This window comes from Sprattus sprattus (assembly GCF_963457725.1).
Source record: "Sprattus sprattus genome assembly, chromosome: 2".
Taxonomy (NCBI): Eukaryota; Metazoa; Chordata; class Actinopteri; order Clupeiformes; family Clupeidae; genus Sprattus; species Sprattus sprattus.
Genome location: NC_137921.1, coordinates 39,184,941 through 39,257,029, shown reverse-complemented (window position 1 = coordinate 39,257,029; position 72,089 = coordinate 39,184,941). Strand labels below are relative to the sequence as shown.

General features: G+C 42.1%; 5 protein-coding genes across 5 annotated transcripts in view; 3 read left to right on the top strand and 2 right to left on the bottom strand.

Annotated features, from left to right (window-relative positions):
• trappc8 (trafficking protein particle complex subunit 8) overlaps positions 1-12,474 on the bottom strand; it is a 40,217-nt gene extending 27,743 nt beyond the window's left edge. Inside the window, exons 1-7 of the mRNA XM_080832622.1 lie at positions 12,202-12,474; positions 6,479-6,673; positions 5,149-5,232; positions 2,240-2,329; positions 1,773-1,947; positions 1,055-1,205; positions 779-866 (exon numbers count right to left, since the gene is read on the bottom strand). Of these exons, the coding sequence (XP_080688748.1) occupies positions 779-866; positions 1,055-1,205; positions 1,773-1,947; positions 2,240-2,329; positions 5,149-5,232; positions 6,479-6,673; positions 12,202-12,358 (940 nt within the window). The 5' untranslated portion in view covers positions 12,359-12,474. The remainder of the gene's footprint in view (positions 1-778; positions 867-1,054; positions 1,206-1,772; positions 1,948-2,239; positions 2,330-5,148; positions 5,233-6,478; positions 6,674-12,201) is intronic.
• A 4,559-nt stretch (positions 12,475-17,033) lies between these two features.
• On the top strand, positions 17,034-19,589 carry rnf125 (ring finger protein 125, E3 ubiquitin protein ligase). Its single transcript, XM_080832636.1, has 8 exons — positions 17,034-17,117; positions 17,649-17,766; positions 17,979-18,058; positions 18,217-18,462; positions 18,574-18,639; positions 18,788-18,890; positions 18,977-19,084; positions 19,288-19,589. The coding sequence occupies exons 1-8, from the start codon at positions 17,041-17,043 to the stop codon at positions 19,354-19,356; spliced, it is 867 nt and encodes a 288-aa protein (XP_080688762.1). The 5' UTR covers positions 17,034-17,040; the 3' UTR covers positions 19,357-19,589.
• A 4,949-nt stretch (positions 19,590-24,538) lies between these two features.
• Positions 24,539-29,820, top strand: mep1ba (meprin A subunit beta a; the record flags this gene model as incomplete). The annotated part of the gene is given in 15 exon segments (XM_080832626.1): positions 24,539-24,616; positions 24,618-24,695; positions 25,011-25,029; positions 25,216-25,269; positions 25,363-25,406; positions 25,722-25,800; positions 25,982-26,099; positions 26,216-26,394; positions 26,697-26,915; positions 27,082-27,234; positions 27,734-27,940; positions 28,337-28,801; positions 28,943-29,128; positions 29,413-29,661; positions 29,747-29,820. Coding segments are annotated over 14 exon segments (2,118 nt in total). The 3' UTR covers positions 29,652-29,661; positions 29,747-29,820.
• A 1,908-nt stretch (positions 29,821-31,728) lies between these two features.
• Positions 31,729-38,531, bottom strand: mcm3l (MCM3 minichromosome maintenance deficient 3, like; the record flags this gene model as incomplete). The annotated part of the gene is made up of 17 exons (XM_080832625.1): positions 31,729-31,927; positions 32,034-32,097; positions 33,406-33,494; positions 33,632-33,744; positions 33,837-33,977; positions 34,128-34,278; positions 34,558-34,684; positions 34,894-35,068; positions 35,206-35,414; positions 35,635-35,766; positions 36,006-36,159; positions 36,295-36,403; positions 36,627-36,865; positions 36,985-37,115; positions 37,274-37,482; positions 38,184-38,296; positions 38,460-38,531. 17 exons carry the CDS (start codon positions 38,529-38,531, stop codon positions 31,729-31,731), a joined length of 2,427 nt encoding a protein of 808 aa, XP_080688751.1.
• A 924-nt stretch (positions 38,532-39,455) lies between these two features.
• LOC308360614 (MARVEL domain-containing protein 3) lies at positions 39,456-44,459 on the top strand. Its single transcript, XM_080832637.1, has 4 exons — positions 39,456-39,552; positions 39,926-40,061; positions 40,861-40,979; positions 43,696-44,459. The coding sequence occupies exons 2-4, from the start codon at positions 39,928-39,930 to the stop codon at positions 44,304-44,306; spliced, it is 864 nt and encodes a 287-aa protein (XP_080688763.1). The 5' UTR covers positions 39,456-39,552; positions 39,926-39,927; the 3' UTR covers positions 44,307-44,459.
• The last annotated feature ends 27,630 nt before the right edge of the window (positions 44,460-72,089 follow it).

Genomic DNA, 72,089 nt, shown 5'->3' with positions numbered 1-72,089 from the left:
CTGAGAGGAAGAGGCATATTGGGTGGCTGTGCCTGAGCAACTCCCAAAAACCAAGTATCGGACTTAAATGTTTGTTTCACAGAGTTTGTGTTTCTTAAATATAAAAGGTCTCTAGTTTTGGCTGCACTTTCTCTGCCATTCTTCTGGGTCTAACTCGCTAACTTTAGCAATATATCTACCTAGCCTTGTGGATCACTCCAGTCACACGCAATGAGTTGAGGCAGAGTGTGCATAAGTAGGTACACAGCCCTGCGACTGCCATGGATGTGATTTTTTTTTATTTATTGGCAGAACAATTGATTTACTCATTGATATCAGGACCTTTAAACAGTGTTCATTTGGGGTTGCACAAGTACACCATTTTAAAAATCAAGTAATCGTTTCCTGTCAAACTTGAGTACTTGGGAGTAATGAGGGTTGTGTCTGGTCTCAATTAAAGGTCTAAGCAACTTTGATGGGATTGGTCTGAGCACATAAAGCAAAGCATAAAACTAATGAATGTAATTCTTGGTCTTTCATCCGAAATAATGTAGCTCCAATCCCTAGTATAATTACCTTGATTTTGACCTGAATACAGTGGACAGGTCCAAAATAATGGGAAAATGACTACCTTCTTTTAGTTTAGTAAGCACAGACCACAGTTAAGTAAACTCTTCAGAGTGCATGGGGGGCCATCACTATCTCAGTACACTGCTGTAAGTAATAATGAGGTTTTATTCCACTATGCAGTGTCTTACACCTACTACAGCCTAAGCTTAGGAGAGAGGTCAAAGGTCACCTTTGGCAGTGGCGTCTCCTCCCTCCACCTCGGAGCTGTTGAGGTCATTCTCTACACTGTTGGTAGATGCATTATCATCATACACCTCCTACACAAAAATAAAACAAACACATATAGCACGTCAATGACAATTGTTTTCGACTCTGGTGGTTGCTGTATCTAGCGTCCTAGTATGTGGAGTGTGTGCACTAGCTGTTTGTGTGTGTATGTTCCCTGCTGAATCTTTAGCCCAACCTGCTTATGTGACTAAATGGGCGAGTGTGTGTGTATGCATACCTGAGGGTGTGTTTTCTGCAGGTACTGGCTCCATGGGTCAGGGATCTGCTCCTCTGAGCCCACTGCTCCTCCCTGTCTGGAGTTGATCTTCAGCAGGTAGCACACCTGAGAACCATACCGCTGCTTCATGTCCTCATACACACTCTCTGCCCTGGGACACAAAGAGAGAGAGAGAGAGAGAGAGAGAGAGAGAGAGAGAGAGAGAGAGAGAGAGAGAGATGGAGAAATAGAGAGGGTAAGTAAGGACGCAGGGGACGCAGGAGGAAACATCCAACCAACCCTTCCACGCCTCTGTCTGTGTATCATGTATCATGCATCACACACACACAAACACTGTGTGAGAGAGACAGAGCTGAAGTGGTGCGGGTGAGCACACAGCTCATGCCTCTGCTCCCCGTCACTCACATCATGTGTGACGCCCACGCACGCACGCACGCCTAGGATGTGTGGGTTACTAAAATAAAGCTCAACTGCCATGCACTACTTTAGTTCAGCAACTCACAAAACTTAAAGTGATGTGTTGGTCAAGTTCCCTCTTTCTGGCAAAACTATAATTGTTTTGCAAAATATGTCCTGTTGGCATAGAGATATTCATATGATGTGGGGAGATCTGCCCCCTGGTATAAGCAATTCAACATATTTTCCTCTGTAAGACTGAAATTTCAGTATGCTACAGCGATGTCTGTATGTCATTACGCACACAAGCACGCACACCTACCTTTGCTCGTCCCCATCACTCATGTCATGCAGGAGGACGTAGTATTTGAGTGTGTTGGGGATAAACCAGCGTGGGTGTGTGTAATCTCCACTGTGCTGAATCTTGTGCTGTTCCTGGGACAGCTTCAGGAATTGGTCCAACGGCACCCCCTCAGTTGACGACACCACAAGCATGCCTGAACACACTCTGTCAAGGCAACATACTCAGGGCAAACGAGAGATGGCAAGTGTGTGTGTGTGTGTGTGTGTGTGTGTGTGTGTACGTACATGTCAGATATGCAGAGCATTATGTGGTGTGTATTTGGTGCTTCAGTGCATACCATAATATCAGTGCTTCCAACACACACTGATGACTACACGGTTGCTTTGTGTTGAGCACATGCGCCCCTATCGGACTGGAAGTACATTTCTGAGTCTGTGTTTTGTGCTTGCAAGAAAGCAGCCCTTTTGAGTATGTGTAAAGGATACAGGCCAGGTAGTGGTTGAGAAACTCGTGTTCAGATGCAGGCATGGACTGCAGGAAGATCTCCCTGTATGCTTCAAACCAGGGTGTCGTAGCTGAGAACACACACGTGGGAAAAAAGACAAAGGTCTTTCAAAATAGGAAAAAGACTTTCAGCTTCCCCACAAACACCGGTTATGTGTTGACAACCTTTGCCTTTTCTTGCCGAACAAATCCTTGGTAAGAAAAAAGAAAATAGTAAAAGATCAAAAAAGAGAGTAGAATATGTCAGACGAAGACTTTGGTCATGTTTTGGATAGACATTGAGCATCTCACACATGGATTGGCTGGGAGCAGGGTGAGCATCACACTGATTCAAGCAGGGAGCTGTCTGCCAAATCAACATTAAACCATACATCCACCAATCACGGCAGAAAGGGTAGACATATTCTACAGTGCCCTCCGCAATTATTGGCACCCTTAGTGAATGTGACCAAAACAGGCTATGAAAAAATATTTGTTTGCTGTTTATCCTCTTGGTCTTTCACTCAAAATATTCACAAAAATCTTACCTTTTCATTGAAATAAAATTATTGAAAGAAAACATTTTTTTTCATTAAATAAATACTATTCTCCTAAACAGGCGTGTGCCACAATTATTGGCACCCCTTAATTTAATGTTTTGAGCAGCCTCCCTTTGCCAAGATAACAGCTCCAAGTCTTGTCCTATAATGCTAGATGAGGTTGGTGAACTAATGGGACAGACCTGAGACCATTCCTCCATACAGTATCTCTGCAGATCCTTCAGATTCTGAGGTCAACACATTTGCAGATTCGGCTTCAGCTCTTTCCACAGATTTTCTATGGGGTTTAGGTCTGGGGACTGTGATGGTCATGGCAAAACCTTTATTCTGCTGTCGGTGAACCATTTTTGTGTTGATTTTGAGGTGTGCTTCGGATCATTGTCCTGCTGGGAGGTCCAACCACGGCCCATTTTAAGCTTCCTAGAGGGGGGCTGTTAGGTTTTTATTTAATATCTGCTGGTATTTGATGGAGTCCATGATACCATGTATCCTAACAAGATGTCCAGGGCCTTCGGAAGAAAAGCAGACCCACAACATCAGAGATCCGCCACCATACTTCAAAGTGGGTATGGGGTGCTCTTCTGTATGGCTATCTTTCTGTCTACGCCAAACCCACCTTTGATGTCTGTTGCCAAGAAGCCTTATTTTGGTCTCATCTGACCATATTACTCTAATATAAAAGTCTGACTTACATTTGGCAAACTGTAGGCACTTTAGTTTGTTGTTGATTAACAGCAGAGGCTTTTTTCTGATAACCCTCAAAAACAACTTGTGGTGATGAAGGTGCAGTCTGATGGTAGTTCTTGAGACTTTCTGACCCCAGGACTTAACTAACCTCTGCAATTATCCAGCTGTGATCCTTGGAGATTCTTTTACCTGTCAAACCATCCTCCTCACGGTGCGTGGGGTCAATTTACAGATAGGTCCTCTTCCAGGATGATTCCTTACATCTCCTGTCGCTTTTAACTTCTTAACTATTGCCCTGATTGTGGAAGAGGGTATTTCCAACTGTTTAGATATTTTCTTATATCCCTAAATCCGGGTTCCAGCAGCTCAACAACTTTTTGTCGCAATTTGACACTGAGTTCTTTTGTCTTTCCCATCTTGATGAATGACTAAGGGTATTTCGCCTGTGTCACCTCATATTTATACCTCTGTGAAGCAGGAAGCCATGGTTGACCACTTAAGAGTTCCTAATGAAACAGGTGAACTCAAAAATATAAAACATGACTGGTAATATACTTCAGTTAGATTTTAATTATAGGATTTTCTAGGGGTGCCAATAATTGTGGCACCCATGTTTTGGAGAAAAATATTTTATGTAATTTCAAAAAAATAAATTCTTTCAAGAATTTTACTTTGATGAAAAGGTAAGATTTTTGTGAATACTTTGAGGGAAAGACCAAGATGATAAACAGCAAAGATATATTTTTTTGGTCACATTCACTAAGGGTGCCAATAATTGTGGAGGGCACTGTACATCTTTATCTCAGATTCACATAGCACTAGTAAAATCAACAGCACAAATAGAAAGAGAGACATAAACAAATTACATTAATTTACACAGAAATTGAGTAATTCTATGTAGGTAAAACGGCAACATCACAGACATAGACTCCGGGCCAGCATGAACTTATGCACACTGGCCAGCTACAGGAAGCACTACAGCAGCTACGGGATAGAGGAAGTGTGGCTAGAGGAAGAAGGAAGTTATAGAAAAGGAAACAGGAAGGAGAGACAGGTGTAATGACTCACAGCCAATATGTTCATTATGCATCTTTCAGATACATTTTTAGCTTGGATTGGTTTATGGATATTCAAAGAAGTAAGAGGGTTGTGTGCTTCATTATGTGCAGTGAGTCATTCACGAAGACAAACAGAGAGTCTTTGAGAGGGCGACACCACCACCGCGTTGAGAGAAGAATTGGAGAGAGACGGGAGAGTTCACTACAGCTCAGCTACGGAGAGGGGGGGAATGCTACAAGGAGACAAAACAGGGAGGCAACCCCAGGGCGCCAGAGACTGACAGCAACACACAACACAAACCCTTTCTGTCTCACACATTTTACACACATGCGCACACACACTTCCACTAACATAACATAGACATACACCCTCTTTCTTTCATTGTCTCTATCTCTTACACACAGATCTACTCACTTAAGAATAAGTAGTGAGTCTCTCCATCTCAGACACACTCAGACACACACACACACACACACACACACACACACACACACACACACACACACACACACACACACACACACACACACACACACACACACACACACGCACAGACACACACACGCACAGACACACAGACGCCCCCTGCTGGTGCCCGTGAGTACCTGTGAAGTGACTGCTGGAGCTGAGTTGGGTGAGTGTGTCCCTCCAGCTGGAGTACCAGGGCACACTCGCTTTTAACGAGCGATCTGAGAGGAGAGAGCCAGGTACTGGGTTAACCACCATATGTGAACGTTAATACACTCACACACACACACACACACGCACAGTTGGAGTTAAGGGGAAGGGCTCACTCAAAGGTGTGAAAGTCATTTTACTCAGTGACACACACACACACACACACACACACACACACACACACACACACACACACACACACAGCTGCTTTTCTGGGTCCTCTGAGGCATTCAGTGGGCCAGAAACACAGAAACACTGTTCTCAAGCAGATGCTAGATCATCACACTCGGGACGTGTTAGTGTGTTAGTGTGTGTGTGTGTGTGTGTGTGTGTGTGTGTGTGTGTGTGTGTGTGTGTGTGTGTGTTTTTCTGAACACCACTGTAGAGCTAGAGTGTTTAGGAGTCACACCAACCCACCAACAGTTTTCACTGAAATAAACCATGCCCTGCGTGTGTGCACTGTTTAAGGCTGATATTGGTGGAAGAACCCAGGAGGCAGTGAGCTCAACAAACACACACACACACACACACACACACACACACACACACACACACACACACACACACATTAAACATGTGCAAACGGACAACCCTACACACTGCACCATGGGTGTGAGTGTGTGTGTGTGTAAATGTGGGTATGAGTTTGTGTAGTTTATGTTATATACTCTTACCCATCATCCAAGCCATGAGAAAACAAAAGAGGGAATAAAAAGGGACGCAAGTCAGAGAAAATTAACCAAGACACACACACACACACAGTAACCAACGTCACCCTCGCACACTCAAGTCATCCTTAGCCCCCATTTTTTTTTTAGTCTGCTGCCCTCTCCAGGCTAACAGGGAAACTGCGTTGTACACGCCTTTCAGCTGTGTGTGAGGGCATGTGACTTCACAGAAGTGTAGAGGGAAAGCATCAGCATTACCAGAACCCCAAAGATCCATGCCCAAGCATCAACAGCAATGCTATAATAACAGCTATGGAATAGCAATTTGTTGATATCTGAAAACAATACAAACAATTATCAATACATCCTTTCCAACATTTTTGTGCAAGATATATACTAAATCTTTCCTCTGCCTTCGACGTCCTTGTGATATGCAATTTCTCCCTAGTAACCACACACCCAGCCTTCTTCCCATGCTATCTACATCAAACACACAGAATGTAAGTTGTCTTCCAAACACAAAAATACACTTCTCTTGCATACACATGATGGCACAATTACACAAAGCGGCAAAGACACAATTACTCACCACTGATGTTGAGGTCATAGTCTCCTGCAGTGATGACATTGGCACTGACTGTGTCGGGCGGCTGGCTTGTAGCCACAGAATTGGCGAGGGCAGTGCGGACGGAGGCGGTATGGGGCGGGCGTGTGCTGATGCCCGTCACACAGATGCGCAGGCTCCGCACAGCTACCAGCTGGTTGTTGGGGTCTCGCAGGTGCCCTACAGCAACAGCACAAGGACAAAAGAGACAAACCCTTTTTTTTCCTTTCTTGTCTTAGGGGCCGTCATTGTGACACATAGCATGCCTCATCGGCCGAGTGATTTCTGAAGTGTATTTTATCTACCTGGGAGACCTAGATAGGCCAAGCTGTGTTTTTTAGGTCTGTGCCTGGAATATTCTAGAACGCTGCGTTATCGTTCTCTCCCTGGTCTACCCAGATCACACTGAACCAATCAGCCTCGGTTCTAATGATGGAGTGCAGGGCGCAAACTACACCTATTCATTTCACATCTAGTCATCAACTTTCATCTTAATCTTAGAGAACTACAAGACCATAAATAATGATTGCATTTACAAAATTACATATTTACTTGTATACTAGCACATTGTAAAGGCATTCAAAATGTTACCGATGATGGGAAACACCAGATTGGAAGGTTTACATGTGTCTAATGAATTCCGCTGTCCCATAATGTTCAGAGTGGTAAATAATGCAGAAAAATACAATTAATGGTAACCTTAAGTGTTACAAGTTACATCCAAACTGAATGTTAAGTAAAAACTAAATGGATAAGTACAACTGTATAGCAGTTGAGTGAACAGGCTGGATGCCAATTATACCAAATATACGTCAATGACCAATTAAACCTAATAAACCTGAAGGCATGACATAGAAAGAATATAAACCCAAACAAGAGATGAAGGAGTGAGAGAATGGAAGAGAAGAGCCCCAGCTCAAAGATAAAAAAGGAGGAGAAGCAGAGGAAGAGAATAAGAGAGTGAATGTTACAAAATGTCTGTTTTTAGTGCCTCAACCCCATTCTATGTGTGGTGTGTCCTATTTCCCCAGATGTGTGAAAGCCTTTTTGTGGGTTGCTACCTAAAAGTCCTTTGTTGTGAGAAGATCTGAGAAATGTCCTCTGATAATCTAACTCTATGACCGCCCTGGACAAAGAATCAGAAGACAGCATATTCACTGCCTTACAACATTTATTATTTCATGTTGCTTCGTCTTCTTTACAAGAAAGATCACCCAATCCAAGAACTAAGAAATGGAAATCACGCAGTGTGAGGATGTAGCAGAAGCAGGATTGGGGAACACAATCTTTCTGATTATGTAAATGCTGAATTGGCCGACTGTGTCTGCGCTTCAAAAAAAATCCTTGTATTGCTCACACGGCAGATAGCAGAGGCACTGTGACTGGTGAAACACTAGTATGATTCAGCTAAAAATAAAAATTAATTCTGCTAAAATTGGGCCTCCAGTCTAATGTCTTCACACAGACAGAAGGCTACACAGAGAGAACACACTGGCTTTACATCCTTATTGTATACTGTGCACCGACATATCACCTGGGGAACAGGCCTGCAGCTTTTTCAGCTGAGAAAACTACTTCTCCTTCACCCCGCACTTTCCAATCCCTCTGCCAAAGAATGTAAATCTAGTTAGGCCTACACAGTGACAGAAAGATGTATATTTACACCTATCCACCCAAACAAAGGGCATACACACAAGCATGGCCACAGACAAACAGACACACACCAAATACATGTGAGTATGTGTACCCTTATTCTGTGTGCTAACAATGTGGGTCTTGTCGTTGCTAGTGATGGTAAATCTTGCCCATACGAAGTCCACACAAACAGAGGCCCTCGGGACTTATGCAGCATAACACATGTTAAAGTGTGTTCTATACACATGCACTTTACACCTTTATGAAATGTTCATGAAAACCATTTAACTATTCCATCTATTCTCTTCCAAATAATACAATGCAGATAATATTTTTTCCAATTTGGACATCGCATTTTCCACCCTTGTCTAAGACCCATTGAATCTGGCTATTAATTCACCATACTTTAAATGCAAATGTATGCCAACTATGCATGAGACTTGGATTCTGATTGGTCTGTTACTACCTGGAGAGTGTGGAACTATCCATAAGGAGACAACACCAGAAGCTAAAGGCTGTGTGCTTCCCAGCCTGCAGATCCCATGTGCAGGCCTGCCTCTACCAAACATCACAAGTCATTCCCAGAGTCATGTCAAAACATAAGACCCAACTGGGTGGGTGGTCTGGGGCTGGAGTGCAGACTTCAGACTTCCACACAAAATTGCAAGGGAGGACACAGCAGGCGGGAATAATTATATTTTTCAGTGAAAGGGATGCATCAAAGTAGGGTTTAATAAGTACAGTGCCACTTTAAAGTATGTGAACCCCTTGACCACTTAGGAGTTTTCTGTTGTTTTACCATGATTTTTCATTTTTTTCATCACCAATTTTCCATAGAAGGAATGTCAGGTTTATGTTTATCATTTGCGTGTACTTTTTTTAGAGGGAATTGTTTGAGTAGCCAAAAGACTACATGAAACATGGAATTAGTCCATTTCAAAAGTAAGTGAACCCCCAGCTGAATTGGTAAAGTCAAGCAGGTAACAGATTCAGTGAAACTTATTTGGGTGCTTAATTAGTCAATTAAGCAAACCGATCATCTGAGACATCCTTAGGGTAAGGTTTGGGCAACACAGATTAAAAGAGAGAGGAAACCAACCAAACTACTGTAGTGCCAAGGTGTACCCACACAGATCAACAATGCCGAAAGGAAACGAGATATCCGAGAACATCAGGAAGAAGGTTCTGACAGCCCATCAGTCTTGGGAAAGAGATAAGACCATCTCCAAAAGATTCCAGCTCCATCCATCCATCCAAGACAAATAATTTAGAAATGGAGGGCATTCAACATGACCGCATCTCTGCCTAGAAGTGGACGCCCATCAAGACCATCACCAAGAAGCACCAGAAGAAGAATAAATCAGGTAAAAGTCAACCCACACATAACCTCTAAAGAGTTTCGGACCTCTCTGGCAGCATCTGGGGTAAATGTACATGGGTCTACAATCAGACGAAAATTGAATAGACATAACATTCATGATCGGGTTGCTAGAAGGAAGCCTCTGCTCTCAAGAAAGAACAAAACTGCCCGTTTCAACTTTGCCCAAGAGCACTTGGATAAACCAAAGGCCTTCTGGAAGTCCCTTCTTTAAACAGATGAGTCCGAGATAGAATTATTTTGTCACGATCAAAACCAACAATTTTCGTCTGATTGTAGACCCATGTACATTTACCCCAGATGCTGCCAGAGAGGTCCGAAACTCTTTAGAGGTGATGTGTGGGTTGACTTTTACCTGATTTATTCTTCTTCTGGTGCTTCTTGGTGATGGTCTTGATGGGCGTCCACTTCTAGGCAGAGATGCGGTCATGTTGAATGCCCTCCATTTCTAAATTATTTGTCTTGGATGGATGGATGGAGCTGGAATCTTTTGGAGATGGTCTTATAGCTTTCCCAAGACTGATGGGCTGTCAGTACCTTCTTCCTGATGTTCTCGGATATCTCGTTTCCTCTCTGCATTGTTGATCTGTGTGGGTACACCTTGGCACTACAGTAGTTTGGTTGGTTTCCTCTCTCTTTTAATCTGTGTTGCCCAAACCTTTCCCTAAGGATGTCTCAGATGATCGGTTTGCTCAATTGACTAATTAATCACCCAAATAAGTTTCACTGAATCTGTTACCTGCTTGACTTCATCAATTCAGCTGGGGGTTCACTTACTTTTGAAATGGACTAATTCCATGTTTCATGTAGTTTTTCGGCTACTCAAACAATTTCCTCTAAACAAGTACATGCAAATGATAAACATAAACCTGACATTTCATCTATGGAAAATTGGTGCTAAAAAAATGAAAAATCATGGTAAAACAACAGAAAACGCTTAAGTGCTCAAGGGGTTCACATACTTTCAAGTGGCACTGTATTTGCTTAAGAAATCCCTTAAAATGGCATTTCCACTTCGAGCCAATTCATCACTGAGTCTACCTAGCCTCTAAATGATCATCATTCCTTAGAAACCCACAGAGTGAACACTGGGTCTATCAAGTGTTATGCTCTGTACTACCAAAGGTGGTGGACTCGGGTAGCCTTTGCGACTTTCCCTGTACCACCCCCTTAGGACTGATATTAGACCAGTTGGACAAGGTATATGTGTGTAGTGGTCAACTGGTCTTAGTTTCCTTTGCCTGATTGATAATAAAGATTCAGTGTATACACTAAAGCAGTATAAGAAACAGACAAATGCTGGGATTAAGAGCATTCAAATGAACCTGTCCTGCAGTCCCACAGATATAACAGCCAGGTCAGACAGTGGTCATTAAGAGGTGATGTTCAAACTAAACCGTGTTTGTGCTTTCAAACCGTGTTTGTGCTTTCAATCTTAATGTTGAATTTCAAGTCATGTTCTAGGAGAGTTCACTGATGTCTATTTTGGCTTCTTCCTGTCCGTAGATAACCCCTTGGTATTGTTGGGTGAGAGAGGGGAAACCACACCTGTAGGAAACTGACTGAGACCCCGGTTCAGCAACAAACAGCCCATGACGCTGGGTGAGCGAGGACAAAACATCGCCCTTTGTACTAGACTAGCCTTGAATGGCCCAAGGGCAGGTCACTTCCAGCTGACAGGTGATGCTACAGACGAATAGGTAGCTGGGACAGAGAACGTTGCCAGCAAAATATTAGCAGTCAGAACCAGAATGCGCAGCAAATTTTCTTAACATTAATTGCACAATGTCGCGCCATCTGAAATTACGCATCATGGAGGATTCGGGCAAAGCCTGAATATTTCACCTGAACAGTGGAATCAAAATGGGGTAAAGTGGACAAAATGGAGCGTGCATGATACCAGGCTACATGAGAGTATACCTGTCGCTAACTGCAAATCGGCCCAATGTTATAATTGAGGTGAATCTAGCACCAGCTTCAGAGCTGACATTCCTGTGGCTGTCTGCCACATCACCTCAGTCAACATTTACGTTAGCAGGCTATCAATATCTTTGCTATGAATTTCACAAGTTTTGAAAAGTGCTCTCTATGACATCTGACGCTGTTGCTTCTCTGATGGAGGTTTATTATTCTCGTCTCTGGGATAATCCCACTTCCTCAGCCAAAGGTGCAGCCAATTAGACTAATCAGCTAGCTGTCTAGCTAATGCGCCCGGACCAAGTTAGCTAGCATTAAGCCCCTATGCGGTGCCTCTGTGGGCCTCGGTTACAATCGTAATCCTAGTCGTGTTTGGAACGAAATGAGAGCTCAAAAACCGTGCCAGCGTAAAGACAAAGGCTGACTACTCAAGTGGCTGTCCATAAGATCAGGTGTCACGGTTGTGAAAGAGCCCGAGGACCGTGTTGATATTCCATGACTCACACATAAGATAGGCTAACGTTAGCTTACTCGCAAGCAGTCGCCTCTTCCTGTCACTTGACTGAGTATGACAGTGGGATGACGGCTAGTTTACTAGCTATACGCTAACGTTACTGGCGTTAGCTCAATAACTAGTGTTAGCCAATACGCTAGCGTCAGCTAATTCTCTAGCATAGCTGCACTATTAAACTAATGTTAGCTAAGCAATGTCTCCTCTGAATCAACCCCACACAAGTCCCACACTACTATAAACCATGCAGTAAATGACAGTCAATACCTTCAGAAGTGAGCCGGCAGAAAGGCCGCAGTAGCTCCGGAAAATTGAGATTGTTTTTGCGGGTGACTTTCTCTGCATCTTCGCTGCATAAGACGGCAACCATCGGGACGAAGGAGTCCTGGATGAACTCCTGAACTGACTGAACGCACTGAGCCATTACGCTGCTGGTCTTGCTTTCTCAACAAGCACCAAGTACCGAATGGCTCCGTTATTTTTGTTTTGACAGGGGAACGGCTCCTGAGTTGAAAACAACTCCCTTAGTGACAGCCCAAAGCGGCCATGTTGAAACCTCCAGTAGCCTGCTGATCGATTCTCCTCCCGACACCCACCACGGCTGTCATGTGATCACCTAAGCACAGACATTCAATCAACAGTTGACATTACTCATAGACAGCACTTGGGTTTTCAATTATTATAAGATGGAAAATATGAGTTTGTAGCTGTTTTCTATAGTAGCCAAATAAAGGCCTACGTAAACACGTCATATTCTATAGGACTAGGCTACATCTCAAGACTAATAATCAGTTTTGCAACAGTAGGCCCACATGTGCTGTAATGGAATTAAAGGAATTAGCCTATCTATAATCCTACATTTATTTTTGGCTGTGGCAGTTTGATGGCTAAAGTTTTCAACTTGCTGTCATGAAAGCTACATTGCCTATAACGTTTTGCGGACTTTCTGTAAAAAAATATCTAATATTTTTGCCCATAAACCTGAAACCCCTTCGACTCATTCGACATGAAATGATTAACGAATAATTTCAGTGTGTGAGTTCTTAGGCAATGGAAAAACTGCCTTTTCTGAAATAAATGTAACGTTGATAACGTAGCTAATACTTTGGTGGATCTCTGCTAATATAACTAGATGGTGCATGTTCTTTCGAATGAGACATTCTCGATCTCTCTGAGAGCCCTTTTCTATTACAAATGTGACAAGGTCTACTACGTCCTTCAGATTAATGAATGTATGAGTACAAACACACACAATACTATAGCAAATTACAACACGTCACGTTTAGGTTTTATCTAGAACAACATGTAACTGGGATTTGTTTATCAAATGTCAGGTAAGGCCAAGTCTGCGAATTGGTACATTTCGCATGTGCGAGAGTCGCCATTCGCTTCAGAATTGGTACAATTCGCATGTACAATTCGCATGTGCGAGAGTCGCCATTCGCTTCACGCGAATCAGGCACAATTCGAGTGGGCGAGAGTCGACACTTTGGGCGCATATGAGACATACAGTATGGCGCATATGAGACATACAGTATAGGCTACGTTGTTGACAATTCTCACAAATACACGCGATCTGAATTGCACAGAGACGGGCGCATATGAGACATATACGTTGTTGACTCACAAAGACAAAACAAATAGCTACACGTAGCCTATAAACGTTGTTGAGACTCTTATTAAAGATTTTACTCATTCTCGTGGTTGAAAGTCGGTACAGAATTGCACAGAGACGGGCGCATATGAGACATATACGTTGTTGACTCACAAAGACAAAACTAATAGCTACACGTAGCCTATAAACGTTGTTGAGACTCTTATTAAAGATTTTACTCATTCTCGTGGTTGAAAGTCGGTAACAAAACAGAGACAAATAGCTACACGTTCAAGCAATGTCATTTCATGTCATTTATTTCAAAAACAAACAATCAGAGTGTAAGAGCTCTGGTTCCAAGACACAAAAAAGCCAGGAACCAGGTCTGATGGCCCATCAACCTAAACAATAGGCCAGGAGCCGCCTTGATGGTTGTAACCTGGTGCTGTGTAAACTAGCTTGTGGGTGTTGAATTGGTATTTTTTTTGTTCAGCCACTTAACATTTTATAGTGTATTCATATCTATTTATGTCATATCATGCCTCATGACTCTTACCTCATATTCATTGTACTTAGGCCTATATATCTTATCATGTCTTACCTCATTCATAACCTCTATTGCTACCTTCACCTGTACCTGTATCGTATCTGCACTAATGACCAACTATTGCTGCCAATGTTACTACTGCTCATACCCCATATATCTTGTACTGTCATATCATACTGTATACATCCCATCTATTTATTTTTATATTACCACTATGCAGAATACTCTGCACTCTTCTGCTATGGTTCCTTTGGTTAGATTCCGTTGCATTGTACTTATATCATATCAACATCAGCAATGATCTCACCTGGTCTGCCCACACTGACAAGGTGGTCAAAGCTGCCCGAAAACGCCTCTTCTTCCTGAGGAGACTCAGGAAGTTTGGCATGAATCCAGACATCCTCACCAACTTCTATAGATGCACTATAGAAAGCATCTTGACTATTAGCATCTCAGTGTGGTTTGGAAGCTGCACAGCCATGGACCGTAAGGCCCTACGCAGTGTGGTCAGATCCGTTGAGTTCATCATCGGCAGGAAACTCCCATCCCTTCAGGACATCTACCTTAAAAGATGCCTCCGAAGAGCTGGCAGGATCCTAAAAGACTGTCATCACCCATCCTTCAGACTGTTCACCCTGCTGCCTTCTGGTAGGCGGTTCCGAAGTGTCCGGTCTCGCACCCGCAGACTGGAGAACAGTTTCTACCCTAAGGCCATCAGACTCCTAAATGAACAATAATGCACTCCTCACTTTACACTTGCCACTTTACTCTTCACTGGCTCACTTTTACTGCTGTTTGCACTACTTTCTCAGTCCAGCTCATGTTCAGTTTAGCTCATGTAGATTGTTTATCTGTTTAGTATCTGTTTAATATGTGTATTTATGTTTAGTATCTATGGTAGTGTGGTATGGTGTCCTGTCTTAAGCATTCCAGTGCCCAGTCCAACTCTGTTGTTCTGTGTATCTGACAATAAAAGAGTTGACTTGACTTGACTTGACTTGTACCTGTATCATATCTGCGCTAATGACCAACTATTGCTGCCAATGTTACAACTACTCATACCCCATATATCTTGCGCTGTCATATCATACTGAATACAAATGCTATACAATACATTATCTGTAAGGTTGTGAGTGTGCAGTGGTAATGTAAGTTGATATTGATTATGTTTTTATTCAGTCACACACAGTAACAACAAACAAGTTCAACACAAATAATAATACATTCAAAGTGACTGAAAAGGCACAAGCTGAAGCATAATGCTTGTATTTAAGCCTGTCCTGTTTGACCAATTTAAGCTACCCATCAACATATGCATTTTTATTTTATTTTTTACAAGTAATACATGTAATGGAAATAAAAAACAAACAAAAGAATTGCCTCCAAAAAGTTAGTCACAAGAAGAGCAATGAAGCAAGATCCCAAATAAACAGCACAAAATCCTGCATACATTATGGACACTTGTAGCCCTCAAAAATTGCTTTAGCTACCATCCCTTTGAAAACAAAGAATGTCTTACACTTTCTTAAGATTATGTTAGCATCATTCCATAATGAAATTCCAACAACAGATATACATCTCCTTTTAATTAATTTTTTGGCATTTGGTACACTAAATTTACAGACATCTCTGAGATTATATTTTGTCTCTTGAAATGAGAAAAACCTTTGTATGCTGACTGGGAGTTGGTTTGATTTAGCTCGATACATTATTTGCATTATTTTATAATATACCAGATCATTAAATTTCATAACAAATGATTTCATAAACAATGGGTTAGTGGGTGCATAATAATCAACCTTATTTATTATCCTTATGGCTCGTTTTTGTAAAATAATGATTTCATTGACAGTTGTTTTATATGTCAATCCCCAGACTTCCACACAATATGATATGTACTAGGGAAGTATAAGTGAACAGTAAATAATATGTAAGGCCTTATCGTTTAACATGCTTCTTGATTTGTACAAAATTGCTATCATCTAAGAGATCTTTCCTTTGATATAATAAACATGTGGTTTCCATGTTAATTTATGGTCAATGACCACTCCTAGAAATGTTATCTCGGTCACTCGTTCAGCATCACTTATTTTTAATTGAATGTCCTTACCTATTTCCTTTTTCGATTTCCAAAGACCATGAATTAGAATCTATTAACATCAAACCAGGTTTTGAGGATTTCAAAATCTCTTTCAATAGAAGTCAAGAGTTGCTGTAGATTACTACCCGAACAGTAGGCTACATGTTTGTATCAGTTGGATTCGTGGAACGTAATAAATTACATTGCTTGACCGTGTGGCTATTTGTCTCTGTTTTGTTATTGTTATCTTTAATAAAAGTCTCAACAACGTTTATAGGTTACGTGTAGCTATTTGTTTGTAGTTCGCGTCCTAAGTGAAGCGCGCTTCATTCACAAAGTGGCGACTCTCGCGTGAAGCGAATTGTGCCAAGCGAATGGCGACTCTCGCACATGCGAAATGTACCAATTCGCAGACAAGACCTTAGCTCCAAATGTACCACAAGAGTTGTGGAAGACTTCGAATTGACCTAGTGCAAGCATAATGTTTTAAACTCTTTAGTCAGCTGTTAAATATTTAGTCAACTGTTTTTTTAGCCGTGGACCGTCTCACTTCATAGCCTACTTACAAACTATAAACGTAACCTGCCAACAACACGTGTCTTTGAGAAAGAATGGAATATTGCAATGTCTATCCATTATCTGTTTTCTTTATCTGCCATAAAATGTGTGTGTGTTTCCAGGTATTTTCCGGTAAGCGTTATATTCTGTGACCTCACTTAACTGGGATGATGCCAAAAAGCAACAGAAATTCCCCTAGTAGCCTACGTGTTAGTGTGTGCCATTTGGCTAGAGTGCTGATGGGCGGAGAATTGATGGGAACTTTCAACAGAGCTATACACAGGAAAATAACTTAGAGATGAGTTAGAAGAGAGAGCGTACAGAACGATGGATGCTATTAAGGAGTGCCCTGTGTGTCGGGACAAACTGAAAGACCCCATACGGCTCAGTGAATGTAAACATGAGTGAGTTGCATTATCACTTTCTTACTAATCAACACAGACATACATGCACACATAGAAAACAGCCACTGAATTGGTATCCTGATGCTTTCAGCAAGCTATCATTATGTTTGTGCCCATGAAATGAGATATGCAGAGAGGGACTTAGAACTAGGTGGTTGTAAACATCTTACACTTAGACAGAGACACTTTGTCTAAGAAAGGCACACCTGCACTGTAAAAAGGGAAGTGGTGAACTGCCAACATAGTAGCCCTGTTAGCATGTATGTTGCTTATTCTTTATATCTTCAGTAGCACCTCTTCCTTACAACTGCCTTACCGGGAATTTGTTAATGAAGTGAAACTGAAATGTTTTGGTCAGTTTACCGTGTGGCCGTGATGTGGGGGATACCGGTGGAAAATTACCTTAGCATACTTTCAGTTTCACATTCTATTGACAATCCAAATGTCAATTCAATGTTTTTGTGTTTTGTCTGTATCTATTTCTCCCTCTCCTCTCTCTCTCTCTCGATGTGTGTGTCTGCCGCTTGGTAGGTTCTGTCGGAGTTGTCTCCAGGAGTCCATTCGTTTGAGGAAACATTGCCCTCTATGCAGGGTACCAGTGAATGGTGACCCTCTCACAGCAGTGCCCAGCCAAACAAGACGCTCTAGGGTAACTCCGGCATAGCACACACACACGCACGCATGCATGCACGCACACACGCACACTCGCGCACGCACGCACGCACACACACACACACACACACACACACACACACACACACACACACACACACACACACACACACACACACAGATAGACAAAGACCCACAGATAAAGGGAGAGTAAAAGATAAATGAACATACTCTTACTATTTTACCCAGGTGAGAAATGGGTCAAGACATTCAAGACATTTAATGATTCCCCCCTTCAATGGACGCTCTGTTTTTGCTGGCATATGGAAGTAAGGCTCTAAAACTTCACCTGGGAGGTCAATTGATTATGAGGCAGCTGAAGAAAAATAAAGCTGAACATTAACTTATAACAGAAGATTTATTACTCAGTATAATTGCTCTCTCTCACTCTCTTTCTCTTGCTATCTCTCCAACCTTGTTTGTTTAGTCCAAACAGTCAGCTGATTGTTTCTCCAAACCAGTCTGGATCTGCCAACCCAAACTTTGCACTCCCCCCTACCCCTCTCATCCTACCTGCTGCACCTGCACCTGTCCCGAGATCACCAGGGCCATTGTTTTGGACATCCACTACATCACAAACTTCTGATCCGGTTGGCCTACGTCATAGTAGAACATTCCGGAATTCCAACATTCCTTGGTTGAATATGTATAGTCACTCTGACTGCTCCATCTTGTGAGTCCACACAATGAAAGTAATGAAAGTGATACAGTGATAACTTCATGAAGTGTTACAGGGGCAGTCCTACATAAAATAGGCCCACTCATATTATGTCATATTTTTCAGACATGTGCAGAATCTGCTGGTTGAACAAGCACAGGCAGAGCAAAGAGGACAAATGATCAACAACAGGTGAGCTACTGCATACATGCATACATGCACACAGTGATCGAATGGCACATGCTAACATGCCACACTGTGTGATGTTTGTGGCTATATAGCTACAAATTTGTTTTCACTTACTTGTCTTTTTTCCCATATCGCTCTGTTCTCTGTTCAGTGTGAGGGTGTTTGCTTGCCCCTACTGTCAGCTGGGGGGTATGGATGAGCTGGATCTGCGGGATCACTGCAATGCTCACCACCGGTTTGACCCCACTCCTGTGGTTAGTATCACTGTGACAATAAAACACCCTAAGAGAAAAGCAAGTGCTATGCTAGGCTTTCATCACTTTGTTTTTTTGTCCCACAGGTGTGTCCTGTGTGTGTGTCACTACCACACGGAGATGAGAACTATTACAGCCAGAACTTCATTTCTCACCTGAATGTGCGGCACAGTTACTACAGCCAAGACATCACTGTGAGTTTCTAAACATACACACACACACACACAAACAAGCATGTACATACAGTAGAGTACAAACGTACTGTATACAAGATCACAGAGAGGCACAGGCTCACACACTCACACAGATAGAGAGAGAAACACCTAATACATTTGCAACCAGTAACTTATTTTGCACATCTAAACTTATTTTGTTATATCTTATTCTTTTTTGACAGGACATCCATCAAAGTGATGACATGAATATGCAAGTGGCCATACTGGAGTCCTTCATAACTTCCCATTAAACAGAATTCTGATGCTTCTCAATGCCCTGCAATACACTGGGAGGGAGTGTATGGATACTATACAATTGTAATCAAGAATTGTAATCTGTCCATATGATCAGTTAAGTCTATACACAAATATTTAATGATATTCATCTGTCTTCTGTCATTATCATTGTCGCTACATGTGTAGGTTTCAGGCATTACAGAACTCCTGGTGTTTGGTGGTGGTTTTAACAGTAGCAAACGCAACTCACCCCTGACCTCGCCCCCCTAAAGATTGTATTCCGTGCCGTCTTTTAAAGGTGTTTCATGTTGTGGATAGTGTTTTCGACATTATTAACATATCACTGGTCTTTTGAGTTGTACCTTCATTTTTTAAGCATGCTATGGTGCAACCTTTGCTTAAAAAGCATAATATGGATCCAGTTTCTGCCTCTAATGTTAGACCAATCTCTAAACTCCTGTTTTAATTGGAATACTTAAGAAGACGTTTTTTTTAATCAAACACAAAGTTATTTGACTGAGAATAGGATTCCTGACATGTACCAAATCAGGGTTCGGCGCAATGCACAGCACCGACTCTAAGGGCTGTTTAATTTTGGTTCTCTAAGATTTTACTGCCGCGTAGACCCATGCCACCCATGCCAAGCTCTTCAGAGGTTTTACTTGATTTTTTCCCGTGGTGTCATTGAAACAAAAAGCATAAAGGTATTGAGATATTATAATGTACCTTTCTGTTTCTATTGTCTTTATCTTTCTGATTTTATTCTGTGATTTGATAAAAGACTGAAAGAACATTGTTCTGAGTTAAAATCAAATATTCAAATATCACACATCTACACATAGGATAAACTTTAGCCTATACGATGCATTTAAGCTACTTATACTTAAATGTCTGATGTAACCCCATAAAGGTCTGTGAAAGCTTAGAAACTAACGTAATTGTACACATCAGTGGATGTCACTTACAGTAGTTCATCCTGCTACTGGAAACGTTGGAGCCTCTGATTTGACAAAATTGTGTTGTTTGACACTGACAGCAAACTGTACACATGATTACAAACTTGTAGTCATGTGACTAAATATTTGTATATAATAATATTTAGTAAAAATAGCAGGCATTGTACATTGCCCCTGCCCCACAAGTATTTCCACAATCTCATAATCCTGCGCATTGACAGTATACTTGCAATATGGAAAGAGTATTTGTGAAAATCCCCACCCCACAATGTGGGATGAAGGCTGCTGGAACGTGGTTGCAGGTAGGGAGGAGCACACACAGCGAACGAGACAGTGTTTTCTAAATGCATATTTATTTCTTAACAAAAACAGGGACTCAAACTCAGAAAACATATAAACAAAACCAGGGTAATCACAATCCTAAAACATAAAACCCACAATGAACAAAACGAAAGCTCTCAAACAGGTAAGGTACAATTCAATTCAATTCAATTTTATTTGTATAGCGCCATAACAATACAATTGCCTCTAGGCGCTTGACAGAGCCCAGAGCCTAGACCCCCTTAGTGCATGCACAATGGCAACAGGGGCAAGACAAACTCCCTGTTAGGCAGGAAGAAACCTTAAGCAGAACCACGGCACATAAGGGGGGACCCATCTGCTTGAGGTCGGCCGGGTTGAGATAGGAAGGGGGGAAGGGGGAGGGTTGTGTGGCAGAAGGGGAAAGGAAGCAACAGGGGTTGTACACAGCCAGCATTTGGTCGCGGGACATAGTATGTATACAGACGTCCGGTGGTAAATACATGATACAGGCAAGACCAGTTTACTGTACTTATAGGGTTACTGTTACAGGGGTAGGGGACGTAGGGACAGAGAAACATTTCAGTGGTGGCAATAATGTATATTGTATATAAACACTAGGGTATGGGGTAGAGTAAGTGTACGGCAATGCAGTGGCGGTGGGTGCAATTGGCCGAGGGTCTCTCCAGGTAGACCAGGTGGAGAGACAACAGCAGCGTCCCATGGGGAGATAGTCTTGATTAGTAGGGAAAGAAAAGGAAGAAAGTGAGTGGGTAGAGTTCAGCTGTCCATGTGCGTAGATGAGGAGTGGTGGGGGTGAGGAGCAATATTTCCATTTCCATCAGCGATTGGAACATGCTATAAGGGCGAGAGAACATTTATGTTAGTAGACATCAATTTCAGAAAGATAGGGAGAAACATTTGGGTAGTAGATTTAACAGTAGGCAACATGGCCACTTCATCAGTGTCACTATAGGCATAAGCAATATGACATGGAAGGAGAGAGAGAGAGAAAGAGAAAGGGAAAAGATATGTTTAGCAATACTGGCAATTTGTCATCTAGTTTAGTAATGTACTTATGGAGGTATCAGTCGTAAGCTTTAGGGTTGCAGGGTATACAGCAGTGCCCAATTGGCTGGTGACAGTCGCAACACGCGCCGTTTGCTGTACCCGGGATCCGTAAAGGCCCTCCTACACGGTACAACATACGCTGTCTGTAGCCCAGTTTTATTGCATGTGATTAGATATGTTTAGTTTTGCTGGCATTGAGCATTTAGTTTAGTTTGGTATATGTGGAGATTTTAGTCGTAAGCTTTATTAGGGTTGCAGGACAGCAGTGCCCATTTGGCTGGTGACAGTCGCAACGTGCCATATGCTGTACCCGGGAACCGTAAAGGCCTTCCTACACGGTACAAACATGCGCTGTCTGTAGCAAATATTTTAATTTTGATTTTTATTAGAACAATATTTGTGTTTCGGATAAGTCTGGGTGGCTGGCACAGCAGGTGATGGGTTTGTTGACGCGATTACTTTTGGCTATAGGATGCACTAAAGAGGAATATCTTAAGTCTTGATTTGAATATAGGCACGGTGTCTGCATCTCTGATGGAGGCAGGGAGATTGTTCCAGAGGAGAGGGGCTCGGTAGCTAAAGGCTCTGCCTCCTATTGTGGTTTTTGATATTCTTGGAATTACCAGGAGGCCTGCACTCTGGGAACGGAGCAGCCTTGGACCGCAATAGGGGATGACTAATTCCTTAAGGTAGTTTGGAGCCAGGTCGTTTAGGGCTTTATATGTTAGCAGGAGTACTTTGAAATCGATTCTACTTTTGATGTGGAGCCAATGCAAAGAGGCGAGTACCGGTGAGATGGGTTCATATTTTTTAGTTCTGGTGAGTGTACGAGCAGCAGCGTTCTGTATAAGTTGGAGGCTCTTTATTGTGTTGATGCTGCATCCGGACAGGAGAGCATTACAATAATCGAGGCTGAAGTAATAAATGCGTGGATTAGTTTTTCTGCATCTTGGAGGGATAGGACCTTTCTAATTTTGGCAATATTGCGTAAATGAAAAAATTATGTCTTTGAGATCTGTTTTATGTGTGAGTCAAGTAGTAGGAGGTCTTGGTTGATAGTTACACCAAGGTTTTTGATGTAAGTGTTGGGTGTTGGGAAGCCATTGAGTGTGGGTAGAAGGGTAGATAGTGAAGTTCTCAGTTGATCGGGGCCTACAAGCATAACCTCAGTTTTATCAGAGTTGAGGAGTAGAAAGTTGTTAGCCATCCAAGATTTTACATCATGGAGGCAAGCTTCTATCTTGGGTAAATGTAAAATTTCATCAGGTTTCATGGATAGGTAGAGTTGGGTGTCATCAGCATAGCAATGGAAGTTAATGCCATGTTTCCTTATGACAGCACCTAAGGGTAGCATATAAAGGGAAAAAAGCAGTGGTCCAAGGACAGAGCCTTGTGGAACACGGTAGCTTACTCTGGTGTGATTTGACGACTTCTCATGGACATGAACAAATTGATGCCGATCAGAGAGGTAAGATCAAAACCAAGATAGGGCACAGCCTTTGATGCCAACGTGATGTTCAAGTCTCTGTAACAGGATATGATGATCTATAGTGTCGAAAGCAGCACTAAGGTCTAGGAGAACTAATATTGAGGTGCACCCTTGATCAGACGCGATTAGTAGGTCATTCAAGACTTTGACTAAGGCCGTTTCAGTGCTGTGGTGGGCCCTAAAACCGGATTGGAAGGTTTCTTCAACTTTATTTTGTTGTAGAAAGGAAGTAAGTTGCTTGGTTACTAGTTTTTCAAGTATTTTTGACAAGAAAGGGAGGTTAGATATGGGTCTATAGTTAGCGAGATTATCGGGATCAAGGTTAGGTTTTTTAAGAGATGGTTTTATCACTGCTATTATGAATGATTGTGGGGCGTATCCTGAGATTAGAGAATTATTCATTACATTAAGTAATGTCTCACTTAATAAGGGAAGTGCATGTTTAAGTAATTTTGTGGGGATAGGGCCTAGTAAGCACATTGATGATTTAGATGAGAGGATCAAGGAGTTTAGTTCAGGGAGGTTGGTGGGTGCGAAGAATTCAAGGAGAGCACCCGGTTGAGGGGGTGTTGCCATGGCGCATTTTGGAAGGGGTGTAGGGTCACAGAGGGGGAGGAAACTATGAATTTGTTCTCTTATTTTAAGGATTTTATTATTGAAAAAGGTCATGAAATCATTACCACTAAAGATTATGGGAACCAAATGTTCGATTGTGTTGTGGTTTTTTGTTAGCCTACAAATAGTGTGAAATAGGAACTTTGGGTTCCTCTGTACTCACAACAGGCTTCGTCTATGTACCTGCCCCAGCTTTCTTTCAGCCTGTTCAATCTGTCTCTCCCTCAACAATGAGGTGCACCTTTTAACAAGGCAGCCATGGGGCTAATTTGGCCCAATCAGTCACAGTTGGACCCATTCACTGTTGCCGGGGAAACCGGACCCAACCATTCTGGTTGGGGAGTCTAGCCCTTCTCCCCTCGTGGACCACAGTGAGAAGGGGGAGGGACTTCACAGTTTTACAGGTAGTTCTGTGTTGCATATGAGTATATTTTAATGTAATTCATTTTGAATAATGTGTTATACATTTTAAGTTATGCTCTACACTTGTGTGTGCATGAATATGTGTCTCTTAATAGACTTACTCACACTGAAAATTAAGAGACTGAGGGCTATGTTAATGTGAGTAAGCATTGTTTCTTGTCTACATATTCTTATGACAACACAGGGCAAAGTACTAATAACATAACTTTATATGCACCATCAGCAACACACACACATACACAGACACACAGGAGACATTATCTCCTCTCATCACACTTATCTTATCACTGAAAATGGCGCCCTTTACCCAGTCCCATATAACACATGGACACTCACAGACACATGCCAGTTGATCACAGACTTTCAACACATGGTCAGAGACCAGAAAGTGCATTAAGAGAAACACACACAGACACTCTCAAAAAACAGCCTGAGGGCATTCAGGATTACCATGCCCGCCTTCATCACCCTCATCTTCCTCACGTGCCTGTGTGGTACGGTAAGTACCTCCATGCTCACTCATGTGTGTATGTGTGCCACTTTATTATTTATATATGTCTGTGTGGCTTTCACTGTGACTGATTTTGTCAACTGCATCATTCAATGTACTTTCTACTGTGTGCTGTGAAGTCAGTTTAATATATTGAGGTTGTCTGTTTGATTGTCTGTCAGTGGTCAGTGTGATGCGTACCTGAACCACTCTTTGGTGAAACAATGTGCAGGCAATGGTTTTCCGCTTAACTTTGCACAATGACATTCATCATCTTGTGTGAACCTCCTCAATGTTATTTTTTTTCCACTTTCCCCCTACCAGGCACAGTCTTCACTTCCAGGTGAGTTAGATCCATTTGTGTGTGTTTTTGTTAGTGTGCGTGTGTTTGTACGTACAGTATATTTGTGTGCGGATGCAGGTGTGCAGCTGACCTCAGTGTAAAATTTGAATCTCTTTGCTCTAGTTCATATCTGGATCTCATTGACTCTAGTTTTGAAAGATGTCGCTAATGTCTATCCTTACATAGATGAGACTGACGTGGATGGAGGAAGAGACTTGGACATCTTCACCATTAACTCAGGTAAGCAGACTCAAATGAGCTGACTGTTGACCCAATAATAAATTATGCTCACTGACTGGCTTATTTCTATACTGACAACTGTGCCCTCTACAGAGGCAGGTCTAGAGCTGGTGGAGGGGGATATAGACATAAACGAGGTAAGTGTGATACATAGGAAAGATGACATAGAACTTAGTTCTATGTTCCTCGTTTCTTACTGTACTAGTAAAGGCAGTATTTCTCAGTAGTTTTGTTTTGCCCCCCAAGTCATCACTTCCACATCACTACCAAAAATACAAACATTGTTTGTGTGTGTGTGTGTGTGTGTGTGTGTGTGTGTGTGTTTGTGTGTGTGTGTGTGTGTTTGTGTGTGTGTGTGTGTGTGTGTGTGTGTGTGTGTGTGTGTGTGTGTGTGTGTGTGTTTGTGTGCGTGCGTGCGTGTGGGTGTGTGTGCGTATTTGTATGACTTGCAGGATCAACTGAAAAATTCGATTATTGGAAAACAGTACCGCTGGCCAATGCCTGTCCCATATGTCCTGGAGGACAGCCTGGGTGAGTAATGCACAAGGAAACAAACATAGACATATGCATGCCCACATGCGTGCGCACACACACACACACACCTCCAATGACAGACATCTGTACACCCCTACTGACTCTTGAGGTTTTGTATCTGTGTAGCATTGTGTTTTGATAAGAACGTATGTGTGTCTCTGCATCCACGTCTGCTCAGAAATAAATGCCAAAGGAGTTATCTTGAAGGCTTTTGAGCAGTACAGACTGAAGACCTGCATCGACTTCAAGCCATGGACTGACGAGAAGAACTATATTGGTGTGTTTAAGGGCTCTGGGTAAGCAGTGCTGTCACAACCTCCCTCTGCATCAACACAGACTAAATCTTTACCTTACCTTGCCTCCGTCGTCACCTTAGTCACATGTGTTGACATATCTTTCCCCCTCGCCGCAGATGTTTCTCCTCCGTTGGAAATCGCCGGGAAGGAAAGCAGCGGCTCTCCATCGGCAGTAACTGTGATCGCCTGGGGACAGTTGAGCACGAGTTCCTACACGCCTTGGGCTTCTGGCATGAGCAGTCACGCTCCGACCGAGACGACTATGTCAACATCGTGTGGGACGAGATCACTCCCGGTAACTCCTGATCTATAAACTTCAACGTCTACTAATCTGTCATTTAGGCCAGTCATCTGTCAAAGAGCCCATCAGTTAAAAAGACCTATGATCTGTTGGTATTTTATCTATAATTGTACCCTGATGTTAAAGATGGGTTTTGATTTGTACATTATTGTATCTGTTTGTGGATTGGATGTCTTGACCATGTTTTGCATTTGATCTTCCTTGTGCACTTCATTCCTTTTTCTCCCTATCCATGCAGAAACAGCCACCTCAATCTGGTAGCTACACAAATTAATTCCCACCTGTCACGCTTACAGGTAAGGAGCACAACTTTAACAAATACGATGACACCGTCTCAAGCACCCTGGGCGTTCCATATGACTACGGCTCTGTGATGCACTACGGCAAGACGGCCTTCAACATGGGAGAATTGCCCACCATTGTCACCAACATACCAGCATTCCTGGATGTGATTGGACAGCGCATGGGATTTAGTGACACTGACCTGCTGAAGCTCAACAGACTCTACAACTGCTGTGAGTGCAGATCTCGCGGTTTGGTGTCACACTTCACAGCTTTCCCACAAACCCACACCTCCTTGTGCAATACTCTAATCCAATACGCTAGTCCACACAAACACACACAAAGGCACCACTCTCTCCTAATTCAACATAACCAAATAAAAAAAAATGTCTCTACCAGCTTCCTCCTCCACGTTCCTGGACTTGTGTAGCTTTGAGGAGGCCAGTGTGTGTGGTATGATCCAGGGTCCGGGGGAGAAGAGGGACTGGAAGCGTGTGCCGAAGGCAGTCGGAGGTCCACAGACAGACTACACCACCATGGGCCGCTGTGAAGGTGAAACATACACAGAACATAACACACACACACATACACGCAAACACATCTACAGACACATAGCGATACACAATTGAATGTGTGCACCCATTCGCAAATATATGTACGTAATCATCACACACCCTCATATGTTTAACTTGTGCACATTCTGGGGGTAGGGTGACCATGGATGAGGACTGTAGCCCCTGTGGGAAGGATTGCAAGGGTTAAAATGAAATAGGTTATCTAAAGGTACTTTGTATCATGAATGTATCTCTTGGCAAATAACACTGAGGTACTGAAAAGCTCCTGGAAAATTGATAACAGTTCAACCATTTCTTCTCAACTGTTTCATAGCCTCAGATGACTGTCATGCCTCATGAAATTGTAACTTATTTGACTTACCATACAGACATGTGTTTGTGTCTATGTCTGGGTGTGTGTATCTAAAGTGAGACTAGCCGAGCACTCATGACCAACTTTTAAAATATAACTCTCTCTCTCTGTCTTTCTCTGCCAGGAGCCGGCTATTTCATGCATTTTGATGGAAGTCCTGGGGACACAGCATTTTTAGAGAGCCGTCTGCTGTATCCCCACCGCGACTCCCAATGCCTGCAGTTTTATCTGTACCAGAGTGGAGCCTCTGAGGACCAGCTCAGGGTGCACATACGCGAGTTTGAGGAGGGAGACACCACAGGCACCCTCAGACTCATTAAGACCCTCAGTGGTAATGCAAAATTCAAGAACGTTGGCCAAAGTCATTATGATTGGACAGCACACTTAACAACCTGTGTAAAACTGTGCAGTGTCATAGGTCAGGTTAGGTATTGTTGATTATAAGAATGAATGATGAGACTAAAGGTCACATTGGGTGACCAAAGATCACGGAAAGTTAACACAGACCTTGAGATTAGATCCAAATGCAGTTCAGATGAAAAGTATGCTGGGCTCATCTTATAAAGTTGGAAAAAGTCGCACTGTAAAAGCAACTTCATAGTTAAACTGCAGCCTACTAGTACGCAAAACAATAAAAAACATATTGAATTAAAGAATTAGGAAAGAATGAATTTGATTGCCATAGCTAAGGTATTGTGGCTGATGTCAAGCTTTCTTCCTCTTGCAGGTGGTGTGAAGGACTCATGGGAGCTGTATCATGTGACCCTAAAAGCAACTAGAAAGTTCCGGGTTGTTTTTGAAGGGGTTAAAGGCAAAGGAGGATCTGTTGGTGGGCTTTCTTTGGATGACATCAACCTCTCTGAGACTCAGTGCCCCCACCACACCTGGCGCATCCGCAACTTCACACACCTGCTGGCCACCACAGCTCCTGGATTCAAACACTACAGCCCACGATTTGTCTCCCGAGAGGGCTACACCTTTCAGGTGGGGCTGTACATCAACGGCAGGTCCAGCCCCGGTAACATTGCCATCTACCTCCACCTCACCTCAGGTCCCAACGACGACAAGCTCAAGTGGCCATGTCCGTGGCGACAGGTCACTATGGCGCTGATGGATCAGAACCCAGACATTCGTCAAAGAATGAACAACTATAGGATGGTCACGACCGACCCCAGTAAAAGCGAACCAAATCGTGAGATATGAATAATGATAACTAAAAAGATATCATCATTTCAGAGGGCCTCCACAAATAGAAATAGATAGACTTAACTGCGCATCACAGTATTGGTTGATTGGATAAATAGGTGACTAAAACAGCTTTGCTTCCTCTCAGCTGACGGAGGTGTGGAGTATTACTGGGACGACCCGAGGAAGGTGGGCAGCTTGGTGAATGCCTCAGATGGAACCCAGTTCTACCGCGGGCCTGGAAGTGGAACCACAGCATTCCTCACTCACGGTCGCCTCAAGAGCCGATCCTTCATCAAAGCCGATGATGCCATCTTCCTCCTCTCTCTTGACGGTAAATGTGTCTCCACGGCAATATCACCTCAGGACATTACAGATTATCTACTGGAACTCACTTAACATGTTGTTTTTGAGATGATACTGAATTAGACTTAATTTAACTAATTTACTTTTCACTTTCACAATATAGACTGCTATGAAACACCTGATCTCCTGTGAAATAGTTTTGGACTGAGAAGTCTTCTGATTATAATCATCTCTCCTCGACATAGCAGTTCATGCAGGACCAATAACGCTTCTCCTCACTCACCCACTCTCTCGCTCTACTGGTCTTGGCAGATCTGTCCTCTCTTGTCCCTCCCAAGACCCACTCCTGTGGCGACAGCTGCCATGGGAGACAGTCAGAATCCCAGGCTGCCCAGACTCCCCAGGGAACCGCCATAGCAACGACGGCCGTGGTCATGTTTGGTGTGGCCACCATGTTGCTGGTTGCTGTGGTGAGCACTGTGTTCTTTGGCAGGCGGTACACGAGAAGAGGCAATAAAGATGATGAACGAGGGATAGAGCTGGAGAGCTAAGGAGAGGAATGTAAGTCTGAGGCGGTCTCTTCTCAATTAGGAAATGACATCTTTTGACTTATTATTTTAAAACAGTGGTCTTCAACGTTTTTCAGGCCAGGGACCCCCAAACTGATGGCGAGATGGGCAGGGACCCCCTACTATATAAATTGCATAACATTTTGTTTATAATATCCATGTTATTGTGTATTCAATACTAATCTATTCAAATAAAACAAAGGTAAATGTATTCATTAACATTTTTATTTTTTAACATTGAATTTAACCTAACATTTTTGAACAACAAATTTAACTTAACATTTTTTAACATTGAATTTAATTTAACATTTAACAACATGAAAGGTACAGGGTGGCCGTGCCACTGCCATTTATAAACATACATCTTGCAAACAACTCTGAGCTAACAATTTATAACAACTTATTAAAATAATTCACAGATATATGTTTTTATTTCATCATACATAAAAAAGGGACAGTGAATCCTCAAGCATCTGTCGATGGCACACATCCTCCCACATTAGTGAGATGTATCTTCTTTTCAATAACTCCTGACTGACAGGATCCAACGGATGACGTAGGAGGAGTCTGGCGCATGGAGTTGTGTTGACAACATAGATGTTATAGTGAGATTGACAGGTCAACAAACCAATCACACCGCTAGCAAGTTGTTAAGAATGTAGGTAGTAGCATGCTAACATTAGCTAGGGGGCTCATACACCTCGCAAATCCTCTCAGACTTATTTTTCAGTTACAATTAACGTTTTTTTGACCTTGTACAGTGTCTATTTCTCATTTTTTTTTTTTTTTTTTTAAATCTAAGCAAAAAAATGTCAAACTAACAATTTATTGGTACAAACAAGACCAGCTATGGAGTTTGGTCCGCCATCTTTTATTTTTAATCTTCGCGCTCTTTAGACTTGAGCAGAAACGCGATCTGATTGGCTAGTGCCTGTGCTGTCATATTTGCATGAAAGGTGCTGTGAGTGAACCGGTGCCCTAGTCTGGGAACTCCCGCCCCTCTTCTTCCGGCCAATGGGGCGGGGAATTCCCAGACAACCGGTGCCCAGCTTGAGAGCTCCTGTGGGTAGCTGAATGTGTCGATTGGACTGAAAGATAACGTCTTCTCGATCAATTTATACGTTCGCTACAATATGTTGGATTTATGTTAATGTAAATTTAAAGGGAATTAATACCATTCTGATTCGGAAGACATTTAAATTTGTGGGAAAAAAAATTGGTTGAATTTTTTGTAATTTAAAGAAATATTTAAAAAAAATTGTCTTATCAACCAAAGATTTCACGACCCCCCTGCAGTACCTCCGCGGACCCCTGTTGAAGACCCCTGTTTTAAAATGATGAATAGAAATGCCCCTAACTTTATGACACCATTAGGATTTTAACCTAAAGGCCTATTTAAAAACATGAACTTACAATTATTCTTCAGTCATTCAGTCTAATGAAAAACCATCCCACACTAATCTAGAAGATATGTTTATGTATTATTTATATTATGTGAACCTTTTTCAGTGTTATTTGCCATTTTCAAATGCAGACAGACAACTGAAAAAGACCAGGTATGCAATCTAATGCAGCCTTTGTAATGCTTTCATCTTTTTTTTTTTTTTTACAGAAAAGCTCTCCAGTTCGCTCTCCTTGATAAACTGGGTATGCAGATCACAGCTCAATGCAATTCCAGCATGTTTCACACTTACAAACTCCAATACAACAAAAATGATTTGCACCTTTCTGTGTTGTCATATTGATGGTATTAGTCACATGTTTTATTTTCTAAAACATTTTGTATGTGATATTGCATCACCATATCAACTAGAGGGGCACTCAAGAGTGCAGGCCTCCACCAAGGCCAAAGGCCTCATCTTGCACTGTTAAAAATTCCTGGATCCAGGCCAAATTTGAATGGGTCCTTCCTTAGCCCATGCTACACCCCTCCACCAAGTTTCATATAGGCAAAATGAATCAGTAAGATGCAAAAGAGGATTTATTCGACAGAAATTCACAAAGAGTGCCCTTGCAGTGTTGTGGAGACTCTTCCAAATTAACCCAAAGATCATTATTCTCAGATGAGAAACACCACATCCTCGGACACCATGACCTGGTTGTCGTCCTGCATGTGGTCGAGCAGTTGCTGGATCTCGAGGGGCTTGAAGGGGTCTGCCTGACCCTGGTTGACGTGTGACAGGAGGTCAGACACAGCCACAGACTGCGAGCGTGTAGACTTGAAGGCTTTCAGCAAGGCTGCCTTAAACACCTTCAGCCTGTGTGACAGAAAAAACAAAAAGGTCATGGGTCATACAGATCTTAGTGCCATCACATGTAATGAACCTTAACATAGAGATGACAACAGTTGTATAGGTACTGTACCTGTCCTGACTAACGACACTCTTGGTCTTCTGAGATGATGGCTGAGACGTCTGACTGGGCTGGGCTGTGGAGAAAATTAATCATTAGAAATCAAAAAAAAAAAAAAAAAATATGTATAATGATCAGACCACAAAGCATATATCAAGACATACAGGAGTAGACCATACAAAGGTCTGACATTTTTTCTTTTTTTCCCCCCGCACAAAACAGGAGTAACCACATGAACAGTAAACAAATGTGGTACTACCTACCAGCCCCCACCCACGGGTCCTATTCAGTACAACAAAGGCTTCTCACTTATAGCTTTATATCAAACTTCAGTTAAAAAAATAATAATAAATAAAAAACTAAAAATTAATAAATAAATGAATAAAAGGGAAGAAAAGGGGGGGGGGGGGTCATTAGTCAGTGTCGATCGATGTTAGATGGTTCAGGAACGATACAAGGGGGTCTCAGGTTCTGTAGAATTTTTTCATGGAGCCCCTGACTGTGTGTTTGATTTTTTCAAGATGCAAAACTTGCATTAAATCTTTTAACCAGGAAGTTGTGCTAGGTGGATTAGGACTCTTCCAGTGTAGCAGAATCCGACGTTTGGCTATAAGAGCAGCAAAAGCAATAAGGTCAGCCTGGCAGTTGGTAAACTTGCCCACCACAGGAGACACACCAAAGATAGCACTCAAGGGGCATGGGGCTAGGGAGATGTTGAGAACTTTAGAGAGGGTGTCGGGGGGCTTTAGAGAGGTGAAAGGGGGCATCCCTGGCGTGTGCCACGAGTGAGAGGAAAAGGGGAAGAAATTTCAGAGTTCGTTTTGACGCTTGCTACTGGGGAAGAATATAAAAGGCGAATCCATGAGATAGATTTAGGGCCAAAGCCGAATCTTCCCAATACTGTAAATAAAAACTTACATTCTACCCGATCAAATGCCTTCTCCGCATCCAGTGAGATAACCATCTCTGGGGTCGGAGAGGCAGAGGGACACAAAATCACGTTTAAAAGTCTACGGACACTAGATGACCGCTGACGACCTAAGATAAAGCCTGTTTGGTCTTCTGATATGATACTGGGGAGGCAGGTCTCAAGCCTACACGCCAGAACCTTTGCTAAGAGTTTAACATCATTGTTGAGTAAGCTGATGGGTCTGTAGCTGCTACATGAGTTAGGATCTTTATCTTTCTTTAATATTAGAGAGATCAAAGCTTGATTCAGTGTTGGAAGTAGAACACCCTGTTCTAAGGACTCATTATAAACATCCAACAGTAAAGGGGCAAGCTGTGAAGAAAACTTCTTCAGAAAGTCGACTGGGTAGCCATCTGGTCCCGGGCTAGAAATCAAACATTTTTGAGTTATACAAACAAAGTCATACAAACTCACTCTTTTCATCTTCAGTGAAGTCATAAGGATCCATGTTATCCCCTGCGTCTGTGCTGTCCATGTCATCTTTAGAAGCGCGTCCTCTTGTCCTGTGCCAACAACCACACAGACATGTCCACGCTCTTGGTGGTGAGGACTTAAACAACTTAAAAAACAAACTGCAAGGGACGTTTACTAATTAATTCAAATGTATAGGAACCACTCAGAAAGAAATGTGTGTATTTGCCTTGTGCTTCTCTTGCTCGGCGTCTCCTGTGTTTCCTGTGTCTCTTGTGATGCATCATCCTCCACTTCCTCGCCCTCTTCTGGAACTTTCCGTTTTTTTACCTTCTCTAGGACCTACACACACACACACACACACACACACACACACACCTCTAGTGGGTAAATAATACACAAGCTGTAACTGACTGGGGAGTTTCCATAGTTACCTTCTTAAAGTAGGCAAACTGCATAAGCTCAATAGCAGCCTCTGCGTCATTCAGTTCAATAGCTTTGCTCATACGAGCTTTGGCGTGTGCAGTGGCCAATCGGATCATGGTCTCAAGGGCTCGGGCGGTCACAGGTATTGTCTGTTGGACACCACATGAGTCAATCACACACACAAACGCCAAACTTGAATCGTCTGTTACGACAGAGCCGCATATGGAAACTTATCAGGTGTGAGTGTGAGTGTGAGCACGCCCATGCATGTTTGCAGGGGAGTGTACAGGGGCACTGACCCGGGCAGATTCTTGGTTAACCTGGTCGTGGCTACGAAGTTTAGCATACTCCTCTGCTATGTAGTCAGAGGCCTCCTGTGTGAGAACCGGCCTCACAAGCTTGGCCACATGAATGTACTTCCTGATGAACTCCATGGTGACGATCTTTTCCCTGCATGGACAGAGAAAATGGTCATGGTTAAATGAACCCTACAGAAGTATGTTGCGTCGTCATCAAGTGACGAGAAGGAAGAAAACAATGAACTTTGGGACTTTAACATTGAATGCCACTTCTCTCTAAAAATCAGCGACATATAGTCCAGACTCATCATTCCAGGTTCGCCCCAAATGGTAATTGCTCTGACAGATGATGAGTGATGATTGGTCTGAACAGAGAGCTCTAATCCTAGTTGAGGACGTGTACATCTGGGTGGGTGTTTTAGTGGGATACCGTTTGTTGCGGTGCCCGTGCAGCATGTTGTCCTTCTTCTCATAGATCTGCAGCTCTTGATCTGTGGCCTCTGTGAGGTTGGGGTCGTCAGTGGCAAACACGTCCACTGTGCTTCCAAGAGGCATTGCTGATGGTGAACACGCAGTAACATTAACATTTAGAAAACCACATGGAAACCAAGGCCTAAGGTTGTGAAGTTATAATCCATCTGACAAGCTGCAATTGAAAACAAAATCACCTAAAACTGGAAACAAAGACAAGTAAAAAAAAAAATTAAAATAACACAACCAACACAAACTGTCCTGCTTTGAAGATGGGTCATGACCTTTGACTCACCAGTTCCCTCTGGTTCACCAGGTGTGCGGTAGCGGTGCATGCGCAGCACATGCTCAGAGATCTGGCGATCGCTGTCCGGGTCCATCGTGTCCAGAACAATGAAGAGCAGATCAAAACGAGAGAGTAGAGAGTCCTGCAGGCCTATGTTCTCCATGGGAGTCTTATACTGATCATACTGTATAGACAGGAGACATGAGAGGGCAATCAAGTCAACATATACATGTACCACATGGACAGATAATAAGCAAGTAGAGTAGACTTATTAACATCATATCTGTGGTAGGAAATCTTAAATTACAATTGTAGCCTCACCCTGCCATAAACTGGGTTAGCTGCTGCCAGCACACTGCAGCGAGCATTTAGTCGTGCATGGATGCCAGCTTTGGCAATCGTGACCCGGCCTTGTTCCATCACCTCGTGGATGGCAGTGCGATCCATGTCAGACATTTTGTCAAACTCATCAATACAGACAACTCCTCTGTCTGCCAGCACCATGGCCCCTGCCTCCAGTCGGCGATCACCTGCAGGGAAAGTGAAAGGGGGAGGGGAAAGATTTTAAAAAGGCAAATCTTTCTAAAATGTCAAGACAGTGACTCAAATGATGCCAGAAGAGTCATATTTGAGGAAGAACACAGGGTTTTCTTCTTTACCCGTGTGTGTGTGTGTGTGTGTGTGTGTGTCTACTGACTGAACCGAGTATCCAAGTATGTACTTAGGTAAGATGGAATCTGTGTCTTTTACCAGTCTCCTGATCCGTGGTCACTGCCGCAGTCAAACCCACTCCGGTTGAGCCTCGTCCAGTTGTGGGGATCGCCCTTGGTGCCGTGAACAGCACATAACGCAGAAGCTGCGACTTAGCAACCGAGGGATCACCTGCCAACAAAAGGCTTGTCCAACTCAAAAGCTTCAGGGAAACTGAGTTGATGCCTGAACAGAAACTAGTCTATCTGGATACTTAATACGCACTATAATTTTAGAAACAATAAAACACCCATTATGTGTAATGACCCAGAAAGACAATAGTTAAATGTATCAATGGCAGGCACAGGTGGCAGCATAGATATATTCCACCCATCAGTAGTGTGTTACTGAGGCTGAAAAGCCTTGCCTACCTATCAGGAGGATATTGATGTCTCCTCGGATGCGAGTGCCATTCTCCAGGTTGGTCTCATTGCCACCCAGCAGCAGGCAGAGGATGGCCTTCTTAATATACTCATGCCCATGTATACTGGGGGCCAGGGAGCGACCAAGGTGCTCAAACACATTCTGCACAGACAAAAGGAATACATCTTTATTATCTATCACATACTTTTAGTAACACACATAACTTTAACTGATGCTGTGATACTGTGGCACCTCCATGCATGTCCAATATCAGACAGCAGGGGGAGCTCTTCTCACCTTAGAGTGGGTTTTACAAAACTTCTTGATCTTGCTAACATCGTCTGCTGAGAAGACTGGGACAATCTCCTTACTCATTAACTTAATGTTGTTCACCAGGAGGATAGTTCTGTTGGATACAGCAATCTTAGGATGAGCAGACCCAGTGTAGAGGTACCTTGAACATCAGTAGTCATCAAAAATCAAGTTTTGTAGAATGTAATCTTTTTTTAAATGGGAAGCACCCAGGAAGAAGTGCCTATGAACTATTAGACTAAAACTATAAATCCAAATCTTTTCCAGACTCATTTTCAGAGGCTATCCCTCTAAACTCTGACCACTTGACCTCTGACCTGAAGGTGCCAGAGGTGAAGCCTCCCTGTTTGGCGGGCAGACAGCGGTATACGCCCACTAGCTGTACACGATCTCCAGGCTTCACTTTGTCCACCATGTCATCATTGACGATGATGTCAACGGAGCGTGGAAGCTGACCAGCGGGGGCTTTCTCAGGCATCTCCTGCACGGTTAGAGTCTGGTGGTCCTTATACCGACACAAGCCAAACTCAGTCTCCAGAGGGTTGTTCTCTTCATCCTATATGCAGTGATGTCATCAGGTTATTTGCTTATGTTTAGGCACACACGTAAAGAGACACAGACGTTCTACTGCTCATGGAGATTTATTCATCCACAGATAGGATCTTTACCCTTCACCTTAGTGGGATAGATGGCACTGGAGGGGAAGGCATCCAATGAGGTGAGGTCTGTGTACTTTCTCTCCAGGGTCTTCTTGGTGGCTGGACAGTAGTGGACACTGCGCATGATCTTTGGCCTGACAAGAGAGCCTGCCGCACAAGAATGTTGTGTTAAATTCATTTCAGGAAACTGACCGATTCTAGATTTTAAACAAACAACTCAAGAACTTTGGGATTTGTACAAACATATATTTGCCATATATTTGATTAATTACAAACAGCATGGATGAAAAAGTGTGAGCTCTTACATTTGGTGACGATACCCTCTACACACACCAAGTTGCCTAGGAAACGAGCACTCAGGGAGCGTGGGGTCACGTGTTTAGTGCCAAAGCTGCCTTCAAAGCCTACATGAAACTCCTCAAACTGTTTGGAGAATGTGGCATCTATTGAGGAAACCAAATCCTTCAGTGCACGCTGGAATGCCACCAGTTCAGAAAAGGCATTCTTTAGTAACCTGAACAGTGGGAGACACACAGACAGAAAGACACACAGACCACCATAGAGAGAGAAAGACAAGGTTAAAAGATAGATACTTACAAAAGGTACGAGAAAAGAAAGAGGAAGAAACAGTGATTTACACAAAATATTAAAAGAGCAAAGAATAAAGGACATTAGATTTGTGACGAGGAAATGGAAAGGGGGGACAAAAGAGAAAACAAAAGGGATGTAATAGCCTGAATGGATTTAGAGCAAACAAACAAACAACAAAACAGAGGAAGGGGTAGGGTTCCTGCCAATCAAGCACTTTTAACCCTGAACACCTGTTATTCAACCATCACAGACTCCACCTTGATCACAGAAAAAGTGGATTGGTGTTACTGCTCCATCACTGTGGATCTATGAGGATAGTTGTGTGGAAATTATGGAGAAAAAGAACACACACAATGCCAGTGGCTCTATGCCAGTATGCCATAAAGTCATGGTGTAATAATGATGAAAGGAGAAGAGGGAGCGGTATGGTAAAGGGGTTATCCCTTGGTGAAAGAGGACATGCATTGCAAATGAGCATTTAGAGAGATTTCTTTCCTCTGTAGGTACACGCATTATTGCTAAATGCCTGGCATTACTGTTAAATCCCTAATGGATTTTAGTATGCAGACGTCCTTGTTAAACAGTGTAAATGTCTTACTACAACTCTGAACGACGTCAACTCACTCCCTGGCACGTTTCTCGTTCCTGCGGCGCAGATCGTTTATGTTGATGAGAAGTCGGCACTGGCCCTCGGACACCATGCTGCGTACCTTCTCATGGTACACTCCTTGGTCTTGCTATAGGGAAACCAGAGCAAGGCTGTGAGTTATTGTTAAAGGCTTTTTGTCCCACACACGAAATACCGTAGTTTAGCCAATCTAATCTAATCGAACGGGTTATTCGGCGTGGAGCAATAGCAAAAGTACAAACAGTGTGAATTATTCAAATAAAAGCTCATACATCGTCATCAAGGAAGTCCAAGTACTCTCTCTGTGCTTCACGCAGCTCGAGGTCTTCAAACTCATTATCCATTTCATAAACACGCAGTTTCGCTCCCTTCTGTTATATAAGCTGTGTCTCCTATTGCCAAACGTCTAACGTGAAATGCAGAGTTTCCGATATACAAGCCTAGTAACAATTCGACCTAGGCCCGTTCACAGACAATGAAATGTCAACTAAATGTTGTGTTACTCTTTTCAGGGAGGCACCTGATATTCCACCTCTTGTGATGTGCAACCATTCAATCGAGCGCTTCAATTAACCAATTATGGCATGCCAGAGCCATATCCCTTCACAACCCCTCACGCCAGTGTTAATGAGACAGAAAGCGCAGAACTAAATTAATTAGCCTACTGAATATGAATGGCTTCATAAACAGCTATTTGTGTGTTTGAATCGTAGAATTTATTATAAGGCATTTTGCCATGATATGGGTGATCTTCCATGAGTGGTGATTTGGCTTATGACATTGGGCACGTGAGAGTAATTATCAGTGAGGCAGTGGTGATGGCAGTGTACTAATGACTAGGGTCCTGACTCTAAGTCTGTTGCCAACAGAGCAACAGGGGCTTCAGTGTGTTATATTGAGGGTTACAATTCACCCTGGGTTGTTTGGAACCTGTGCCAACCAGCTCGCATTTAAACCGCCTCATTTCTCGATCACAGTCACATTCCTCGCGCCACAGAATGGGTGCCCTGCTGGCCTGCACAGAAGACGCATCCCGAAATCACAAAAAGTCCTCCTCCATCGCCCACATAGTCAGCAGCAACAGACAAAGCCCCCGATTCACGCCCCCACCTCGCACTACCCACTGGTCGGGACAGAGGGATCTTCTGCTCTTGACAAAGAAGGCTCTCTACCGAAACGAGCGTAGTACTCACTACGTAAACAAGCGCCGGCGGCTCCCCAGCCAAGCACCTGGACCCCGCCTCCTTCCCAGGGTGGGGCGCAGAGCAGGTAATCGCGAGACCACAGTCAGTCAATATGCGGAAATAATAAAGCACGAAGAAACGTCTGATCAACACTGTGAAGCCAATGTCAACAGAGATAAGAGTAAGTGATCATGTACCTCTTTTTTCTTTGTCCCGAAACGTTTACACAACTGTGTAGAGCAATCGCTAAGTAAATAACCCCTTGTTTCTATAATATCTTGAGCATAGAGTACTGGCAAACATTGTTCCATGTAACAAGTGGTTTACCGGACATTCCATCGTGTTTTGTTGTCCGAGCTTCTGGCAGGCTTCGTTTTCTGCTTTTTGTTGTTTTGTTAACATATATAAGTACATTTTTGATTGCAAATTTACATTTCCCCAACCAAATGGTCCGAACTAACAACAATTATAAAACTGAAACCTTCTAATGATAAGAGCTAAAAGTAGTTTCTGTCACGTGAGCGCACGCAAACTTGTGTTTTCCTGGTGAACAGATATGAGCCATCCACCCAGGACTCACAGGGGACAGAGGGACCGTAACGGGGAGCGCGGTGGGGGAGCACCTCGAGACAATCGTGAAGGACGGGCCAGGAGGGACAACTATGAAGACAGACCACCGCCAAGTGACAGGTGTGTTACAAATATACAGCCGCGGAAAAAATTAAAAGACCACTTCAAAATTATCAGTTTCTCTGGTTTTACTATTTATCGGTTTGAGTTAAAGTAAAGTTAACATTTTAGTTTTATTCTATAAATTACTGACAACATTTCTACCAAATTTCAAATAAAAATATTGTCATTTAGAGCATTTATTTGCAGAAAAATGACAATTGGTCAAAATAGCAAAATAAATTAAATGTTTTCAGATCTCGAATAATGCAAAGAAAACAAGTTCATATATATTCTTAAACTACACAATACTAATGCTTTTACTTAGGAAGAGATCAGAAATCAATATCTGGAAACACCGCATCTTTTTTGTTATTTTGACCAATTGTCATTTTTCTGCAAATAATGCTCTAAATGACAGTATTTTTATTTGAAATTCAGTAGAAATGTTGTCAGTAGTTTATACAATGAAACAAAAGTGTTCATTTTACTCAAACACATACCAATCAATTGTAAAAAAGGAAAAACTGATAATTTTTTTAAAGTGGTCTCTTAATTTTTTCCGCGGCTGTATACAGAAAAATTCAGCTGTGGGTGTGTAGGTCCTGCTCTGTCATTGTAGGAGTTTGTGTGGGGGGTTGCAACAATATGTTACAATAACCTTTATGTGTAGATGAAAACACACTAAATAAAGTTTCAGTTTTCCAACTAAGGTACCTTCACTTGAAAGCACAATATCTAATATACGTTTCTGTCTGTCTACATTTATCTTGCTCATCCTCTCTCTTGCCCCCACCCTCCTTTCTCTTTCATCCCACAGCTCATCTACCCAGCCTCCCTACTATTCCAGCTCGCCACCACCTCCAAAACAAAGGCAGAGGTCCGCACCTCGAGAGGAGCACCATGAGTCTAAGTGCACCCACATATGTTCTAGAAGAGGTACAAGACATCTGTTTTTTTTTTAACCTATCACATTTAGTGGCATAGGGCGAAGTGCATTAAGTAAGTAACTAGAAGCTGAGGAACTGAGGCACCTGCCTGGCCTGTCAGTTAGGTGTGTTGATGTAGGTGATGACACCAAAAACAAAAGTGTAGCAGATGCAGATTGGTTGAGAATCGAACACCCCCCATTAATGTAAAGGCAGGCGTGTAAATGATAAGCCTACAAAAAGAATGGATCCACAATCAGGCAGTTTGAGCTGAGGCTACAGAACAAGAGAGCTCCTTGAGAGGAGGAAGGAGAGGGAGAGCATTTCTACCCCTTATACTAAATCTGGTCAGTTCACAAGACAGTATGTGTCTAGAATAAGTTTCCCTCATTATGTGGCCACATCCAATGATTCTACACCGGAGCGCACCCCTGTCAATCATCCTGTCAAACTGGTTTCACGGTTAAGCTTGCCACACAAATGGAGTGCCACAGTAATGAATGCATGTTATCAAATGCTCTCTGAGCTGAGCACAAACAGTGTTATGCCCTGACACAAAGCTGGCCTATTGTTGTCGCCAGTATGAGCTACAATGTTTTCCTCAAGCGAGACAGGCCTTTTAGTCCTCCTTGGTTGAGATCACACAGACATAGACAGGCACTCAGGCCAGGAAAACTGTTTCTCATCACAGGATTTGATGTATTATGGATTAAGTATTATGCTGAAGACTACCAAAAGTAAAAGCATTTTACCTTGAAGTGTGTGTGTGTGCGTGTGTGCGTGTGTGCTTGTGCGTGTGCGTGTGTGTCCAAAAGCACATAGTAGTCACTACATTATTAAAGTCAGACTTGGAGCATTCCTTTGAGTTGGTACAGGAATAAGGAAGTGGGTTTCATTAATCCTTTCTGCTGTTTCCCACATGGTCTACTACTTACCTTTCAGTCAGATTTTCTAGCAACATTAAATAAACAATGTGACCCTATTCTATAGGGTAAACCCTGATGTTAAGTGATAAAAGTGATTAAGATGTGAGAAGGTATGGCACATTTTGTCACTTGGCTTTGTCTCTATACAGGTTTTAGTTAATCATTAGAAAGAGGTCGAACCAGGGCCCTGTTCGGCGTACAACTGAAGCTAAGATAATTAATTTAGCTCGCAACTGGAGATTAACTAGCTCGCTAAATGAGAACAGGCCAAGCCGGTCTGGCGACGGGCGCTAATTTATTTTAACCTCAAGTTAATTTATCTCGTCAGCTAAATTGCGCGTGCACGTCTTGCTTCAAAAGGCAAGAAAGGTCGATCCCCAAAACCATGATTTTTTTTGAAAGGTACAATGGTCTAAACTCAAAGAAAAAGACAATTTTTTTTCTCCGATAAGGCAGGATATGATCATGAACGCGTTATGAAGAATTCAAGACCATCATCATGTCAAAATTCAACACTCCCGCAGCTACCATAGCAATATAAGAAACTGTCTATAAGATGCATAATACATGACATCTTTCCCCTACACAGAAAGGTACTGTGGTGCAGCGGGTTTAGCGTATGGCTTGCATGCCGTAGATCACCCGTTCGACTCCCCTCACCCTCGTAGGAATTGTAGTTTTAAATCGCTTTGAATAAAACCGTCTGCTAAATGACTAAATGTATTAATAAGAAATTCAATACATTTAAGCAATGAAAAGAAATTGTGTCTATTTCTCTCTTCTTATCATGCATCCACCTTACCATCCACCTCCACCATCCACCATTCACTACCGCACAAACACTAGACACTAAACATTTGCAATGATGTAAGTTAAAGTAGGTAAAACAACTTTAGCCAATATCTATTTGGGTTATGTGCTCAAATTTCCTGGGATCAAAGAAAACGTTAGTATTCATGTGCAAACTAAAAATCACGTCTCAGGCTGCACATGAAAGTTATTTCGGGTTCATCAACTGTACCAATGTCTCAACTGTACTATAGGCTACCACTGTCATATAATTATGAGTGCTTTGTTCTCCGCATCGCCGACATTACAAAAATGAAGGCTACCACTCACAAGAAAGTGATGATTGACATTCAATGTTTGACGGTGGTGTATGCAATAAATGACTCGAGAAGGTCTTCTAAATTAATTATTCCTTGTCGGGTGGATCGGTAGCGCTCATACAAGAACTCATCATGATGGAAAAATGGATCTTCTTGGCGAACGCAAAGAACTCTTCCTACGCTAATCAAACTATGACTCCTTGTCAATGGGATCCCTCCTTTTGGCGTGGGTTTGGCAAGTTTAGCCAGCTAAACTTTGCTTAGCCTGCCCTGGAGCAGGCTAGGGCTAAGCGATTAATTACCATGGAAATTGAGCAAAAGTTGCCACGCCGAATCTGCTAAAGCGGTGTTGTCTTTTTTTAGCCTGGAATTTAGCTCGCTAAACCGCTTAGCGAGTGTCGCCGAACAGTACCCAGAACCATAGATTAGGGCAGGGACCATTACATCTTGGCCCTGGTAGCAAGGCAAGGCAGTGCCAAGAGATCATATTGCAGCTTGGGTCAAGTATTTTTTATAGTGGATATGAATTTAAACACAACCTTGGATTGTACTGGTTAAAGATTAAGTTACAACCAATTGAAAACACCACAACTTGTGTGTGTGCGCAAACGTATTGTTCCTAATTTTTCAAGTGAAACATTTATGTTTTATGGTCTTGAATTGAATGCAGAAGCATGCTCATGTCTTGCAGGAATTGTGATGATCTGTGCCGTCCTGACTAACGCACTGGTCCTGGTGTGTATTGTGGCAGCATACCTCTCTATGGCTGGGATGTCATCAGCGGGCCTGTCTGGAGGCTTCAGCATCAACTCCCAGATGCCCTTCCAGGGGACCGAGCTTCAGCAGGTCCGCGAACTAGATATGCAGCACAGCCAATTACGCGCGCCTGGGGTCTACGGGGGCGTTGCCTACAGTCTCACCATGGGCGTCATCTCCCTGCTTTTTGTGGTCTCTGGGACAAAGCCGGCCCACTTGCTTTCAAAGAAGCTGCTGGTTGGCCAGTTTCTCTTCCAGCTCATAGGGGGTGTGGCCTACGTGGTTGCCGTGGGGCTTTACCTGCACTTTGTGATTACTATTAATGCAACCGATGTGTGTCAGAAACGTGAGCGGCTCTATGCTGGCCGCGGCTTGACCTGGATGAATTGCGACGTGGGTGGGGGTGATGCTGCGGTGGCCCTGTTCGCACTCATCACTGCGCTGCTGTACGCAGCCGGAACATACTTCACCTTTGTCACCATGCGAAACGTGGCACACTACCACAAGCATACTCAAAATCACACACATGCACGTTCACACATATAACAAATCCCTTTTTGTTCAGACACCGAATGTAAGGCCACATACAAACAAACACACACACACCTACCTATTCAGTAACAGAAAAAAACTGCACATTTCTTCACTTGTTTCTAATTCTGACAGGACTATTAACAAGTTTTTTAGTAAAGCTTTTATATTGATTATTTTATGAAATAATGTCTGAAACCTCACATTCAAATAACATTTGTCTGCCTCTTAGTAGCAGAATAACTTGCCATCGTTTGCTGTAGACTGTGAATATTCTGATTCTGGTATTTTTTTGAATGGAGGGTTGAATCCAACGATTCTCAATGTTATAATTTGTAAATAAACTCCTGGTTTAATATACATATCTACTTCTGCCGTGTCTGACTTGATAATCTTTAAAATAGTAACTTTTTAAGGTAGTGGCAGTTATTTCACTTTGTGATCTTTTATTCTATGTGATCTATATACTCAAAAATGCTCAACCGATTTCATGCAAGCATTTGAAGGAGGAATGATGTGTCAAACTGATCTAACAGACCTCTTTGGTAGCGTTCGACTTGCACAAAGACACCCGCTCGTCATATCTCACTTCAGTTCAAGTTCAAGTATTTTATTTGTCAGATGCACAGACAACACTGAGTCAGACTGGGCACTGAAATTCTTAAGACAAGACCCCGCACAACAACCTACCATAGCATAACATAACACAAGAATGGGAGCATTCAGAGAATGCAAACCTCTGCCTTGTGACCTTGACCTTTGACCTTGACATCTGAAAATGTAATCAATTAGTGCCATTATATTAACCAATCTCCCCACAAAGTTTGAGGGAAATCGGTCCATGCATTTCTGCGTAATCCTGCTAACAAACAAACAAACATCCTTGGCGGAGGTAATAACATAACATACTGTATAAGTACTCTGAACATAAATGACATATATAATACATCTATTAAATATACAAAATAAATATACAATTCAATCTGCTAAACATATAGTACACATATAGTAACCTAATAAACCTATACTTAAACCTAAAGACAAATCAAGTGTGCCTGGTATCAGGTAGTGCAATATTACTGGTAGTGCAACCAGTAGATGAAACTGTAACATGTAGAGTGCAGTGACTGTATCATTGTCCATTTAAAAGCCTGATAGCCCTTGGAAAGAAACTGCACTCCAATCTACGGGTGGGAGACCGAATACTTCGGTAGCGCCTGCCAGAAGGCAACAAGGAAAAAAAATTAAAGGATGGATGGAAGCAGTCTTTAAGGATCCTGCAAGGCATCGTGTGTGAAAGATGTCCTGCAGGGCTGGGAGCTCCCTGCCAATAATGAACTCCGCAGACCTGATCACACGGTCCTTGGCTGGGCAGCTCCCATACCACACTGTGATGCAATTAGTCAGGATGAACTCTATAGGTCATCTGTAAAAGATCAGCCCCGATCCCCTGAACTCAATCGATCCACCAGTCTCAGTTTCCTAGATGCTTGGTCACCCCGCTGCTCCCGGCGAAAGCAGAGGGCTGTGCTTTGTGTTGGATTACCGAATGTGCTTGAAAATGAAAATGTTAAAATACAAATATTCAACAACATTTCAATGCAAGCCTATTTCCTTTTCATCCGTGATGTTACATCTACTACTTGAGCCAATATTTTTGAATGTACACATTAAAATACGAGGCACACCATAATGAAAATGTATTGCAAAAATTCCCCAAATGTGCTATGTTTGCAGATACATTTCTTAATGCGCAATGGAAACAATTTCTACTTCTATTTGTACTCCCTGAGCCAATATTATTGAATGTTAACATTAATATACGAGGCACGCCATTATGAAAATGTATTGCAAAAATCATCAAGAAGACAAGGAACATGCAATTCACATCAAATTCAGAATTGTGCCATAGTTGCAGGTTCATTTCTTAATGCGTAATGGAAGCAATTTCGTTGGTAAAAGACTGAGGGCCTGATTTACTAACAGGATTGCGCCCATTTCAGGTGTAAAATAGCGGTCGTAAACATAAAACGGTATTTACTAAGGGGGCGCATTTGAGTAGAGGCGCATATTAACGCTTTATGGGTGTGTACCTGCAAACAGGTGGGATGGCACGGAAACGTGGGTGGTTACTTGGGCGTGAAGCGCAATTTAATGGGAGGAGTGCGCCTAATGATGTATTGCGTGGTATTTACTAAAACTGCCTGGCGAGCGCATGTCTCTGATTTGCGGGCTAATTCTCCGCCTCATAAAAGCACGTCTTAACCAGGAAGCGCATTTCCATTGAGTCTGAAAACGTTGATATGGCAGCAGTTATAAGAGCAAGGCGAAGAAAGAAGACAGAGACAGCGCACAGATATAATTTTTTCAACTCGTATAACACATTTTCAGTTAAGCGAACCACAAATCATTAGACGGTACAGGTTAACCTGCCACGCAATACTTCAATTACTGGACCAGATCAGAGACGACATCGAACCCTCCACCCGGCGATCACATTCCATTACATCAGTTGTTATACTCCTGGCAACATTTGCAAATATTGGCCTCCGGATAATTTCAAACAGTTATAGCATCTGCAGTTGGTATATCTCAGCCTTCACTCAGCCAAATATTCACCCAGGTGCTCGACGCATTGCTACGGCGCACTGGTCAATATACATTTCCCCAATACGATAGCTGAAATTAAACTTTCCGAACGTAATTGGAGCCATTGATCGCACCCACATGCAAACAGTCCCACCATCAATCCACGAACAAGTATACCGAAACAGAAAGCACACATGTTCAATGAATGTCCAGGTCATATGTGATGCCAACATGACCATTACTTACGTGGTAGGGGTCTGTCCATGACAGTTTTTACAGAATAGTGCCATCTATCCATGATTGAGCAACGGTGATTTTGGAGAGGCCTGGCTACTTGGTAAATGTATTTGTTAATTATTAATGCCACCAATAGCATATTATTTATAATCGTGTTCTTTTAAACATCTCGCTGTAGGTGATGGCGGGCAAAACAACAATATAACCCATTGAATCAGGTTCAGTGATTGAGCGAACGTGAACCAATATATCTATCTCCTCTTCGCTGAACCTTAGTTTTTTCTTCCTCGAATCTCCATGGTGGCAGTAACTTGCAGGCAATTTCTCCAGTCGTTTAACGGTGCGCTAAATAATGATTGCCCAGCGCGGATCTGGCTTGATAAATATCACGGAAAATGCGGGGAAACACAGTGCGTTAATGTGCGCCTGGCAAAGGCGCAGATTAAGCTGCGGTCGCAAATCACTGTTAGTAAATCAGGCTCTTTAAAGGGCGGAGTAAGCACAGAGTGCCCAGCGCGGATCTGGTTTGATAAATACCACGGAAAATGTGCAAAAACACTGTACGTTAATGTGCGACCGCAGATTAAGCTGCGGTCGCAATCTTAGTAAATCAGGCCCTGAGTCTCGCTGTATTGCTCAGGCCGAACCATAGCGTCTATTCACAGGTGCTATCCAACTACTGATCGATACGGGGGCTTTGACCTGCTCCGTTTCCGACCTGGGCCGGTGCACCCCTCCTCAGACGACCTGGTGATCTCGGGCTCCCCCAGGAGCACCATATCGACACCGATCTTAGGGCCTGATTTACTAACAGGATTGCGCCCATTTCTGGCGTAAAATAGCGGTCGTAAACATAAAACGGTATGTACTAATGGGCCGCAGCGCATATTAACGCCTGTGGGTGTGAACAGGGGAGGTAACTTGGAGGTGGGTGGTAACGTAGGCGTGAGGCGCAATTTACATGGGTGGAGACAAGGTAAGTGCGCCTAATTATGTCATGCGTGGTATTTACTAAACTGCCTGTGGAGCGCACGTCTCCAATTTGCAGGATAATTCTCCGCCTCATAAAAGCACGTCTTAACCAGGAAGCGCAATTTCATTGAGTCTGAAAACGTTGATATGGCAGCAGTGATAAGAGAAAGGCGAAGAAAGAAGACAGAGACAGCGCACAGAAATAATTTTTTCAACTCGCATAACACATTTTCAGTTAAATTAACCACAAATCATTAGACGGTTAACCAGCCACGCAATACTTCAATTACTGAACCAGATCAGAGATGACATCTAACCCTCCAACCGGAGATCACATTCCATTCAATCAGTTGGTAAACATTGCAAATATTGGCACCGGATCATTTCAAACAGTTATAGTATCAGCAGTTGATATATCTCAGCCTTCACAAATATTCACACAGGTACTCGAAGCATTGCTATGGCGCACTGGTCAATACATTTCCCCACTGCCACAGCTGAAATTATAGACCTCAAACAGGACTTTTTTTGAAATCGCAAACTTTCCGAACGTAATATGAACCATTGATTGCACCCACGTCCATATATATTGTAGTGAACCCATGTCCCTTGTAGAAATTATTAATCTCGCCATGTACACATCTATATTGTTATAATAGACAGTTTATGCATTAATGCCACCAATAGCATATTCTTTATAATCGTGTTCTTTTAAACATCTTGCTGTAGGTGATGGCGGGCAGAACAACATTATAGCAGCGCACACATTGAATCAGGTTCAGTGATTGAGCGAACGTGAACCAATATATCTATCTCCACTTGCTGAAGCTTAATTTTCTCTTCCTAAATAAATACCACGGAAAATGCGGAAAAACACCGTGCGTTAATGTGCGAACGCAGTTTAAGCAGCGGTCGCAATGTTAGTAAATCAGGCCCTATATAGGGCGGAGTAAACACAGATTGCCCATCGCGATCTGGTTTGATAAATACCAAGTAAAATGCGCAAAAACACCGTGCGTTAATTTGCGAACGCAGATTAAGAAGCGCTCGCATATTAGTAAATCAGGCCCTTAGTGTGGACATCCGGTCGTCACAGCTCACTGCAGCCCCGAACCCCTGAACTCAAGCGATCCGCCAGTCTCAGCCTCCCAGATGCTTGGAATACAGGTGCACGCTACTGCACCCGGCGAAAGCAGAGGGGCTGTGCCTTGCGTTTGGAGCACCATATCGACACCGATCTTAGTGTGGACATCCGCTCGTCACAGCTCACTGCAGCCCCGAACCCCTGAACTCAAGCGATCCGCCAGTCTCAGCCTCCCAGATGCTTGTGTGGCAGTAACGGTAGGGGGTAGCAGACTACGCCACCCTGGGAGTTGCACCCAGGGAAATATTTAACCAATGGACACTCACAAGTGAGGGGATAGCACACAAGTTCGTTGACTTAGGGCACCAGAGACGAGGTTCCAAGAATAAGTTGTTTTTATTATTATAAAAATACACTCCACAAAGACACAAGACAAGTTTCAAACACTCTACATCAAGGTATGATTAGGGGGAGATAAGGAGGAGCAGGGCTGAGGCTTTCCAGCAGAGGGCGAGATAACAGGAGACGGAGGGGAACCCCAAAACACCACACAGTCACTCGTGCTCGCAGATACTCACAGCAACACAAAATCAAAAGTGGCAAAAATGAAGACAAAAGAGCAGTCCTTGAGGCACACGTGAACCACACACACACGGGGAGGGGGGGTACCACCGCCTAAATAATACGCTCGTCCCCCTGCCTTGGACCTTCAGCACCTGAAAATGAAAGGAGAGGACAAGGAGGTCAGGGAAATGTAGCACCAAACAAACACTACAAATAGACAGCACAACGTAAGACAAAAGAAATAAATGAAAATTAAACTCTCCACGGTGGTCAAGCAGCCACGCGATCACTGGTGATCCGCAGCAATTAGAAAAGGCCTCCCACCAGGATCTAACCAAAATAACCAGACCAACGACCGGCTGGACTATAAAAAAAGAAATAAACAAATGAAAAGAAAAGAAACTACGTCACCCGTAGATGATTGAAACAGAACAGAAAATAGTAAATTAGGCCAACAGATTACATGTGTGATAGTTTACTGGCTATCCACAGCTATGAAAAAGGCCTCCTTCCAGTAGGTAACAAACTGAGCAAAACTAAAGCAAACCAAGAACTAAATCAAGAAATGAAAAACACCAAGCCCGAAAGAGTACAGGTGTCAGGGGCGAGTTTAGGCTATTTTTAGTGGGGCCATGGCCCCACCGTGAGATAGCTTGGCCCCACCTGGCTCAGCACATTTTAAAAATATTATATTATGCGAAAATCTTGCTCTGCCATCGCGCAATACTTTGGTTGCACTGGCCAATCTGGCAACCTTGTATGTCTGGCAACGCTGCTTCAAACGAGGCTTATGACTCGTCCATCAACTACATTCGACGCGCAGGCCAGTCGAAGAGCCCGCGCAATACATTTTTCAAACTGCGCACATTTTTCACACCGCATAAACGATTTTTTTTTTAGGGTTTAAAAATCTGAGCATCAAAGGGGATGTAGGCTAGGTAATAAACATTTCAAATACTGACATGTCTGACAACCAAGCCGGATGTGCGTTAGAATGTTTTCATACAACATTTCCTTTAGCTCTCTTGCCGGTCTCTGCTCCAGCAGTTATAGGCTACCACGGCGAAAAGAAAGGCAAAGCAGGTGCCCCAGAAAAAGGTCTGCCTAACGTTTAAAACATGAGCGACTACATGAAATAGTCCAAACTGACTAAGGTAGGATAAAACTTTCAGACATATTTAGATATGCTCGGAGGTAAACGCGAAAAGAGTTCGCTAGTGGGAAAACGTGCAGTGAACAAAAGTGACATTATTCTGTTTGTCCTTAAAGTTTGTGAGCACTTGGATGCCCGCTTCCCTGAGCTGAGTGGGCTGCCTTTGAGCCGGACACGTTGGATCGTGCAGTTAGTAGGCTACATTTGATCATGGGCTGAATGACGTGACCAATCTGGCGAAAGGGTTCGAAGCGCTTCTGGAGGAAGCATAATATGCGGTCCCGGGACGCATTTGTCGAATTCAAGTTCATGGTTATTGAGGTGGTCGCTGAAAAGTGAGCATTTTCCAGATCTGGTAGGCCTACAACTTCGACATTTGTGGCACATTCCAAGCATCTAGCGCCGACTGTGAACGCGGTTTAAGTCTAATGAATGCCACTAAGACAAACTCGTGAGGCGAGAAGATTTGAGGTAGAAATGTCCAATATTTTCAATTAGACCTATTAGGCCCTATTCAAAGTGATCTTGATAACTGCAACAACATTTTGACATATGTTTAGTCAGAAAGGTGTGTCTTCCATAGGCCTGCAGACAAGATGAGCCAAACAGCCAGATAGGCCTAGCTCCCGCAATGTAATTCAAATGACATGTTTTGTAGCTTAGTTTGTTGCAAACCACTCTTTAGGAAAAAGTACACCATAATTACTATATTTATTGTAAAGCACTGCATTAGCATTTTTCTTTCAATGAAGTTCTACTTAAATGTTGTACCTGCTGAGAAATGACTAAACACCTTGGATACTTTTATTTTGTGTGTATATATATATATATATATATACATCATTATCATTCATAACCAGTGAACCAGTCATAACCTCCCTAAACCTTATTTCATTTCAACCAAAGATCCTTTAAGTTCAACTAAACTGACTGGTAAAACACCATCATTAAAATGTTCCAAAGTCCAGCCATTATAAATATCAACCTTGTAGACATATTGATGTATTTGCTGTCATCTTTTTTGGAAACCTATGGCAAACGCAGGCTCGTGGTCATTTTCGTAAGGTCGCGTGGTTTACGAATTGCTCACAGTGCTGAAATGTGCGCTCAGAATAAAAAATATTTGCTCAGTGCTGAAAAAAATTAGAGGGAACATTGGTCAAGAGTGCGGCCGAGTGCAATTCCCCGACGTTAAACCGGACATTTTGAGATGTTAATGACACATTGGGAAAATCTGACCGATGGTTCTTCCGAAGTAGGTTGCTTAGATACTAGTCACTTAGTTCTTATTACTGTATGTTTTTGTGTGAAGTGAATGGGATGTGAGTGGACAGATCTTTATTCCGCCTTTGTCAGGTATATTTGTCTCAGTCTCTCTGTTACCCATCTCAAGCCAGTCTTTTGAAATGAAGAGTTTAAAATTGACTGTTGCAGGGGGAAACACTACTCAAAGCAAATCTAATACTGCAGCTCGAAAATGTATAAATTAACTAGTTCACCTCATATAGCGAGAAATAATGTGCCTCTGTGAGCACTGGGGGCTGGGCCCCCCTAAAGACCAGATCCTAAAATCGCCCCTGACAGGTGTGATAGCCTACTGGCTATCCACAGCTTGAAAATGCCTCCTTCCAGTGGGCAACAGAAATACTTAAACAGGACAAAAGCAAACCATAAACAAAATCCCCAAGTCTTCTCTAGAGCACACACTACTCACGTCATACCAGTCCACACACCAGCATACACTCACTACCACACAGACGGATCACAACACACGAGGACAAGACAACGGAAAACAAGCAATTAAGAGCTGCAGTTGGTAGCGTCTTCGCCGCGATTTTCCCAGTAAGAGGTTAACCGGAGACAGCAGAGGCAGCGGTACGGTGAAATCACGTCTGGCAAAAACAGCAGAGGACACGGACACAACCCACAGTACAAGATACCCCGTTAGCACTCAGCATAATAATAAACGCAAAAATAGAGACCCTTGTAAGAGAGATACATACCAGGAAGTTCCCCACTGACACCAGTGAGCTCACAGAGCTTCACTGAAAGGTTGTTTACGTCGAGAGGTTTCCACAATCCCAAACGCCCAAACACCACTAGGCAGGGCAGAGCACCGCTGAGCAACAGGTGGAAGCGCTGCAAAAAGACCAGTTTGTAAATAAAAAGAGTAACGACAAACAACGCAACAATCAGCCACGGTCAGAGCGTACCTACCGGCGACCAGTTGACTGGAGGAGCTTAGCAGGAAGTAACCAGCAGAGCAATTCCGGCGCTTCCCGACAAAATGCTACCTCAAAATAAATAGTACGGTGAGGCACGCCATTGGTGGTCACGGTCATTGTCATTAAGAAGGGCTCAGCCCATGCGTCTCGCTACACTTGGACTACAGGTGCACGCTACTGCACCCGGCGAAAGCAGAGGGGCTGTGCCTTGCGTCTGGCTTTGGCATTGGATTATGTCAGCATGCCAGATTACCGAATGTGCTTGAAAATGAGTCATTGTTCTAGTTAATTAAAATACAAATACAAATATCCACAACATTTTCGAATTCAATGCAGGCGGTTTCCTTTTCGTCCGTGGTGGTTCTATCTAATACTTGAGCCAATATTATTGAATGTAAACATTAATATACGAGGCACACCATTATGAAAATGTATTGCAAAAATCAACAAGAAGACAAGGAATGCGCAAAACACATACAATTCCCCAAATGTGCCATGTTTGCAGATACGTTTCTAATGCGCAATGGAAACAATTTCTACTTCGATTTGTACTGCCTGAGCCAATATTATTGAATGTTAACATTAATATACGAGGCACGCCATTATGAAAATGTATTTACATTTTTTTTCAAGAAGACAAGGAACGTGCAATTCACATCAAATTCAGAATTGTGCCATGGTTGCAGGTTCATTTCTTAATGCATAATGGGAGCAATTTCGTTGGTAAAAGACTGAGTCTCGCTGTATTGCTCAGGCCGAACCATAGCGTCTATTCACAGGTGCTATCCAACTACTGATCGATACGGGGGCTTTGACCTGCTCCGTTTCCGACCTGGGCCGGTGCACCCCTCCTCAGACGACCTGGTGATCTCGGGCTCCCCCAGGAGCACCATATCGACACCGATCTTAATGTGGACATCGGCTCCTCACAGCTCACTGCAGCCCCGAACCCCTGAACTCAAGCGATCCGCCAGTCTCAGCCTCCCAGATGCTTGGAATACAGGTGCACGCTACTGCACCCGGCGAAAGCAGAGGGGCTGTGGCATTGGATTATGTCAGCATGCCAGATTACCGAATGTGCTTGAAAATGAGTCATTGTTCTAGTTAAAATACAAATATCCAACAACATTTTGAATTCAATGCAGGCGGTTTCCTTTTCGTCCATGGTGGTTCTATCTAATACTTGAGCCAATATTATTGAATGTAAACATTAATATACGAGGCACACCATTATGAAAATGTATTGCAAAAATCAACAAGAAGACAAGGAATGCGCAAAACACATACAATTCCCCAAATGTGCCATGTTTGCTGATACGTTTCTAATACGCAATGGAAACAATTTCTACTTCGATTTGAACTGCCTGAGCCAATATTATTGAATGTTAACATTAATATACGAGGCACGCCATTATGAAAATGTATTTAAAAAATCATCAAGAAGACAAGGAACGTGCAATTCACATCAAATTCAGAATTGTGCCATGGTTGCAGGTTAATTTCTTAATGCGTAATGGGAGCAATTTCGTTGGTAAAAGACTGAGTCTCGCTGTATTGCTCAGGCCGAATCATAGCGTCTATTCACAGGTGCTATCCAACTACTGATCGATACGGGGGCTTTGACCTGCTCCGCTTCCGACCTGGGCCGGTGCACCCCTCCTCAGACGACCTGGTGATCTCGGGCTCCCCCAGGAGCACCATATCGACACCGATCTTAATGTGGACATCCGCTCGTCACAGCTCACTGTAGCCCCGAACCCCTGAACTCAAGCGATCCACCAGTCTCAGCCTCCCAGATGCTTGGACTACAGGTGCACGCTACTGCACCCGGCGAAAGCAGAGGGGCTGTGCCTTGCGTTTGGCTTTGGCATTGGATTATGTCAGCATGCCAGATTACCGAATGTGCTTGAAAATGAGTCATTGTTCTAGTTAAAATACAAATATCCAACAACATTTTCGAATTCAATGCAGGCGGTTTCCTTTTCGTCCGTGGTGGTTCTATCTAATACTTGAGCCAATATTATTGAATGTAAACATTAATATACGAGGCACACCATTATGAAAATGTATTGCAAAAATCAACAAGAAGACAAGGAATGCGCAAAACACATACAATTCCCCAAATGTGCCATGTTTGCAGATACGTTTCTAATGCGCAATGGAAACAATTTCTACTTCGATTTGTACTGCCTGAGCCAATATTATTGAATATTAACATTAATATACGAGGCACGCCATTATGAAAATGTATTTAATTTTTTTTCAAGAAGACAAGGAACGTGCAATTCACATCAAATTCAGAATTGTGCCATGGTTGCAGGTTCATTTCTTAATGCATAATGGGAGCAATTTCGTTGGTAAAAGACTGAGTCTCGCTGTATTGCTCAGGCCGAACCATAGTCTATTCACAGGTGCTATCCAACTACTGATCGATACGGGGGCTTTGACCTGCTCCGTTTCCGACCTGGGCCGGTGCACCCCTCCTCAGACGACCTGGTGATCTCGGGCTCCCCCAGGAGCACCATATCGACACCGATCTTAGTGTGGACATCCGCTCGTCACAGCTCACTGCAGCCCCGAACCCCTGAACTCAAGCGATCCGCCAGTCTCAGCCTCCCAGTTTAACCACGTTGTTTAAAGGGGCAATACAAGCTCAGCGTGTTTAAATAACAAGATTAAGTACGTGAAATTGCATTGCCCTTTAAAGAAACGTGGTTAAACTGGCATTTCCTTTAAGACTTCAGTTTGAAATTGCTGCTGATCTGAAAAGAGGTACGTATGCTATACTAAACGTATTTATAAGTGATAAACCCACAAAGATATGGTATAATGATGACACAGCGGTGAATATACTCATAGATTGTGAACTGCAACATGTGCTACATACGATGTGATATTTAATGCATGTATCTTGTTTGTAATATGCCATGAGGTCTAGCATACGTTTTCCCTCTGCTAACAGGCTAATATCCATTGTGTTTGAGGACTTCATGTTACAGACTGTCTCGTATGTTAGAAAGGTAAGAGCCCTTAACTGATTGAAGTTTCATATTCCTTTCAGACATGTTTGTGCGTCACTGGAGAACCGTAGGTCAGTTTTTTTTCCTGTTATATAAATGTATGCGAGAATTCTGTACTGTAAAGACATTAGTTTAGTAAGCAGCTAATATGTTAGTGTTAGTTAATATGTGGAGATGTTAGCTGTATGCCTGGCTACTCTAAACGAAGTTTAGTTGAACTGTTATTTATGTTAGTGAGTATGTTAGACCTGTGTAATATGTATAAGCTTTCTTGTATTATTATTTGTAACATAAGTGAGTTTTCTATTCCTGCCGTAAGGTTGCACGTTAATAGCATTAAAGTTGTAATTGTAGGTTAATAAAACCGATTTAAATGACCAGTAGATGGCAGTATAATTATATAGTTATCACCACTATTTGCTGTGTGTCTGAGATATGTATATATTAAGCCTTTATGTTAACGTTATTTATGCATACTAATGTATAATTTGTACTTTATTTCCTTTTGATAGACCACAAACACAAATGCAAAGATTATTGAGTTCACTGAATATGCCTGAGTCCTGTGTATTGCTGTGCTGCCTACAATAGCTACATAAACCCCCTAAAGACTGCATTCCGACTCCAGAGGTGTTCTTACAGACACACCAGGGTGACACCACCATATCTGCTTCAGAACCTATACAGTTCCTTACTCACACAGTTTAGTCATGTTTACATTGTATGTTAATGTGTTCAGTGTAAGGAGCTCCACTTTGCTGGAACAAGGCATCAGAACTTCAGTGCGTGGCCATTTCTTGCCCAGCAAACAGACTCACACAGAACGCAACGCAGGACTTGTTACTATGGTGCCATGATCCGGATAAAATGATTGACTTTTTGGCTCCAGTCACCCTGATGATCGGCCACTTGGACGGTTGTTCAAGGATATACGAAAAGCCTTTCCAGTCCGAATCTCATAATTTCTTTCCAAATGTTTTATTGATGTCTGCGTAAAGCTTTTATGTCTAAATATAAGCATTACTTGAACTCAACAGTTTCATTATTTTAAGTGATGATTTTCAACTTGTGTGCATATTTAGTTTTAAATAAATATTTGTATGTTTTCATCACTTTGGCATTTCTTTCCCTTTTCTTAAAATAATACTACTTTTACTAGTGTCTCTTTGGTATCTGCTAGCTTTTGCCACTCATTAATAAATGCCTTGTAAAGTATAGCAAGTCCTCACTTTAGATGGGCTCACACCATGTAGTCAACTAATCAGTAGTAACGCATGAGTTAATCATGAATTGAAGTGTTGTTAAGTGCTTGTTAAAGATGCAGTAACACTAACTATCCGTAGGCATATTTCTGAAGGCATGTCCAAATAGAATAATACATGTTTGTGTCCAGGTTCTGTTTGCAACCATTTATAAATGCTTTGCAAAGCATAACAAGTCCTCACTTTAGATGGGCTCACACCATGTAGTCAACGAATCAGTAGTAACTTATGATTTAATCATGAATTGAAGTGTTGTTAACTGCTTGTTAAAGATGCAGTAGCACTAACTATCCGTAGGCATATTTCTGGAGGCATGTCCAAATAGAATAATACATGTTTGTGTCCAGGTGATGTTTGCAACTTATTTTTAAATGCTTTGTAAAGCATAGAAAGTGCTCAATTTAGATGGGCTCAAATAATTTACTTTACTAACCAGCAGTAACTCCTGAATTAATCATGGATAACCTAATTGGTAAGTATTTGTAACATATGTATTAACGCCCCAGCTATTAGTTGAGGCCTATTTCTAAATCATAACATTTTATTTAAGGCATGAACAAATGTAGGTCTAGATAGTCTGTTATTCATCAACTTCTAGGTTTTAACCGGCCTTATACATTCCTAAGTACCTAGATAATAATGGTAAAATTACTTAGCGTAATTTTGGGCAGCATTACTAACTATGAACAAGCCATTAATGAGTGTGTACAAATGCTTTACTAATGATACATTATGTATGAACAATAAATAACTAATGGAGAACAAACCATTATCTAAAAGTTTTTTAGAAGGCTTATTTACTATGAACAAACCATTTATAACTGTGTGAAGAAATGCTTTACTAATGATACGTTATGTATGAACAATAAATAACTAATTATGAACAAACCATTATTTAATAGTTTTTTAGAAGGCTCATTGACTATGAACAAACCATTTACAAATGTGTGAAGAAATGCTTTACTAATGATACATTATGTATGAACAATAAATAACTAATGGTGAACAAACCATTACCTAATAGTTAACAAATGCTTAATAAATGATGAATTGTGTGTAGTTATTATGAAGTGTTACCCACTTTCAATATTTTTTGAAAGCAAAGTAGCATTTTCCAGGAGATATAAAGGGTTTTGCATTTTCAGTTAGTTGCTTTGGGATTTGTGTTTAGAGTTTTGAGAACGAGGCATGCTTTCAAAAAATGTGTGTAAGCAATTGAGAAAAACTATAAGCATTTTGTATACAATTTTATGTCAATACAATCTGGTGGAACAGGAGACTGAAATTGTAAATATGGTTTGTGAGAACAACGGTATTGCTGTTTTATGTTTGACTATGAAAAATGTAGGCCTACTCTGATACATTTTACAAAAGGAGAAAGGGCTCAATGAGTCATTGTCATTCATATGGTGTGTTTCGATGATTGTGTTTTCAATTTTGCACTTCTGTGTGCTGTAAATGCTTGGTAGTGTGCAGCTAATGCTTAGTTGTGTGTACTAAATGAATGTATGTGTGTGTGTTTTGAAAATATGGCTGTGTGTACCAAATGAAAACACGAGTTCCATTTTGTGAACAGTTAAGAGATTTGATAGCAAAGAGTCATCTTGCAAAGGGAGTGTCAGGTTTAGCATTTTGTGTGTGAGGTTTTCAATTTTCTGTGTGCAGTTTTGAGAAAGATGTTACTGTTTTGAAAAACGGGTTTTAGCAACAGTGAAAAACTGTAATCTAAAAAAAAAAAGTGTGTAAGCAATCGAGGAAAACAGTAAGCATTTTGTATACAATTTTATGTCAATACAATCTAGTGTTTGGTGGAACAGGAGACTGAAATTGTAAATATGATTTGTGAGAACAAAGGTATTGCTGTTTTATGTTTGACTATGAAAAATGTAGGCCTACACTGATACATTTTTACAAAAGGAGAAAGGGCTCAATGAGTCATTGTCATTCATATGGTGTGATTCGATGATTGTGTTATCAATTTTGCACTTCTGTGTGCTGTAAATGCTTGGTAGTGTGCAGCAAATGCTTAGCTGTGTGTACTAAATTAATGTATGTGTGTGTGTTTTGAAAATATGGCTGTGTGTACCAAATGAAAACACGAGTTCCATTTTGAGAACAGTTAAGAGATTTGATAGCAAAGAGTCATCTTGCAAAGGGAGTGTCAGGTTTAGCATTTTGTGTGTGAGGTTTTCAGTTTTCTGTGTGCAGTTTTGAGAAAGCCGTTATTGTTTTGAAAAACGGGTTTTAGCAACAGTGAAAAACTGTAACATGTCAAATGCAATACTTCACTTTCTAACAATGCTTTTTTATTTTATTTGTATTATAAAGGTTGCAAGGGTCAACTTACCACTGTACTGGCGGACTATCGTCGCGCCGTGTGTTGATGATGACTACAGACTCTTCAGGAAAGTTTCGTTGTAGTATCCATGGCCACCGGTGGATTAAATATGGGTTTACTTTACACGAACAAAACAACTATTTCGTGTTGTATCAAAAGTTCTTGCTGTACCAGTTAACATAAACACCACAGCGGTATTCATTGTAAAAGCTGCAGAAAACTAGTCAACAACCCCCCCCCCCATGTGACTCTGACTGACAACTTTTTTTTCTGACAAAATGCCATGTGAGGATGAGAATTGACAAATGCCATGTGAGAATGAGAACTGACAAAATGCCATGTGAGGATGAGAATTGACAAATGCCATGTGAGAATGAGAATTTACAAATGCCATGTGAGAATGAGAATTGACAAAATGCCATGTGAGTGTAACACCACTAAGGTGTGTGTTCAGGTTCCAAAGGAATAAATGAGTGAAGGAGACTGTGTACCACAATAAATATGTCTTTAATAAGTTCCTAATTGAGTAAAATGGTATTTCTACACAAGACAGAATAAATATGACTAGGCGAATGCCTGTAATTGGTAATGACGGAATGCTATACACTGATAATCCAAATCATAAAAGACAAGAAGTACATTTAAGGGCGAGTAAGAATAGGTCAACCGCGGCTAAAGCCTACACTAGAGGTAAGACTAGCTTAAGGGTTTGTACCAAGTAGCCAACCTTGATACTACACCACTACACACCACACAAACTGCAAGTCACAATGGCTATCCACTACACCACAATCGTCACACTCCGGCCCCTAGTAGCGGGCGTTGCACAGCACACAAAAGTTGTAAGAGTAAGAGAGGATAAGAACTTCCCTCTATGATAGCCCCCAGCTACGGCTGACCAAAAGAATAAAAGGAAAGAAAGTAAAACTCGCCAAGACACAAACAAGTAAATGGAAGGTGGTTTTACAAGGACAGCAACACTATACAGGCTACCTCAATACGAATACTTGTCATATAATAAATAACTATGGGAAAAACAGTGATTACAGTGTTCCTGGAACCAACAGATAAACAGAGCTGTAATCATTATACAAGGCAAAACATTAAATTCACAATTCATTATTCACAGTAAACATTCAATTCACAATTTATTATCGACAATGCACAATTCATTATACCAAGTACAGATTCAATTCACAATAGACATTATAGATCATTTACAATTCATTAAATACAGCAAACAGACCTATTTAATATAAAGCGAGGTTCTTTTAAAATGCATCCCAAATACCTCATAAAAGGTCCCGCATGCGATGTTAAGACGCCACTCTGTGTTCCGAATGCGTTGTAGATGTGAAACTAAAACAAACGCAAATGCTTATGAGAGTATTGCAACAAGTATGATTTCACGGCATCCACATCAGTGCAAACAATTAATTACCTGCTCGTCTGTTAGAGGCAACACTTCTCCAAACTCCTACTGGCGTTATAGTCCAACAAACAAGCGTATTGTTCTCATTGCTCACCGTCGACAGAGACAAACCAAACCTGTTGCGTTTGCCGCGTGAATCACATTTAAAAAGTATGAAGTGCGTGTCTGTGAGCTACCGTGTAACGTCACGTCACGTGAGCCAGGCACAATCAGGCAGCTGTCGGTACTATGGCTAAGGGCAACGCCTTCCACCTGTCACATATTCCCCCTACTTTAAAAGGCCACCGTCCCGGTGCCTGTTAATCCCAAGGCCTATGATTACAGTTTTGAGAGACATAGGAAATGGAGTGTTGTTGAGTCTCCAGGTGTTGGGTGGCAGACTGAGGCAACCGAAAGGTGTTTGAGTGCTGACCAGCTTGTGTTCTCCTCGGCCGTCTTGGTGGGTCTTCCTGAGGGCTGCTTGGACCTTGAGACCGTTCCGGTTCCAGTTCCGGTTCTGATTCCAGTTCCGGTTCCTGTTCCGTGTTGGGGAGGGTCCAGTTTTCACCAATGTCTACCTCTGGCGGGATTTGGTTCTCTTGAGTGTCATCTGTTTGGGACTGGAAGATGAGTGTTTGTGGCGGGTTCCGAGTCCTGGAAGGCTCTGCTATATCCTTGGGTATGGCCCCGGATTGTGGATGAGGTAGCAAGTTGATCCATACTACCTCTTCTTCCTCATAACTACCTGGACTTCTACTAGCCTCATTCCTCATGTCACTCCCCGGCTGAGTTGAGGGCGCTTGGATTGACTGTGGGGCCTGTGAGGGCAAAACCCTCAGCTCTGAGCGGTGGATGTTTTTGTCTGGGCCCTGTCCATCTTCAGGGGTGATGTGATAGACCAATCCCTTTTCATCAAAGCATTTCACCACCTTATATACCTTGGGATCCCAATGATCTTGTATTTTGTGTCTGCCCGGGGGATGGCTTTTTCTGTACACTCTTGTGCCTTCTGTGAGAAGAGGTCGGGGTAACCCAGGTCGTTCTCGGGAAGCAGCAGCTGCATCCAGATGGTTCTTGGCACTAGTGTACACCTCCGCCAAATTTTCTGCATGGGTGGTGACCCAGTCTTCAGGAGGAACACTCGTTGGGTCTTCTCCCACAAGGCCCAACAGAAAGTCCACAGGCAGTTGAGGCTTCTGGCCAAACATTAATTGTATGCACAAGGGCAACGCCTTCCACCTGTCACATGAGGATGAGAATTGACAAATGCCATGTGAGAATGAGAACTGACAAAATGCCATGTGAGGATGAGAATTGACAAATGCCATGTGAGAATGAGAACTGACAAAATGCCATGTGAGGATGAGAATTGACATGCCATGTGAGGATGAGAATTGACATGCCATGTGAGAATGAGAACTGACAAAATGCCATGTGAGGATGAGAATTGACAAATGCCATGTGAGGATGAGAACTGACAAATGCCATGTGAGAATGAGAACTGACAAAATGCCATGTGAGGATGAGAATTTACAAATGCCATGTGAGAATGAGAACTGACAAAATGCCATGTGAGGATGAGAATTGACAAATGCCATGTGAGGATGAGAATTGACAAATGCCATGTGAGAATGAGAACTGACAAAATGCCATGTGAGGATGAGAATTGACAAATGCCATGTGAAGATGAGAATTGACAAGTGCCATGTGAGGATGAGAATTGACCAAGTGAGAATGACAATTGACCAAGTGAGAATGACAATTGGCCAAGTGAGAATGACAATTGACCAAGTGAGAATGACAATTGACCAAGTGAGAATGACAATTGGCCAAGTGAGAATGACAATTGACCAAGTGAGAATGACAATTGACCAAGTGAGAATGACAATTGGCCAAGTGAGAATGACAATTGACCAAGTGAGAATGACAATTGACCAAGTGAGAATGACAATTGACCAAGTGAGAATGACAACTGAGACTGAGATCTGACGATGTCCTAAAATGAACACCGTACCGAGGTCTGCCGTGCCAGGACGTGGGTGAGTGATGCGTCGCATGAAATAATAATATAATAATTGGAACTAAGTGCGTTAGATTACATAGTTGCGTGTTGCGAATACTGGTCGGTGTACCGCTGTTATACCTCACGTCCGGCGGTCACGGCGAGGAGGCCAGCCTATCGGGTAGTATTCTGTGTACCCAATGTTTTGTTGTTTTCCGGGGAATTGTGTTCCCCGGCGGGTTTCTTTATGTCTGTTAGTGCGTGTTCATGTGTGAGCAGGAAGCAGAGCAAGCTCATGTCCCGTGCAAAGTTCCGTGTCTGTACCGAGGAATAGGAGGATATGTACTTAGCCTTGGTTTGCTGTGATTATGGGTTGCTGTGGATGTCTTGTGGCTTTTGATGTGGATTTTAGCACTGACATTATAATTGGGATTTAACTGGTTTTACTTGCTTGTACTTTTCCCATCTGAAACACAGATGAATTTGCTATGTATTTAATGCTAATTTATAGATCCATCTGTTCCTGTGTATAGGCCTACATCTTTCATGTCATTTATCTATTTATTAATCAGCACTTAGCACTTGACATCAATGTGATGCATGTTCCGGCCACTGCTCTCTCCTCAAGGTGCTTTTAGAACGTATTGTATACAGAGAAATAAAAGTCCTCGCTTTTCCTTACCCCTTGGTCTGCGTTTGACTTGATTCAGTGCCCTGGTAAATCTGTCTAAATAAGGTAACCTGCAGGGGGCAGCCATTAGGCTGGTAAATAGCCCCTTTACAACTAGGTGTGTGTGAATGTGTGAGCTATCATTACAATAATTGACTGAAAGATGTGTTCAATAAACAGTTTGTTGTATTTAAAGTCATCATTTTAGCTCACACTGTTGACACAACCTCAATAATGTATTTATCTAGCCATTGGCCTTGGTGTGCGGTACCCATTGAAGCAAGTACTGGGACAACAACAAAGGCAAACTGTATAGCAGGTTACTTTAAAGTAACACTATGCAACAATTTGAGGTTTCATAGGCAGCTGGTTTTGGTACTATCCTCATTCAGTTTCATGGCATATGGTCATGTGAAGGACCGATAAACACCTGTGTCTCCCACTAGCCATCCAGGATATGCACTTTGTCGTTCTGGAACACCTTGAAAACAAAAATTGAAAACAAGCTTTCATGGCATGACCTTGCCAAAAGACACCAGTTGGTTTGTTGGCAAGCTTCTATCAGTGTCAACTGGGCTGTAGAGCCTAGAGCCACTGTGCACAAACAAGCCAAAATGTAAATGGTGGGTTCTAGATAACATCACCACTACCACTATAAATCAGATGGCATACAAATTCAAGACCATAATGTTTGAATGTTTTAAACATAGTGCCCAGAACAGGAAATTAAGAAATGAAAACATGACAACATTGCAACTGATGGCTTAAGTCTATACAGTAATGTCTTCAAAGACATATATATTACCTTATTCTTTAACCTCAGGCAGTCAGAGATGGGCAGTATTTCAATTACTTGTATTTGAAATACTAGGTAATTTACTTTTGAGTATTTTGTAATTTGTACGGAGCCCCAGAGGTGACATTGGAAAAAAAAATTATAATGCGTGGCCACGAGATAATAATGCGTGGCCACGAGATAATTATTGCAGTCATTTACATTTGTACATTCAGTCATTTAGCAGACGCTTTTCAAAGGGGAGAACTTCCAACACAGGAGAGAACATTCATTTCCATGCAGAGACTTTTGATTGATAAGCATGGACAAGTTTTAATTGATTTCATTTTATTTTAATTTAGGAATGAATCACAATGACATACTCCAGTCACTTGCGGTTAGGCATGGAGTAATTCTTAGCAAGAGACACTTAATTCAGCTGCTCAAAATGCATAGACTTCAACGCAGGGAATATGCTGATGTTGGGGAAGTCATAGATTTCATCATTCAGCAACTGGAAGGACCGGGGAGACTACATGGCTACAGGTGGATGTACAGAATGGCATTGGCAGTGCTTAAAGAATGGCATTCGTGCAAAAAAGGAAGATGTTCGTTTGATTCTTGCAGCTCTGGACCCTGACGCCTCCGCCATCCGTCATTCCAGGAGACTAAACCGTAGGCAGTATGTTGCTCAAGGACCTAACTATATCTGGCATGTAGATTCTTACGATAAGTTAAAGCCATATGGAATCTGCATCAATGGTTGCATAGATGGCTTTTCGCGCAAAATAATTTGGTTGAAAGCTGCATACACAAGCAGCGACCCACGCGTCATAGGGGGCTACTTTATACAGGCCGTGGAGGAGTTTGGTGGATGTCCCCGGATCGTCCGGACAGATGCAGGAACGGAGAATGTGGTTGTCCGAGACATCCAGACCTACCTCCGCCGAAGTGATGTCTACAGTAGAGCTGGTGAACAAAGCTACATCGCAGGAGCAAGTACCTCAAATCAGAGGATTGAAAGTTGGTGGGGTGTACTGCGCAAAGAAGGCATGGAGGACTGGATACATCTTCTGGGCGAAATGAAAGATGAGGGCCTGTGTGTTGGGGACTACCTGGACAAATCGCTTGTGCAGCTGTGCTTTTGTCACATAATTCAGGTGAGATTGAAAGTCTGTATTTTAAGTGGACTGCTCTTATCTGCACATCACGGCAGGGCTGCTGTTCCACTTGCCGTGATGTGCACCCCCCCTGTACTTTGTCTCTGTTGACCCCTGGCATCAATTGCTTTTCCCAGTAGAGGGATTAAATCAAATTTTATTTATAGGACACTTTTCATACATAAAAGTAAAGTAAAGGATACATACATAAAAGTAACGCAAAGTGCCTCACAGAGGCTAAAAACAACAAAGAAAAAAAAAAAAACAGCCCTCCCACCCCCATAAATACACAGAGACAAACACCCACACACACGCATACTGACACACAAACTCACTGCACACAGAAGAGAGTGTAATGGTCGGGCGCCAGATTAGACTAGTACAGCGGGTGAAATAAGTATTGAACACGTCGCCATTTTTCTCAGTTAATATATTTCCAAAGGTGCTATTGTCATACTCATGGCATTGGTTACAGATGCATTTCTAAACTTCTGAATATTCCAGTGAGCACTGTTTCGGGCCATAATCTGGAAGTGGAAAGATCATCATTTCACCATAAACTGGCCACGACCAGGTGTTCCTCGCAAGATTTCTGACAGAGGAGTGAAAAGAATTATCAGAAGAGTTGTCAAAGAGCCAAGGACCACTCGTGGAGAGCTTCAGTAAGACCTGGAATTTGCAGGTACAGTTGTTTAAAAGAAAACAATAAGTAATGCACTCAACCCCCATGGCCTGTATGCACGCTCTCCACATAAGACTCCATTGCTGAAGAAAAAGCATGTTGAAGCTCGTTTAAAGTTCGCAGCACGAAATTTGGACAAGCCTGTGAAATACTGGGAGAATATGGTCTGGTCAGATGAGAGTAAAATGGAACTCTTTGGATGACATAATGCACACCATGTTTGTAGGAGACATGGCACTGCACATCATCCCAACAGTGAAGTTTGAAGGTGGGAACATCATGGTGTGGGACTGCTTTTCAGCATATGGTACTGGCAAATGTCACACAATTGAAGCAAGGATGAATGGAAAAAATGTATCAAGACATTCTTAATTAAAATCTGCTGCCATCTACCAGGATGATGAAGAGGTAACGAGGGTGGACATTTCAGCAAGACAATGAACAGCCAAGGAAACTCTCAATTGGTTTCAGAGAAATAAAATAAAGCTGCTAGAATGGCCAAACCAATCACCTGACTTGAATCCAATTGAAAATCTATGGAAAGAACTGAATATCAGAGTTCATAGAAGAGGCCCAGGGAACTTTCAAGAATTTAAGCCTTTTTGTGTTGAAGAATGGGTCAAACTCACATCTGAGCAATGCATACAAGTAGTTTCTCCATACAGGAAGCGTCTTGAAGCTGTCAAAGGCTTTTGTACAAAGTATTCAATAAATATCAGTAAGCGTGTTCAATACTTTTTTCCTGTGTCATTTCATATTATTAGACATAACTTAATTTCTGAACTAATTTGTTTTGGTTTCTTTGTATGTTTGGATTACCTGGGTTGTTACAAACATCTGGTGAAAATTTCATGTCAATACCACCTTTGGAAATATATTTACTAAGAAAAATGGTGACGTGTTCAATACTTATTTCACCCGCTGTATGTGTAACCAGGGTGAGTTTCATGCATGTGACACTTTCCTAGTAAAAGTTAACTGGGGGGTGCACGTCACAGGGAATGGAAAACAAGGCCTGTCATGTTATGCAACTCACCTGCATCATTTTGTTCCCTTTCATCCCATCAGGTACTTTTAACAGCAGACAGAATAGTCAATATTCTGGATGGTGGATATATTTATTATATTTCATTTTATTACTTAGCAGCATGAAAAATATTTAATATATGTTAAAAACAAGACAGAGATAGCATGTCATGTTTTGTTGAGAAGCACACAGAGGTTATGACTTGTCTATCACTCTATAGCATAATGCACTTGCGTTATTATCAGTAACGAATTAGGCTACATGTTACAAGGATTGTGTTGAGTTACAAACTACACAATCACAGTAGCCTATATTGTAGGCTATTCAATTCTGCGAAAACAGAATATTGTGGCAATATTGACTTCTAAAACAGGGCCGACTAGTGAAGTATAGAAAATTATTACTAGGAAGGCATTAAGGAATGCAAAATTAAATTATGTTATTGTGAGACTCGGTGTTTATCAGTGGCTTGTGAACTGTGAAACATTACCTGGAGTAGCCCAAGAATCTTATATTAATTTCTCAACAAGCATGTACAGTATATTTTCTTCTTGATCTGGTTAGTCTTTAAACCTTTCTTTTAACCATAGGTATTCTCTTTTTAGGAAGAGCTTGATGAGATCAAGGCAGTCTGGAACAGCCACCGCATCCGGCCAACAAAGAATCACAATGTACCCAGTGAGATTCCTGACGTGATGTACACTGTGCCACAGCTCTGGGGTTCTGAGGACTTCATTGTGCCACATAATGATCTTGATGTCTGCAAAGAGGCATGCAAATTCCTCTCAGTTGTACCATGTGACAGATATATTTGACCTGTGCAATATGATCATGTCAGAGTTGGACCTTACTTTTCCTGAGAACATATTGCAAGCTCAAGAGTTTTACTTGACAATTCAGGAGGCTCTTCGCTCCCTCATCTTTAACTGAGCAGCCCAAACTGCATAAGTGACAACTGAAACGATTTAAAATCCCCCCCCCCCCCCCGACACATTTTAAGACTTCAAACCCTCTGCTTTTAGTAATAATTTGTCTGGCAAGGATTTCCTCCTAAAAATGTGGTCTGATTCTTATGTTTTTGTAATGTGTTGGATAACAATGACACAAAGCAGGAAAGGTTAGCTGTGAAAGGATCGACAGCAAGTCTATAGTTCACCTTATAGATCAACAGTAGACAGCAAGTCTATAGTTCACCAAGTCTATAGCATCAGCATACACTTTCATGCTTATAACCTGTTTTACTTAAGCGGATTCAAAGGCTTTCCATTCTGGTGCTCTTTATGCTTTTCAATTAGTGTAAAGGCAGTGTAAAAATCTGTTTCTTATTAATCAATGGTACAATGCCAATCTTGGCATATGTTTATTCTGTGTACAGCAAATATAAGTGTACAATGAAACAAATGAAACAAAATGTGTTTTAGTGGTTTTTATTTAAACAGACAAAGACAGACTTTGTTCTGGACCTGTAAAAGATGAATTACATTTGAACATTGTAATAATGGTATGAAAAAACGTCCTTCCTATTGAAATTAGCTATACGAAAGTGAACTTGTTTGGTTCTCTTCAAAATGGCAGATCAAAATTAACTTCACAACTGAATACTGGATACTGGCAAAATCATAATGATAATTGTGTTTGCACAACTAAATCTGCCTTAGTTTGCCTCAAGCATTTAAATGATGTCCATAACCCAAATGGAGCTTCTTAACACAAGATCAAAGTCATTACGAAGATCTGGGTAGCTTTGGTAGTTGATTGGTAACATCAAATAGCACCCACAAGTATGTGCCTGAGGTTGACACTGAAATGCAGATGTCTCTATGAACTGGACACTGATGGGGTGTCCAAACAGCATATCTGCCCCTGTGCAGAAGCGAAGGAATGACTTCAAAGTAGTATTGTCTGATTCCCCTATGTACCTCTTCAGATGTCTTGCCACAGTGTTCTGAAGTGCAGTCATCTGTTCTGGGAATTTCAGAAGTTCTTTAACACATTTTGGTTTTGGTACACGTTCCTCCATTATCTCAACAAGCCTCAGTGGATACAGAGTATCTGCCAATGTTTTCAAGATGGGCTTCCAGCATTCAATAACGAACATTGGAGTCTGGATTAGGGTTTTGTGTCCTAACTCTGACAGTAATCCAGCCATTCTGTCTTCAGAGGCAAGGTGGTGGCAGTCATGTGCATCCAGCACATCCATCAGGTCATCTTTATCAACAGACTCAAATGATTCCAGTGCAAGCTCAAGAATGGTCCTCTCTTCTTTTGAGACATACTGCAGGAAGCTATCTGTCACACTGCTGTAACTTGTACCATAGAGAGCTTCTTCCAAAAATGGAAGAGGGAGAAGCAGTGGAAAATACCTAACAGTTGTCCAACCCATCACAAGAATCCTTGCAATGGCCTGCCATTCCTGGACTTGATATTCATGCCTAAGGAAAGGTGTCTTCACTTCAGTACCTAATGTGCATTTGCTGTAGAATTCTCCCCAGAATTCTGAGAGGCAATCACGTAACACACCGGAGCCTTCCCCCTCTTCAAATGTATCATTGGGAAGTTTTCTTTTTATGTGCACATCTTTGTTCATGATAGCTGGGTCAATAAAGGCTGCCAAGAGGTCAGCAAGGCAGTTACCCCTTCGCACGACAATGATGACCTTTGGTTTTTATCCCTCCCAAGGCAAAGTATCATCCAGCTCAAAAGGATCATCCGGTGATGCTCCAACTCTCACTTCACTATCATAGGAAATCTTAAGCAGCATCTCTCCAGCTTGGGTCCCAGGAATAAAATCTGTTACATATGCATTTTGTTCTTCTTGCCCTATACTGTTAGACTCTGTTGTCATTTCTGGGGTTCCTTGGTCTGGTCTTATTTCTTGCTGCAATCCTCTCCCTTGTTCCTCTACTTCATCTGTGATATAGTCATGAAGCATCTGCATATTTGATATTTCTTCATCCAATATTATGACTTCAGAGTCATGTAGTACAGATAAGTCAATAGTTATGACCTCTGGTTCTGATGCCTGAGCTTGGCTAAAATTCTGGGCAACATTTCCTGTGACCTCTGAGGTTGTTTCTGGGGGAGTGTCAGTCAAGTTGTCCTCGTCTTGAGCATGTTTCTTGGTGTATTTGGTATAGAGGTACAGTCTCAGTATTTTTACTTTGTTTTTCTCATACAGGTCCTCCACTGTGCAGTCTTGGTCAATCTCGTTTTGTGAAAAGTCACAAATGTAGCAAAAATGATCCTGTAACTTCAGCGACTTGGAGGCCCCATTTGGGGAAAAAAGTGATTCTGCCATTTCCTGGACGTCTCTAACTGTAGTGTTTCTGTCAACAGTGACATGCCTGGTTCCACCTCCCTTCACAGTTCGTACCTGCTTGAAGTCATTTTCTTTTTCGCTGAAATTCATCCATCCAATTTCTAGCCTCCTTGCCTGTCTTTTTGCATTTTTATTCCCTTTCAATCTCTCTGAATACCCTGCTCTTTTAACAGCCTTGCTATCTGGAACACAGGTCTTTGACTTTATTCTTTCAAGCAGCTGACCTCTGCAGGACGTCCCTGGATCTGAACGAGGAGTTATGCGACAGAAGGCGACAGTTGCCAATCTGTCTCCATAAAGTGGAATGTACTTTGACAGCTCCTGATCAGACATCAGTGGAATTACTGAAGAATCAATCTGCAAAAGAGACATTTTTGTTTTCTATTAGAAAATACTTGGGAGCCAAATTACTTGGCAAATGTAACCATCACTGAAAAACATGTGAAGGTTGTTCTATGCCTCCTAAAAATGCAATGAGACTAAGATTAAGACTCAATTATTTTGCACCAGCACCAACAACTTCTACACAAATAATGATTTAGACTATCCTTGTGTCCACAGGCTTAGTTCAGACTGATTTTTTAGTACAGAACTTCAGCAACACCAGCTTGGCTAAAACATGGCATACATGAGTTTTTTTAAAGTCAACTTAGTATCTCGAGGCTTCTTGAGACTTGAAATTTCACCTAAAGTTAACTATTCCTTTAAGACATTTGGCACATCTAATTCATTAAATAGTCAAAATTGTCCTTACTGGACTGAGAAATGGTACACTAATATTGCAACAAAGCATATTGAGAATCAATCACAGAATCAATGCAAACATGTATAGGTTTATTGAGTCACAGGTTTGTTTAGTAAATGTGAAATGTTAATGATGATGTTAACCAATAATTGCAATTTACAAAAACCTACATGATTGTTCAAAAGACTAATATAGACTGAAACTTGTTACAGTGTGTTAGAGTTTCTACTTAAGGTAAACAATTACCATTAACAAGAAAAATATTCAGCAAAACCTACAGAAAATCCTAAATGCCTAATATTCACACAAACTCGAAAATAGGATCTCTTCACCTGTGGGTGTGCCCATGTGAAGCTGAATAAAAGCACAAATGATTTAGACTATGTTTCTAAGTCTAAGGTATGGCAATTAACCATTGCAGGACATTTTTAATTGTATAGTTTCAACATGTTGGGGAAGAATAGCTCACCTTGTCATTTTTCAGGTTTTTTATGATTTCTTCTCGAAATCCACGGCCCCGCAGAAACTGCAGGAAGGCATCTTCCTCTCTCTCCATTTCATAT

Excerpts from the sequence above, each read along its gene's own strand:
- rnf125 (XM_080832636.1), top strand. The coding sequence starts at position 17,041 with ATGGATGCTATTAAGGAGTGCCCTGTGTGTCGGGACAAACTGAAAGAC. Across the intron at positions 17,118-17,648 it reads CTCAGTGAATGTAAACATGA|GTTCTGTCGGAGTTGTCTCC; the intron begins GTGAGTTGCATT and ends GCCGCTTGGTAG. Across the intron at positions 18,059-18,216 it reads GTTTTTGCTGGCATATGGAA|TCCAAACAGTCAGCTGATTG; the intron begins GTAAGGCTCTAA and ends TTGTTTGTTTAG.
- LOC308360614 (XM_080832637.1), top strand. The coding sequence starts at position 39,928 with ATGAGCCATCCACCCAGGACTCACAGGGGACAGAGGGACCGTAACGGG. Across the intron at positions 40,062-40,860 it reads AGACCACCGCCAAGTGACAG|CTCATCTACCCAGCCTCCCT; the intron begins GTGTGTTACAAA and ends TTCATCCCACAG. Across the intron at positions 40,980-43,695 it reads CCACATATGTTCTAGAAGAG|GAATTGTGATGATCTGTGCC; the intron begins GTACAAGACATC and ends CATGTCTTGCAG.